Genomic DNA, 72,089 nt, shown 5'->3' on the forward strand with positions numbered 1-72,089 from the left:
TTTGCGATTTCCAACTTGTTGTGTAATCTTTATGTACGTGGCCGATCAGCACCGATACGTTTTATCTATAATTTCTCTTCATTATTTCTCTTCATATGACAAGGATTAAAAAGGATTTGCCAGTAGATTGTCGACTTGATGACAACTGATGATGACTGCTAGCTAAGACTTGGAAAGTATGATGTCCAATCAGTCCAATCAAACCTACTGTAGATATAACGTGACTTGATGTCATTCTTTCTGTGGCCAATGACCTTGAGCCTTCTTGGATGGGCACTTCTAATATAACTCTATGGCAGAACCCAAGGGGCTAAAATCTTCGAGCTCTAACCTTAGAATTGGGGATGACGTACTGTCCCATGAGTGAGAGAAAACTGAGCCAATCAGGCGCAATGCTCTGTATTTTCTGCTGGCTAGCAGAATACTATATATTTTTTTTTTTTACCTAATAGTGTGGTGCTCAAAACAGGTGGGGCTCTGAGTTATTTCATAGTTTTGATGTCTTCACTATTATTCTACAATGTAGAAAATAGTAAAAATAAGGAAAAACCCTGGAATGAGGAGGTGTGTCCAAACTTTTGACTGGTACTGTATATACCGTATATATATACACAGTGAGAATACCAAACATTAGGAACACCTTGCTAACATTGAGTTGCACCCGCTTTTGCCCTCAGCATAGCCTCAATTCGTCAGGGAATGGATTCTACAAGGTGTCGAAAGCATGCTGGCCCATGCTGACTTCAATGCTTTCCAGAGTTGTTTCAAGTTGCCTGGATGTCCTTTGGGTGGTGGACCATTCTTGATACACACGGGAAACGGTTGAGTGTGAAAAACCAAGCAGATTTGCAGTTCTTGACACAAACCGGAGCGCTACTACCATACCCCATTCGAAGGCACTCAAATGCATTGTCTTTCCCATGTGATGGAACATTTATGTTGGTGCTTTTCTATTTCTACATTTCTGTGTTCTATGTTTGTGCTTTTCTAATAACAGTTTTCTGTGTTCATGCAAGTGACTAGTTCAACGAATCCTCACTATTAGTAGCTTCAATTTGGGAGTATTCCCAGACTCTTGTTTTGAAAGATGAAAGATATCTCAGTTTCAAGGTCTCAGCTTAGAGAGAAGAAGCCTTGTGATGTATTGGTCTGTCACATGCATGACCCAGTATTGGTCGGTCACATGAATGAAGCTAACGTTAATGATGAACGAATAAGCTAAATCATGCAAATATAACTTGTCTGTATAGAAGAGATCTAACGGGACTGCCTCGGTAAAGCTCCTGATCGACAAAATTATGACAAAAGGTTTTCCTACTAATTATTTGCCTCCTTTTGAGTGTCATTGTATTTCCAAGCCACTGTAATGCGCTTCGGATTAAATCTTCATCAGCGCTCATTGACGATACATTGAGTAGAATGCTCAGTCGGGCATCAACCCAAAACAATATTGTGACAAACATGCAACCCATGAATAGACCTCTATATATGAGTGACTGTGTCCAACACACCACCACTTATGTTGGGAACCTACTGACCCCAAAAAATATTTTGGTTCTCAATTACATGTATTGCTAAAATAATGGTTTATGGAAATACAGGCAGGCACCACATTACTACAAGACAAAACAGCTCAGTCAATCAAGCATTATGGTATTGTAAGTATAAAAGCAAAGCTTCCTTTCATGTAATTAAAAAACACCTTGAAAGGTAGTTGAATGGGATTAGTGTGGTGTGTGAAGAATCCAATACTTGAACTTGTATGCAGTACAAATTACATTATTGTTGGCACACCTCCTCAAATACATTGTTTTAAGTACAATAAACCAACATAGCACAGGAGGCTGCTGAGGGGAGGACAGCTCATAATAATGGCCGGAACGGAGCGAATGGAATGGCATCAAACACATGGACTCCATGAGAGGGAAACGTTCTGCAGATCGAGAATCTTTATCATCGTCGTGTGACTTAGATGGTATACGATGGTAGCATCCAAGATGGTAGCATGTCAAGTCGTTTGTCTGTGACTAGTACATTTTAACCTACTAATAACCTATTATGACTGAGTAACTTCCTTGTTGTGTAGTGCAAATTACTTTATTTTTGCTGCTGTAAAGATCACGGGTCTTCCTCAACTTGGCACTTCAACTCGGCACTGAAGTTTACCAAAGTAACCCTATCTCTGGCTGGCCTGAGTTCCTTCTTCATCCACGGAGTGTCTCGTCCAAGCTGCTCCTTTTTGCTCTTCGTCTGGCTGTCAGTGGCAGCTCTACAATCCCCAACCCGCTCTCTCAATCAACCTCAACACCCAATCTACTCACACGTGCAAATACTCCCATTCAGATTTACATATACGCTGTCCCTCTCTCCCCTTACCTTCATTGGGCTCTATTTACATTTGTCAGAGAAAATGACAATTTTCGTGGTATTGCTTTGTGCACTGACTTTAACGAGATCTGGAGAAAACGAACATTGTCGCTGGGTGAGTACATCTGACAATGTGCTCTCCCGTCCATTGGACATTTTGTTTGCAGGAACTCGCTCCTTTTCACTCGTTCCACTCGTCCAAGTGCCGATGTATTTGTGGCATGATGTGAACATTACGAATTTGTGTCACTACCAAAGTCTAATGGTTTTAAATGACTGTTTTGTATTGTCTGGAAACTCACTTGTAGACTTCGCTTGCAGTAGGTCTCTTAAAAAGAGAAGCCGTGCAAAGTTATTAAACAGAGGTGCCTAGTTATTCTTCTATTGTTGATATCAGGTAACGTGCAGCCTAACCCTGGCCCTGATATGCAATGTCTCCAAACCCCCTCTGATTTTAAATCAAGATCTGGTCTTGGTATTTTTCATTTAAATGTACGCAGCCTGTTGTCAAAAATGGATGGGGTTAGGATTTGGGCTAAATCAACTGATGCTGATATAATTGTGTTTTCTGAAACCTGGCTCAGCAAGTCTGTTCTTGATACGGATATTTGTATAACTGGTTACAATGTTTATCGCACTGATCGGGTTAAGAAAGGTGGGGGTGTGGCTATATATGTAAAAACGAAATTCCCTGTAAGTGTGGCAAAGTCTGAAACTATTTGTAAACAGTTGGAATTTCTTGCTTTGAATATTGAGGTTTCTAAGGGTCTTTCTATAACTGTGATTGGCTGTTACAGACCCCCCTCTGCTCTCGGTGATGCATTTTCTTCTTTGACGCACCTCATGTCTAAACTTCTTTACAGTGAAATGATTTTGATTGGTGATCTCAACTGGTGTTGGTTAATGCCGGTGTCTGATGATTTAAAAATGTTTTGTAATTCTATGAATCTTACCCAGTTGATTAACTCACCCACTCGCCCTAATCTAAAATGCCCAGATAAATCTACCCTGATTGATTTGATATTGACAAATGTTCCACATAAATATTCTGCGGTTGGTGTTTTTTGTAATGATTTAAGTGACCATTGTGCTGTTGTTGCTATTAGAAATACTAAGATTTCTAAGTCTAACCCGCGTTTTATTCGTAAGAGAAATCTGAAGTGTTTCATTGAGCAGGCTTTCTTTCATGATTTGTTTTATTTTGACTGGAGCAAGATTGAGCTTATCCCTGATGTGGAAACTGCCTGGAAATTCTTTCATGATGGTTTTCTCCAAATAGTAAACAGACATGCTCCATTCCGCAGGTTCAGGGTTAAAGGGAGGGATAATCCATGGTTTTCGTCTGAGCTTTCTTGCATTGTTCACGACCGTAATCTAGCCTGGGCTAAAGCAAGGAAATCGTGTTCTGATGCTGATTGGCTTGTTTTTAGGCAGTTACGAAACAAGTGTTCTTCTCTTCTCAGGAAGGCCAAGTCTGAATATTTTATGTCTGTTACCACTGATAACCTGAATGACCCTAGCAAGTTTTGGAAGGCTATTAAGTCTATGTCTGGTAACAGTAATGTTAATGAATTACCGTCATGTGTATTGAAGGACTCTGTTGCTATATATGACAGAACTGAAATGCTGAATTGTTTCAATGAGCACTTTGTATCATCTGGTAGACTGTTTGATTCAGTGTCCTCTGTCTCTGTACAACCTTGTGTTGATGAACCAGTGAGAGCTGGTCAAACTTTTAGCTTTTTGCCATTCTCAGTGCAGGTGGTACATAAGGCCCTGAAATCCTTAGATCAGAGAAAGCCTGCATGTCCTGATCTTTGGGATTCCTGCTTTTTAAATCTGGCAGCTGATTTCATAGCTGAACCACTTGCATATCTGTTTAATCTAACCCTGGAATGTAATGAAATTCCAAAGATCTGGAAATCAGCATTTGTCCTGCCACTTTTAAAAGGGGGAGATCCAACTCTTTTAAATAATTATAGGCCAATCTCAAAGCTGTCACCCCTGGTGAAAATACTTGAAACCCTTGTGAGTGACCAGCTAAAAGAGTTTTTATATACTAACTCTATTTTATCAATGTACCAATCGGGTTTCAGGAAGAAGCATAGCACAATTACAGCAGCCATGAAGGTTTTAAATGATATCACTGAAGCTCTTGACAAAAAACAGCATTGTGTCTCACTTTTTATTGATCTCTCTAAGGCTTTTGATACAGTTGATCATGCTATATTAAGGCAGAGATTGTCGAGTGTAGGTCTTTCAGAGCATGCAGTTGCATGGTTTGTTAACTATCTGTCTGATAGAACTCAGTGCACTCAATTTGATGGGCTTAGGTCTGTTAAATTGTCTGTCTTAAATGGTGTGCCCCAAGGCTCTGTACTTGGTCCTCTCTTATTCACTATTTATATAAATAATTTAGACAAAAATGTCCAAAATGCACAACTTCATTTTTATGCTGATGATACTGTTATTTACTGTTGTGCATCATCTCTTACAAAAGCTTTCCAGAACTTGCAAACTGCTTTTAATACTGTTCAACATACCTTGTCTCAATTGAAGCTTATCCTCAATACTGACAAAACTAAACTACTGGTGTTTTCTAAAGCAAGAAATAGACCTCTGAACCTTTCACCTATTACTACCTGTCAGGGCAAGGAGATTGAGGTTGTAACCTCATATAAATATCTTGGAATTTTGATTGATGATGGCCTCTCTTATAAAATGCATATTCAACAACTTAAAAAAAATTGAAGCTGAAATTAGGATTTTATTTTAGGAATAAGGCTTGTTTTTCTTTTGAAGCCAGAAGGAGGCTAGTATCAGCTACATTTATGCCTTTACTAGACTATGGGGATATTTTATATATGAATGCTTCCGCTCAGTGTTTGAGATCAATTGACACCCTTTACCATGGCACTTTGAGATTTATTTTAAATTGCAAAACCCTTACGCACCACTGCACTTTATATACCAGGGTTGGCTGGCCTTCTCTAGTCACTCGTAGGCTCAGTCACTGGTATACTTTTATTTACAAAGCCATTTTGGGTTTACTACCTTTTTATTTGGGCATTTTTATTGTTCAGAAATGTGGTGGATACTCTCTTCGTTCGCTGGACTTTATCCTGCTAACTGTTCCAAATGTCCGAACTGAATTTGGTAAAAGGGCTTTGCGCCATCGTCTTGGAATGCCTTACAAAATACTTTTAAACTGGAAGAACTTGTCCCGATTGGTATTTTTAAATCACTGATGAATGATCTTGAGACTGATTCCCTGACATGTCAATGTTTTTAATTTGCTGTTTTTGATTTTGTTATATTCTTTGTTAATTCTATGGTTTTTACTAGATTACTTGTAGTTTTTCATGTTGTTTGTCTAATTTTTGTAATGACTTGGCGCTGCCTATCTTGGCCAGGATGCTCTTGAAAAAGAGATTTTAAATCTCAATGAGCCTTTCCTGGTTAAATAAAGGTTAAATAAAATAAATAAATAAATAAATTTGATACCAGTCCACTAATTCTGCTCCAGCCATTACCACAAGCCTGTCCTCCACAATTAAGGTGCCACCAACCACCTTTGCGACATAGCTACCGTAGTAGGTCAAAGTTATGTGCCGGAAAACTTTAGTGGAACATGGGTGGAGTGGTCATTGTGGTGCTCATGTGAATTTTTGGCTTCAGACAAATGCCTAGTTCTCACTTAAAGCATTGCTTTTTGTTTTAGATTTGATGTAAAAGTGTGTCACACAGAAAAGACAAAGACAACATGACAATGACACGCTTAGTCAAACATGTATCAGTCAATGTCCTTTTATTTACATAATTGGCTGAGTATATGAGAATTTGGTGAACTGATCCATGCATATAGTACAGTTTGAATTTCCAACAGATCAGAAACTTCATTATGGCAGATGACACAATAATGCAACTGTGTACTGCAAAACGTTAAAAAACTACAGAGGAAGCGATCTAGTAATTCAACATAAAACATGAACAGATATGGTCATTTATGTACTGTAAACAGCCTTGTATTCCCACAAGGTTCAAATGTTTATCCATATATTGATCTTGAATTATAGAAACAAACGAAAACCATACATTTTTCAACTCCAATTAATACTTAAGTCTGAATTTACATAAACGTATAAACCACACAGCTTAATATGAGCATGAAAGTGTTCTAGAATATGTACACACGACTACATTTACAATAATACACTGGGTGAGAGCCAGAAATCGTTGATACTGTCATCGCCAGTACAACCAACTTGCACTTAATAGAACAAAGCACATAGAGAGAAATCACGGTCAATTTTAAAATTCAGAATTCATACGCCACTTCTCCAAGACCCATTTCAGAAAGTCTTGGAAATAATCCATTAAAATAAAACAAATCTTGCAGTGGGAGAATTTGTTTTTATCATAATGGCTTATCATGTGAACTTGCGTACGGTTGTAGCAATAGTAACATACGAGTGCCTCAGCACTAGTTTTACAGAATTTGATTTGTCTAAATAAACTGAGCAGGGTTTGGATTTTTCATTCTCCCCATTATCATTACAGATTGGTGTCTTCTCTTGTTGTCCCTGGGTCGCGTTCATTAGGGCACAGAACAGGAAATGTTTTAAAATGCTCTGTAATGGAAAATGTAAATAATTGTTTCTTATTGGACAAGCCCTCGTAGTCCCTCCCCGTTTCAGTCAGTTTTTCCCTGTTTGGTACCTAACGAACACGACGCAGGTTAAAACAGTTAGACAATCTAAATGATGGATAGCAAATAATCAGATATGGCTTCTGACTAAAATATGAAAGCAAGATGATGAAACATCGATGAAGGCCTTTGGGCGGTGTGGTTGGCTGGGTGGCAGTGCTCACAGGGACGTTTCCAGGGTTACCAGGGGCATGCACAGGTTAATAGTGAGGGACCGGGTGATGGAGAGTTGGAGAGACTGGGTAGAGGTGGTGGGTGGTGGGGGATCACATGGCGGACCCTCTTTCTCCCCTGTGGTTTGGGGCAGTCTTCTTATTGGTGGACAGGTTTGGTGCAGTCTTGTTATTGGTGGACAGGTTTGGTGCAGTCTAGTTATTGGTGGACAGGTTTGGTGCAGTCCTCTTGTTGGTGGACAGGTTTGGTGCGGTCTTCTTATTGGTGGACAGGCAGAGAGAAATGCTCCTTCTCCCCAGAGGTGCTCTTGGACCCTCTATGGGGGTCCAATCAGAGTCTGCTCCACCCTGGGCTCTATCTTCTCTCCACTTCTCTCTTTCTTTCTCTCTCCATCTCTGTCTCTCTCTGCTGTGTGTATTAATGTCTTCTCAGATTGTGCTCCTCGGTGCAGGAACCTTTTCTCAAGGTGATGTCATCCACGGCCATCTCTCCGCTCCGGCCGCGCCCGCGCTCGCCCTTCAGGATCACCTGGGAACAACAACACAGCACAATAAATACGTTATTTAGCTTATATAGCACTTTCGATTACAAAATCTTATCTCAAAGCACTTGAGAAGCAAAAACAAAACAAAAAAAACAGGTACAACTAATTATCAAAATGGAATGTGAATGGTGTCTAGTCAGCTTCAGACAGAGGTGGCATGGAAAGGCAGTCTGCTATGACTTGAGAGGAGGGGGGCATCGATGGTTAGCCAGGGAGAAAGGCAGTCTCTGATATGGCTTGAGAGGAGGGGGGCATCGATGGTTAGCCAGGGAGAAAGGCAGTCTCTGATATGGCTTGAGAGGAGGGGGGCATCGATGGTTAGCCAGGGAGAAAGGCAGTCTCTGATATGGCTTGAGAGGAGGGGGGGCATCGATGGTTAGCCAGGGAGAAAGGCAGTCTCTGATATGGCTTGAGAGGAGGGGGGGCATCGATGGTTAGCCAGGGAGAAAGGCAGTCTCTGATATGGCTTGAGAGGAGGGGGGCATCGATGGTTAGCCAGGGAGAAAGGCAGTCTCTGATATGGCTATATAGTAGAACATCAATTGAGGACAACCATGATTCAAACACACACTCCAATAACCAACGTACCAGTCGTTGCTAAAGGTCAGTCACAGATGGCAAAGTTAAGTGTGGTGTCAGACATACTACTGTATACTGCTTTATACCTTAGGAACAGCTGCTCTTTCTATGGCATAGACTGACCAGGTGAAAGCTATGATCTCTTATTGGTGTTACTTGTTAAATCCACTTCAATCATCAGTGTAGATGAAGGGGAGGAAGGATTTTCAAGCCTTGAGACAATTGAGACATGGATTGTGTATGTGTGCCATTCAGAGGGTGAATGGGCAAGACAAAATATTTGAGTGCCTTTGTACGGGGTATGGTACTAGGTACCAGGCGCACCGGTTTGAGTGTGTCAAGAACTGCAATGCTACTGGTTTTTTTAATCTCAACAGTTTCCCGTGTGTATTAAGAATGGTCCACCACCTAAAGGACATTCAGCCAACTTGACAGAACTGTGGGAAGCATTGGAGTCAACATGTCAGCATCCCTGTGGAACGCTTTCGGCACCTTGTAGAGTCCAAAAATTGAGGCTGATCTGAGGGAAAAAGGGGGTGCAACTTAATATTAGGAAGGTGTTCTGTATATATATTACTGTATACTGCTTTACACTCTCTATATACACTACTGTATACTGCTTTACACTCTATATACTACTGTATACTGCTTTACACTCTTTATATACTACTGTATACTGCTGTAACCTGTTTTACACTCTCTATATACTACTGTATATTTCTTTGCACTCTCTATGTACTACTGTATACTGCTTTACACTCTCTATATACTAATGTATGCTGCTTTACTCTGTATATACTACTGTATACTGCTTTACACTCTATGCTACTGTATACTGTTTTACACTCTATACTACCGTATACTGTTTTACACTCTCTATACTACTGTATACTGCTTTACACTCTCCGTATTCCATTGTATACTGCTTTACACTCTCTATATACTACTGTATACTGCTTTACTCTCTATATACTACTGTATACTGTTTTACACTCTTTATATACTACTGTATACTGCTTTACACTCTCTATGTACTACTGTATACTGCTTTATACTCTCTATATACTGCTGTATGCTGCTTTACTCTTTATATTCTACTGTATACTGCTTTACACTCTCTATATACTACTGTCACCTGTTTAACTCTCTATATACTACTGTATACTTCTTTACACTCTCTATATACTTCTGTATACTGCTTTACACTCTATATACTACTGTATACTGCTTAATACGCTCTATATGCTACTGTATACAGCTTTACACTCTAATATTATTACATTTTTTTACTTTACCCCCTTTTTCTACACAATTTTGCGATATCCAATTGGTAGTTACAATGTTGGCTCAGGAGAGAAGGTCGAGAGCCATGCGTCCTCTGAAACATGACCCTGCCAAGCTGCACTGCTTCTTGACACACTACTCGCTTAACCTGGAAGCCAGCCGCACCAATGTGTCAGAGGAAGCACAGTCCAACTGATGACCGGAAGGCAGCTTGCAGGCGCCAGGCCCACCATGAGGAGTCGCTAGAGCACGATGAGACAAGGAAATGCCAGCCGGCCAAACTCTCCCCTAACCCAGACAATCAAGAGAATGCCAAGAGTGTGCAAAGCTGTCATCAAGGCAAAGGGTGGATACTTTGAAGAATCTCAAATATAAAATATAACACTTTTTTGGTTAACACATGATTCCATATGTGTAATTTCATAGTTTTGATGTCTTCACTATTATCCTACAATGTAGAAAACAGTAAAAATAAAGAAAAACCCTGGAATGAGTAGGTGTGTCCAAACTTTTGACTGGTACTGTATATATACACTACCATTCAAAAGTTTGGGGTCCTTGTTTTTAAAATAAAAGCACATTTTTGGCCATTAAAATAACATCAAATTGATCAGAAATACAGTGTAGACATTGTTAATGTTGTAAATGACTATTGTAGCTGGAAACGGCTGATTTTATAATGGAATATCTACATAGGCGTACAGAGGCCCATTATCAGCATCCGTCACTCCTGTGTTCCAATGGCACGTTGTGTTAGCTAATCCAAGTGTATGATTTTAAAAGGCTAATTGAACATTAGAAAACCCTTGTTCAATTATGTTAGCACAGCTGAAAACTGTTGTTCTTATTAAAGAAGCAATAAAACTGGCCTTCTTTGGACTAGTTGAATATCTGGAGCATCAGCATTTGTGGGTTCAATTACAGGCTCAAATTGGCCAGAAACAAAGACCTTTCTTCTGAAACTCGTTAGTATATTCTTGTTCTGGCTGAGAAATTAAGGCTATTCCATGCGAGAAATTGCCAAGAAACTGAAGATCTGGTACAATGCTGTGCACTACTCCCTTCACAAAACAGCGCAAACTGGCACTAACCAGAATAGAAAGAGAAGTGCGAGGCCCTGGTGCACAACTGAGCAAGAGGCAAGTACATTAGAGTGTCTAGTTTGAGAAACAGACGCCTCACAAGTCCTCAACTGGCAGCTTCATTAAATAGTACTTGTAAAACACCAGTCTCAATGTCAACAGGGAAGAGGCAACTCCGTGATGCTGACCTTCTAGGCAGAGTTGCAAAGAAAAAGACATATCTCAGACTGGCCAATAAAAAGAAAAGATTAAGATGGGCAAAAGAACACAGACACTGGACAGAGGAAGATTGGAAAAAAGTGGTATGGACAGACGAATCTAAGTTTGAGGTGTTCGGATCACAAAGAAGAACATTCGTGAGACGCAGAAAAAATGAAAAGATACTGGAGGAGTGCTTGACGTCATCTGTCAAGCATGGTGGAGGCAATGTGATGGTCTGGGGGTGCTTTGGTGGTGGTAAAGTGGGAGATTTATACAGGGTAAATGGGGATGTTGCAGAAGGTAGGCTATCACTCCATTTTGCAACGCCATACAATACCCTGTGGACGGCGCTTAACAACTACCATGCCAATGGTCTGCAAGGCTGTAATTGCTGCAAACGGAGGATTCTTTGATGAAAGTAAAGTTTGAAGGACACAAATATTATTTCAATTAAAAATCATTATTTATAACCTTGTCAATGTCTTAACTATATTTACTATTCATTTTGAACTCATTTCATGTATGTTTTCATGGAAAACAAGGGCATTTCTAAGTGACCCCAAACTTTTTTAAAATAAACTCAGCAAAAAAAGAAACGTCCTCTCACTGACAACTGCGTTTATTTTCAGCAAACTTAACGTGTAAATATTTGTATGAACATAACAAGATTCAACAACTGAGACATAAACTGAACAAGTTCCACAGACATGTCCGGGAACTCGTCCAGATATGGAATAATGTGTCCCTGAACAAAAAGGGGGGGGGGGGTCAAAATCTAAATTAACAGTCAGTATCTGGTGTGGCCACCAGCTGCATTAAGTACTGCAGTGCATCTTCTCCTCATGGACTGCACCAGATTTGGCAGTTCTTGCTGTGAGATGTTAACCCACTCTTCCACCAAGGCACCTTCAAGTTCCCGGACAATTTTGGGGGGAATGGCCCTAGCCCTCACCCTCCGATCCAACAGGTCCCAGACGTCCTCAATGGAATTGAGATCTGGGCTCTCTGCTGGCCATGGTAGAACACTGAAATTCCTGTCTTGCAGGAAATCAACACACAAAATGAGCGGTATGGCTGGTGGCGTTGTCATGCTGGAGTGTCATGTCAGGATGAGCCTGCAGGAAGGGTACCACATGAGGGAGGAGGATGTCTTCCCTGTAACGCACAGCGCTGAGATTGCCTGCAATGACAACAAGCTCAGTCCGATGACGCTGTGACACACCGCCCCAGACCATGACGGACCCTCCACCTCCAAATTGATCCCGCTCCAGAGTACAGGCCTCGGTGTAACGCTCATTCCTTCGACAATAAACGCGAATCCGACTATCACCCCTGGTGAGACAAAACTGCGACTTGTCGGTGAAGAGCACTTTTTGCCAGTCCTGTCTGGTCCAGCGATGGTGGGTTTGTGCCCATAGGCGACATTGTTGCCGGTGTTGTCTGGTGAGGACCTGCCTTACAACAGGCCTACAAGCCCTCAGTCCAGTCTCTCTCAGCCTATAGCGGACAGTCTGAGCACTGATGGAGGGATTGTACGTTCCTGGTGTAACTCGGGCAGTTGTTGTTGCCATCCTGTACCTGTCCCACAGGTGTGATGTTCGGATGTACCGATCCTGTGTAGGTGTTGTTACACGTGGTCTGCCACTACGAGGACGATCAGCTCTCCATCCTGTCTCCCTGTAGCGCTGTCTTAGGCGTCTCACAGTACAGACATTGCAATTTATTGCCCTGGCCACATCTGCAGTCCTCATGCCTCCCTGCAGCATGCCTAAGGCACGTTCACGCAGATGAGCAGGGACCCTTGGCATCATTCTTTTTGTGTTTTTCAGAGTCAGTAGAAAGGCCTCATTAGTGTCCTAAGTTTTCATAACTGTGACCTTAATTACCTACCGTCGGTAAGCTGTTAGTGTCTTAACGACCGTTCCACAGGTGCATGTTCATTAACTGTTTATGATTCATTGAGCAAGCATGGGAAACAGTGTTTAAACCCTTTACAATGAAAATCTGTGAAGTTATTTGGATTTTTACGAATTATCTTTGAAAGACAGGGTCCTGAAAAAGGGACGATTCTTTTTTTGCTGAGTTTATATATATATATATATATATATATATATATATATATACTGTATATACACTACTGAATACTCACACTCTCAAGTCCCGTGCCCCACAGTGTGATCTGGGTATGTCTCCAGCCGCTGCCCCCCGTCCTTCCCCACACGGCCGGGCTGTACTGCTTCCCTTTCTTCACAAACACCTGGAGCATACCCACATGGTGTCCTGCCAGCTTGTGGCGGAACGACAGACACAGGTTACCGTCGTTCCAGGGAGGAGTCAACGGGAGGACCAGGCGCGCCCCTCGCCCGCTCTTCTTGTCGCTCACCTCAGGGATGGTGAGGTATTTTCCACCTGTGGAGAGGAAAGAGGAAGAGAAAGTGACATCACAATCAGGGTAGTGTTCAATAGGAGAAAACGGGGGAAAACGTTTGGAAACGAAGGAGATGCTAGAACACTGGTTTTAGTTTTCAGATGCATGTGTCTCAATCAGGTGGCTTCATCTTTTCGTTATCGGCAGCTCCATTTTACAGAATATTGTCCTCATTGAAATTCGTACCGAAAACCCCCCAAAATGTCCTCCTGGGTCTATAAAGTTACACTACTAAAAAGAGTCAGAATAGACTGAATTAAATTTACTCTTGACATATGATTGAGTGGAACCATTGCAAAAAAAAACACATCTTGTTTTCTCTGAACCAACTGTCTGCCTGTAATCAAGTGTTTTGATTTGAATACTGTTGAATAATGCAGTCTCTTCAAAAGGCACTTGTTTCTCAATGAATAATAACCACAGCTAGATCTACCAAGGATCAGACCTTCCTGTTGTAAAACCAGCAACACACTTTTAGAGACAATGTTCTAATATGAAAAGAGAACTTCTGTGCTTATCATTAAAATGTTAGTATCTGAATGCAAAAGTGAGGTTAAAGGGTTAGTCAACTTTTTTGAAGTTGACATGTATGTTATTTTTGCCTTCCCTGAGGAAATATTGCTTCCTCTGAACCATTTGTAGCAACGTCCAGAATAATCTGGTTTGCATTAATCTGACTAGCAAAAAGTAAAGTCTAAAAAAGTGAACTCTGGTTCTTACCAGATGGGTCCGGTGTTGTCTCCCAGTGCAGGTCGCCATCCTTGTCCCGGATCCAACCGCAAAGGCCATTATCAAAGGAGCAGCTCAGGTAACCAGCCTCTGAAGAGGAATTTAAACAACATTGTTTCACATATTTCAAGTACCTTTACCCCACAAAAGCTCTCCTTGCTTGAACGAAGCTCACACAAAGGCTCTCCTTGCGTGAACGTGGCTCAAATCCCTCCTGCTGTGTGCCTTTGATTCCAATGGATGCAGCATCATTTCCATTCTCTCTTATGTATATGAAAGAACATAGAGAAGATGTGAAAGAAAGGTGGTGAATGCACAAGTTATTACAGAACAATAAATATTGATTTCTCAAGAGCGGTGGACTGAGAGCGCCGTGATGGATGAAATGGGAGCGAACTGATCTGAATTGCCTGCAAAGCAAGCCTTCATTTCACAAAATAAATCTGATGATAACTGTGTGTGGGTTTGTGTGTGCGCGTGTGTATGTATGCTTGTGTGTTTATGTGTGTGTGTGTGTGTGTGTGTGTGTGTGTTCATCGAAGTGTGTCAGCCACCATATCATTTCATTTAGCCACTCCGCATAAACCATCAACTGTAACGGCTGTCGTTGGGAATGGATGACCAAAACGCAGACGGGATATGAATGTTCATCTTTATATTTAATTAGAATAAAGTGAACACAGAAAACAAGAAAGACAGGTGACAGTTTCACAGGCTATACAGAATATAGCAGTGCGAAAAACAACAACCCACAAACCCCAGGTGAAAAACACACTCCTAATATATGACTCCCAATCAGGAACAACGATAACCAGCTGTTCCTGATCGGGAGCCACACAGACCAACAAAGAAACAGACATACTAGAAAACACATACAGAGACTTCTTCTGCCACGTCCTGACCAAAAACTACACAACTACTCCCTCTGCTGGTCAGGACGTGACATCAAGAAATACATTGTGGTCATGACAGTGAGTAATCGGATACGAATGATCATTTCGATTTTGATTTATTTGTTTTGGACATAAGCCATAATAATTCATGCATCGCAAGTACAAATTGTGTCTTGAGATGAAACTAGCATTCATCATTTCAACCCTGAACATTGGGTCGTGAAAAGCACTTAACAGGATCATTCTCTGAGCCAATGAAAGCACTGTTTCACGCCAAACTGCTGATCCGATCATGTACGGCATGCCAAAATAAGCCCATAGTGGAATCATTAGGCAATTTAAATAGTGTTTTATTGACATCAATAAATCACATAAGCAAGCCCCAGGTGTGGTGGATAACGTTCTCAAGTACCAAGAGTACACTGCTCTTCCTTATTCAAGTGTGTGTGTGTGTGTGTGTGTGTGTGTGTGTGTGTGTGTGTGTGTGCGTCAGCGTGTGTGTGTTTGTCTAACTGCCGCATCAGTACCTGTGGAGGCTGCTGAGGGGACGACGGCTCATAATAATGGCTGGAACCATGTGTTTGATGTTGTTGATACCATTCCACTCCAGCCATTACCACGTGCCCGTCCTCCCCAATTAAGGTGCCACCAACCTCCTGTGGTCGTTACATTAAACCTTCAACTCAACCAATTAATCAATCAATCATGAAGCAATGCATTCTGGGTATGTGTCATATAAACAAACAGGACAAATCTAATCTGTGACTTTCCTGTGACAGTCCATCAAAAACACACCAAGTCACTATCATATCTTTCCCTTCGTGTTTGACAAATGTTTCTGTTTACCTGGGTCATCCTTCGATTCGTCGGCCGTGTTGCCCAGCTCAATGTCAAAGTCGACCCCCAAGACGGTGTTGTGATCATGGTTACGCGGAACTAGGGGAGCAAAGAGAAAAAACGGAATCAAGAGGTTTTAAGGAAATGAATAAGTGTTTGTGTGTACGCGCTACATTGACAGAGAATACAAAATACATATTTTGTTGATAATGATAGATAGTAGGGAGAAGAGCAATATCCTCTGGGATATTTGGCTGTTAATCAGCACACCTATCTGGCAGGTGAATATGTTCTCAGACAGGTTTGACCACCGCTATATAAGAGCATGAAAATTGATATCAACCCTCAAAGATACGATATAATTTGGATAGAGACAAAATACATGGCACCTGAATGAGAACAAAAACACATTCATACACTGCAGTACACTGTACTACAAACGGGTTCACATATTAGGTCCATTCTGCCTACTGTACTCAACTCTGCTAATTCAGACCCTATGATTGGTAGACACAGCGCAAGGGGTGGGGGGGGGGGTCTTCAGCTGTTTCTGATGCAATGGCCGTGTAAACGCTGTGACGCACGCACGCACACACGACCCTGGGGCCCCTCTCTCGTGGCACAGTAACACAGCCACTACTGAAATAACCCTCAGTCTCTACTGACATAACTGTGGTCATACTGCCTTATATACTGGAATGCCAAGTCGCCCCAATGCCTAAAAGGTCACAGGTCAAATGGAAACATGGGAGTTTGTGGGAGCTTAAGATGCACCTTACTCTAAGTACAGTACTTCTTGTCTAGCTCAACGTCACTCAAAGTCCTATTGACCAGGTTTAACTTGTCAAACATGATGTTTAGATTAAGTTGCCTATGGAAAATGATATTTTGACAATGACAAAATCTCAAAGAAAAATAGGATTGATAAAACATAACTGCCAACACCTCAATTAGGGTACGATACACTGATACTGTTCCAAAGGCACGACACTTGACGTCTGAATCCTAACCCCTGGCTCTCCCACCCCACCTTGTGTTCTAGCAGTCTACTTCATTTACTCCAGTGTTAGCCACTAGCTTGGGCCACTCCTGACCTGACATTGATGTAGCACGTCAGCCTGTCTGTCTGCCTATCTGTCTGTCTGTCTGTGGAATCAGGAAGCAGAGGGCTGTGCACAGATTCCCTGGCAAGACACCAGGCTCTCCAGCAATGCCAGGCATCCAGGCCATAGACGTATTCAGGCCAAGGAGGAAGGGGAAAGGGGGGAGGGGGGGAGGACCTCCCTAGGAGCTACATTGGCTGAGCGTGCTACTGTACACTCTTAGAAAAAAGGTGCAATCTAGAACTAAAAAGGGTTCTTCTGCTGTCCCCGTAGGAGAACCCTTCGAAGAAAACCTTTTTGGTTCCAGGTAGAACCCTTAAGGGTTTCATTTAGAACCCTTCTACATGGAACCCAAAAGAGTTCTACCTGGAACCAAAAAGGGTTCTCCTACGGGGACAGACACAAATTTTCCATACGCACAAAAAGCTTATTTCTCTCAAATGCTGTGCACAAATTTGTTTACATCCCGGTAAGTGAGCATTGCTCCAAGATAATCCATCCACCTGACAGGTGTGGCATAACAAGAAGCTGATTAAACAGCATGATCATTACAAAAGTGCACCTTGTGCTGGGGACAAGAAAAGGCCACTCTTAAATGTTCAGTTTTGTCACACAACACAATGCCGCAGATGTCTCAAGTTGAGGGAGCGTGCAATTGTCATGCTGTCTTCAGGAATATCCACCAGAGCTGTTGCCAGAGAATTGGATGTTCATTTCGCTACCATAAGCCGTCTCCAACGTTGTTTTAGAGAATTTGGCAGTACATCCAACCTGCCTCACAACCACAGATCACATGTAACCGCGCCAGCCAAGGACCTCCACATCCGGCTTCTTCATCTGTGGGATAATCTGAGACCAGCCATCCAGACAGCTGATGAAACTGAGGAGTATTTGTCTGTAATAAAGCCCTTTTGTGGGGAAAACCTAATTCTGATTGGCTAGGCATGGCTCCCCACTGGGTGGGCCTATGCCCACCTAGGCCTACCCATGGCTGCACCCCTGCCCAGTCATGTGAAATCCATAGAATAGGACCTAATGAATTTATTCCAATTGACTGATTGCCTTATATGTACTGTAACTCAGGTAAATCGTTGTAATTGTTGCATGCTGCGTTTATTTTTATTTTCAGTATACAACTTGAACCCAGGTCTGCCCTACTGAAGTCCATGGCAGTTGGACACGATAATGTACAGCTCCACTTTACACTGTGAGAAACAAAGGGCTAAGTATTACTTCAGGGAATCAATCTCCCTCGGCCAGCAGCTGCACTCCCACGCTTAATAAATCTGATTTACTCCACTGTGTTAGACGTCCTTGTCGCTAGCGCTCCTCTTGACCCTGTCTTGTTTAATTCTGTGGCAAATATTTGGGCAGTCGACGGGGCTTAAAGCTCAAGAGGGGATTTTCACATACTCTGCTAACCAAGCCAAGCACAGGCTTTTTCAATGCACAAGTTCCTTTTTTTGAATGTGTCTTAAAGGGATAATTTTCTGGATTTTTACCCAATTCATAATTGTTTTCTTACCTCAACAGAAGTTAAGTGTTTTTATTAGAATTTAAATAAAACCTTTATGGGAAGCCGTGTGAAGTAAACAATGCATGGGATGTGAGTATGAACGTGTGACAAACAAATTTGGGGAAACACTTCTCTTCCAAAATTGTACTTATATTGCAACAATATCACTCCAGAATATCTGTTTACTCTCTTGAGGTAATAAATAAATTAAGATTGGGATAAAAACCTGGAAAACGATCCCTTTAAAGAGGAATTTGATTAGCCGATGGTGACACATTTATGAAATGTTTGTGTGGGTAAGAAGACAGAGTTTTCCTGGGGTACTTCTTTGCTGCGACCACTTCAAGGAATGAATGGAAGGGAGGATGTATCTTCAAAAGGATTCCAACAGGACCAAGAAAGTGGTTAGCGCTCAATCCCTCTTCCTCAATGACTGGCACGCGTCATCAGCTCCACCTTGACTGATCAGCACAGCCTCAACAAGACAATTACAGGGCAATCTACAGAGTCCCAATTACGAGCTAAAAGTACTAAAACTTATATTTTACTTTACAAAACGTTTTACTTCATTTACTTTACTAAAAGTAAACAAACTGAAATGTATAAACAAGCTGATGCTTCCAAGTTCTGAACAACTTAAAACATTTTTTTTTTTACCTTTATTTAACAAGAACAAATTCTTATTTACAATGACGGCCTACCCCAGCCAAACCCTAACCCAGACGACGCTGGGCCAATTGTGCACTGCCCTATGGGACTCCCAATCACGGTCGGTTGTGATAAAGCCTGGAATCGAACCAGGGTTTGTAGTGATGCCTCTAGCACTGAGATGTAGTGCCTTAGACTGCTGACCACTCGGGAGCCCAAGTCTGATTCAAGCTTCTGCAAAGGACAACAGAAATCTGACAACAGTATTCCTTATGCTTTGACGATCATTCTTATCCTCTTGAATCACAAATCCAATTAAAATATTCTATTGATATGGCCGGGGCATTGTCCTTTCCTCTCCCTCTCATCTCATTCAAACAACACATTTCAAAGACATTCTCCGAGGCTATTCAGCTGAATATATGGATGTCTTCCTCCAAATAACGCAAACTGATGTGAATGCAATCTACCCGCTAGTTTTTTTAATTTTCTAATTATGAGGCCATCTGGCTAGGTCGGTGGGAAACACGATCTATCTCACCTCCCAGCATGCACCATGGCTGCTGCACCGCCACCCTTTCATCCTCACAGCCTATTGATGTCAGAGGGCCTTGGCGATGACTTTTAATCAACAGCGTTCAAATAGGCACTGGGATTTTCAGATGTTTTGTATTCCAGTATTATATTAGTCTGATTGCAGATCTGTTTGTGCTGTCTTTCCAGAACAATATAACGTCACATTGACCATTGGAGCTGGCAAGACAGATCTGGTACCAGGCCAGTGTGTTATAGTGCAGGCTAACTGTGTAAGGTCAAGTCTGATCCAATGAGAATAAAGGTGTCAGACTAGTACCAAGTCTGCATTTTTTTGCAACTAGGTGAATTATTGTCAATAACTGCATAGCAAGTGGTATTATCATATGGTGAGCCTATGCTATGACCACGAATGTTCCCCCAAAAGCCATGGGCCTGTAAGGTTTCCATGAGCCTGTATGGTCCGTCTTGAGTTCTCTACCTGCCCTTAACTGTGTTAAAATAATGTTTCTCTAGCCTCTATTACCCCCCCCCCCACCCCCCCATACTGGCCTAGATAGATAGTGGAATATACTTTGGCAAAAGACTGACAATCCCCCTCAGTTCAATGGCATTCAGATGTTCTCCAGTTTCTGTTGAAAATGGGTTAAGATAATAATACACACGTGATTTCTCTGGACCGCTTCACAACTGGCTTGTTGACAGAGAGACATAAAGTGTTTTCATTTTGTCATTGGGAATGGTTGGATGGACATATTTCACAATCATGCCTGATATATTACGAACTGGATGAAAGAAATATGCATATGTAAATGTGATCACATCCAGTTGGCAGAAACTTGTCAAGCGTCTTATCAAGTTAACTTACATCTGGACGTTCCGCTAGCGGAACACCTGCTCCAATATCCAATGATGGGCGTGGCGCGAATTACAAATTCCTCAAAAATACAAAAACTTCAATTTTTCAAACATATGACTATTTCACAGCATTTTAAAGACAAGACTCTCCTTTATCTAACCACACTGTCCGATTTAAAAAAAGGCTTTACAGCGAAAGCAAAACATTAGATTATGTCAGCAGAGTACCAAGCCAGAAATAATCAGACACCCATTTTTCAAGCTAGCATATAATGTCACAAAAACCCAGAAGACAGCTAAATGCAGCACTAACCTTTGATGATCTTCATCAGATGACAACCCTAGGACATTATGTTATACAATACATGCATGTTTTGTTCAATCAAGTTCATATTTATATCAAAAAACAGCTTTTTACATTAGCATGTGACGTTCAGAACTAGCATACCCCCCGCAAACTTCCGGGGAATTTGCTAACAATTTACTAAATTACTCACGATAAACGTTCACAAAAAGCATAACAATTATTTTAAGAATTATAGATACAGAACTCCTCTATGCACTCGATATGTCCGATTTTAAAATAGCTTTTTGGTGAAAGCACATTTTGCAATATTCTAAGTACATAGCCCAGACATCACGGGCTAGCTATTTAGACACCCGGCAAGTTTAGCACTCACCAATATCAGATTTACTATTATAAAAGTTTGATTACCTTTTGTTGTCTTCGTCAGAATGCACTCCCAGGACTGCTACTTCAATAACAAATGTTGGTTTGGTCCAAAATAATCCATCGTTATATCCGAATAGCGGCGTTTTGTTCGTGCGTCCCAGACACTATCCGAATGGTAAAGAAGGGTCGCGCGCATGGCGCAATTCGTGACAAAAAAATCTAAATATTCCATTACCGTACTTCGAAGCATGTCAACCGCTGTTTAAAATCCATTTTTATGCAATTTTTCTCGTAAAAAAGCGATAATATTCCGACCGGGAATGTCCATTTAGCTAAACACAGGAAAGAAAACAAAGCTTTCGGTCGACGCGGGCACGAGCCTGAGTCTCACAGTACTGTAACCAGCCACTACCCAAACGCGCTACTTTGTTTCAGCCAGAGCCTGCAAAGCCACGATTCAGTGTTTTGCCGCCTTCTGAGAGCCTATGGCAGCCGTAGGAAGTGTCACGGGACAGCTAAGATCCTCACTCTTCAATAAACAGAGACAAGAAGAACGACACCTTGTCAGACAGGCCACTTCCTGCATGAAATCTTCTCAGGTTTTGGCCTGCCAAATGAGTTCTGTTATACTCACAGACACCATTCAAACAGTTTTAGAAACTTTGGAGTGTTTTCTATCCAAGGCTAATAATTATATGCATATTCTAGTTTCTGGGCAGGAGTACTAATCAGATTAAATCGGGTACGTTTTTTATCCGTCCGTGAAAATACTGCCCCCTAGCCATAACAGGATAAATTGACTGCATATGGGACTCACCACCTGGATTCGGTCTTATGTACCAACATTTGAAATGGTGTTTTTTTACATTAGATAAAAGTAGAGACTCAGAGCTAGAAAATGGTATATCATACACTGCATTTGAGGAACAATGGGAAAGTAATTCTGCTTTGAAAGTTGATCAACTTGTAAACTCACTTTTGAGAATATCGCCGTTGAATGTTTTGCTACCTAGTGAAGAGCTTTTCTTTGTCTACACCCATTCAGCATCGTTCACACCCTCTTAAGCTTTAGCCCCACCCATCTCGTTTCGCTGTCGGAGCGCACACTTGACTCTCCGGCCGATAAATATTATTTTTCTTTTTAACCAAATCTGCAGAAAAGTAGCTGAGGTGGACATTCAGAAGTTTATGGATGCCACACACACACACACACACACACACACACACTCTCTATGCATAACAGTCAATGTAAACCTCAAGCAAAACAAAAACCAGACTTACTGTGGACGTCACCTCTCTGTTTGGTGACCTCCTTCTCGATGGTGTTGTCCACTGGGGTGACCGGCTCGGGCTGTTTTGGGGGAGGCGGGCGGAGTGTGGGCACGTAGGGCGGGGTCCTGCGGGTGGGGGGCGGTGGAGAGGTGATGGCGGGACGCCGTGGGGGCACGTAGGGCTTACGGGTGACTACAGGGGGTCTCCTGGTGGGTATGATTGGTAGTCTCGTGGGGACCACTGGCTTACGAGGGGCGGGGGGCATCGTTCTTGGAGGAGGTGGGGGTGGTGGGGGTGTGGTTGTAGAAGGTGCTCTAGTAGTAGTTGTAGTAGTAGTGGTCGTTGGTTTGGGAGTGGTTGTGGTTCTTTTGGGGGCGGTGGGGGCGACTCTCTTGGCGGTCATGGGCGGTCGGATTGTGGTGGTGGTCCTCTTGTGGTCCGAGTCAGGGATAATGTTGTGGTGGTTCGGGGGGAACCTGGGGGGATCGATGACCACCTTGGAAATGGCTAGAAGGGAAAAGAAAACAGAAATTGGATTGAGAGCTGAATTCTGGGTTGTGTTAATTTGGGAACGCAACATAAAAATGTTTTAAAATGTTTTGCAACGGAAAACAAATGTGCAGTTCTAATTGGAGGTGTCCAGATAGTCCCTCCCTGTTTCAGTGTATTCTTTTCTTCAGTTTGGTGCTTAATGAACACGACCCTGACTGCTTCGGTGTTAATGAGGCATAAAGAAGTGGTGACTGCAGTGACCAACTGACCCTTGGAAAGAAAGGCCAGCTCTTTCATCTGCAATGACTTTACCTGAGTAAACAAGCAACCAACTTTATCTCTGTATCCATCATTGAGGGACTTTAAATATTTTATCTTTGAAACCAAATCACTGCCTTATATCAAGACTAATTTTCTAACATTCATTTCCACTTTATCCCCTGATAGAGCAGTCATAGTTCTCAGCCCTGAGCTAAAGCCAGCCAGCCAGCCAGCCAGCCAGCCAGCCAGCCAGCCAGCCAGCCAGCCAGCCAGCCAGCCAGCTAACTGGTATTCATGTGTGGAGTGATACCAACCCCACCTATAAAAATCCCTGCACTCAGGATCACCCCCAAAGCCTCTGTTGTCATGAAGGAGAGACTCGAGACCCATCTATTGTTTGTCCTCGCATTCCACAGGTCGGAGGGCAGAATAAAAAAAGGCATTTAGGGACGACTTGAGGAAAAAGGGCTTCATGATTGAGGACTGAAGGGGGGTGAGGGTAGGGGTGTGGGGCTTCTCAAGGAGAGTCTCGGCTCAAGCTTTCTCAGGTTACAGAGGGGCTCTGATACAGCATGTGACACACAAATAGGATATCGCAAATCAACTCCCTCCCCCTTGAGCCACTTCTGTATCACACCGGTAGGGCGACAGATTGTTTCAAATACCAGTGTCGGGATTCTGCTAGTGCTCTAGGCGGGCGGAGGGGTTCTGTGTGCTGCTAGCTACACTGGTAGCATCCCAAACGGCACCCTTTCCCTATAAAGTGCACTACTTGTGACCAGGCCGTATAGCATTCTGGTCAGAAATAGTGTACTATATAGGGAATAGGGTGCAATTTGAGATGCCGACACTGACTGGCGTACAGCAGTTCAGTCAAAAGATTCAACTACTGGGGATATATAATGATAATAGATGACTTTTATTTTTGCCATTGAGCCGCTGTGCGAACAGCAGCAACAAAGACAAAAGAGACACACAGGCGTCTGAGTGGTCTATCAAGTTAGAGGAAGGAGACACTAGCCGGAGGAAGAAGAAAAAGAAAGAGACATCTGACGTCTGGAAAACGTTTGACTGTGTCAGGCCCTGTGCCCTGTGTCAGGCGTGACTAGGTGTTTTGTATGGTTCCCAATTAGAGGCAGCTGGTAATCGTTGCCTCTAATTGGGGATCATATTTAGGTAACCTTTTTCCCACCTGTGTTTTGTGGGATATTGTTTGGTTTTGTGCTTGTTGCACCACATGGTCACGTTTTGTTGCTTGTTCGTTGTTTTGTTGAAGAAGTTTCACGTTAAATAAATATGTGGACCTCAATACACGCTGCGCCTTGGTCCGTCTCTTACAACAACCGTGACAGACTGACCCTTTTTTTGTCTTTAAAGATAAAGATGGCCATACTAGACGATAAGGGGCGGGGTTATCTCACTCATGAGTGACAGCCATCACAGAGACAAGAATTTCAGCCCCTTGCTCTTAAGTTGCAGACTACTTTTCCTACCCCCTAATCTCGTCCACCCTCCAGCCTTCAAAAAACACGACCAAAGAAAATAAAAAAGGGGGCCCTGTCCCCTTTAAAAAGAGAGAGGGGCCGCGGGGCCATTCAGTGGCCAAGCTTACGTTTGCAGTCATGGCCCATCCCCCTGTAGCCATCTTTGCACTTGCACTTGTAGGAACCAGGCGTGTTATAGCAGGTGGCGAAACTGCTGCATTGGTTTTGGCCTGAGGAGCACTCATCCACATCTGAAAGACAGGAGAACCACATAGCTGAGTATGAGGGAGGGAGGGAGGGAGGGAAAAATACAAAAAGAAAGAAAGACAGACAAACAGAAAGACAGAAAGAAAAGAGAGCTCTTGCACAGCACATAAACACAGTGAAAGGTAGCAGAAGTACAGCATGCTAATTGGCCAAGGTTAATTTCCCCTTCACTCAGAGAGGGAGTTCAGCGTTTATGTCAATGTCTCCTTTTATTAGGGGAAGTGCTATTTATTAGAGTGAAGAGAGAGAATATTCAGTACACTGAATCCTTTACGAAGAATGCTTGTTAGTTAATTAAAACCCTCACCCATTCAGAGAATACGTTATGAGGAGTTTAGTGAACACTGCACAGACTGACAGTGTTGAACTTTTGATTGTTGACACATCTCAAAGGCGTGAGAACAGAGGAGGCGTTATTCCAATAGACTGCTCACTGAATGATTCTCCGTTCAAGATTAAAGAGTGAATGTGATTTGTTCAGAGAAGATGCAGTAAATACTTAGAGATTTGACAGGATTTCATAAAGTTATGCAGTTTTTCCTCTTTCTTTCCTTCTTTCCGCTCCCTTGTTCTCTCTGTCCCCCCCCCCCCTCTCTCTTTCTTCTTATCTCTCTCTTAAAATGATTAATGTACAAAACAACACCTGCGCTCCAGACGCAATGACTCGATGATGGGTCAAAACATCTCAACAAGCCTGCCCGTTGACCTTTTGACCCTTAAACCCCAGGTAAGACGTGTGGAAAGCCTGGATGACCTCATTACGTACCTAGGCACTGGTACTTCCCGTTGATGTACTGCAGGTCGAAGCCCTCGTGACACCTGCAGATGTAACTCCCAAATGTGTTGATGCACTGACGGAACCGGGGACACGTGGCCATGCCGGTCGCACACTCGTCCACGTCTGAAAGTAAGACCATCACAGATGAAACTACAGTTCATAGTTGAGTCTTTATTAATACTTAGAGGGAGAGGTATTAATACTAAGAAGGAAGGGCTGTACAATATCATGGCTCTGATTCAATGCATGTAATAAATACCAACGTTTAATCAGCTAGCCCACCTTCATCAGGGTTTCAATTCTTTATTAATAAACATATAGTTTCACCTATACCAAAGCCGTATGTATCCATGTAAATCAATGGAAATATTTGTCTCTTCGTGTATGCTTATGTTGGCTAGCAACACATTGACACATATAGGTATTACATATATAAATATAGCCTACAGGTTCATCTGCATCTTTCAACAGAACAGCATTTCCTCTCTTTCACCGGTCTTTTCTCTCCTTATTTCTTCTTCTCTCCTTTGGGTTTATTCAAACATGAACGAAAGCCGATTATGTATTAAATCCTGTGATCAGAAGAATACACACCACGGTTGGGAAGGTTTTAAGAGCTCGTTCCGTCCGGGTTGACTCAAATCACCTCTGTAGTTACAGGGGCAGGAAGACATTGAAAGGACTACAGGCTTAGGTGAGTCTTTTTCACTTAAATACCATGAGTTAATGTGCTGTAAAATGTTGCATGAGGGAAACAACTGACAGTTACGCCAACTTGAAACTTACCGAGTGTTATGGAGAGTCTAAGAGAAAGATGGATGCATACTATAGGGTAGCCTACAACAGGCCAAAATATGTACAAGGTTTCCAATCAATCACTACTTTTCTGTCTGAAAACCTACCCATGAAAAGAACTGCTTGCCTAGAAAGAACAGTGCTGTTTCATTCAATCACTTCGTATTTAGTGTTTATCGGCTTGTATTCAGTTCTGCATAGCTGTTTTTTCTGCTGACAAACCCTTTGATTAATTGGGCATTTTTATGAGAAGGATAAATGAAATATGAAGCTGTCAAGTTTCTGGAACAATCCAAAAATCCCAGGAGTTAATCATTAATCAGCACTCATTAATCCCAGGATGACTCGTTAATCATAGCGTATTGTCCTCAACATGTTTCTCGCCTCTCAATCTCCATCGCCTGTCAATATAGGTCTAGCCCACATCACAAGATTACAGCAAAGAATTTTTGCATTTCAGATTTATTTACTCATTTTTTGAGGGATTTGACATGGGTTTGCCATGGGCTTGCCATAGGCCTCTTCTGTTGCCAGAGGAACAACACAAAATAACAAAGAGACTACAGTAGACTAGTAGACTGGACCAGACATATAATTCATCCAAATCATCCTACCCTGGAACAGCTATCAACTCTCTCTGGTATAAGAATATTTTGAAGATAAAGTCACCATGCAGAGTTTGAGAGTTTGATCTCCCCCTGATTTGCTTTGGAGTTTGTGTTATTGAAGAATAACATAAATTGCTAACACTGATGACCCTTGACCTTAGCATTTATTTAAAGCAGACACCCTCTTCCATAAAAAACTCCTCTTTCCGAAAAGGGTTGAAGGGGTCTCCTCAAATATTTCCAGAGCCATTGTAAAACCTGTGGGCTAGGAACCTCTCTCTCCTTCTACAACAATGATTGATGTGCCTCTGTTTTGAAGCCACACCCCCTCTACCTCCCCTCAGTCTCAAACTGCGACTAGAGTGCATCACCTTAAGGCTCAGCCAAGCCAATCGACAGAGCTTGTATTTAAGATGAACCAATAGACAGAGCCTGCATTTAGATGTGACACGGATTAACTGGCTCAATTTGTCCATCTGAGATTTACTCTTCTGAGTGATGGCATGTAAAAGAGAGAGAGAGAGATCCCTGGTCATTTTACTCCCAGTGAACTTCCGTCAGTGCATTCACCTTCATTAAGAAAGGCCATTATGCAGTCTCCACGTAGTAAAAATGCAATTAGTAGCTCAGAGAGAGAGAGAGAGAGAGAGAGAGAGAAAGGGAATCACCATTGAGGTTGTCAAGGACATTCAGAATGCCAATGGACCAGCAGAAAGTGGAGAAGAGTGTTTGAGAATAACAGGAAAGTTCTTCTCCTTGCTGCTGTCTTCCCCATTCAAGGCCTTATTTGATTTTCTAACTTGTGTTTTCATTGCTGCCAAAGGTATTTTGTCGAGCTCTGTGGCAATCAAATTTCATTTGATCATCTATTCAGCAAATTCAAAGGCTGACAAGACAAAAACAACTCACCCGTCTCACGTTTTTCTATTACAAGAAAAGAAGTAATGCTTCTTCTGGCATTGAATAATTGAATAAGGCTCACACATCTTGTTGTGTGTGTGTGTGGATGTGTGCGTGCGCTTATGTGCGTGCTGATATATTTATCACTAGAACAGAACGTACCCACACAGGTTCTTCCGTCCGGCGCCAGCTGAAGCCCTGGCGACGGGCACTGACAGCGCACCTCTCCCTTCAGCACCTCACAGCCATACTGGCAGTTGGCCATACCACAGGTACGGGTATCTGGAGAGAATACAGCAGCAGGTTATAGCTAGCTCACACACACACACACACACACACACACACACACACACACACACACACACACACACACACACACACACACACACACACACACACACACACACACACACACACACACACACACACAAACATTAAGGACACACACACACAGATCACACACACAAGCGGGTGCGTGGACACAGGAAGACACACAGTGAGGATTAATTACAGCAATATAATTTGGATCACAACCTAGGTAGAGTGGAATATTGGCACTCACAAAATTCCGACCCTTCGCCCTCCCTTCACTTTCTTTCAACCCTTTCTCATCCTCTCTTCTCTCGCCCTCCTGTTTGTCCTGAAAACACCACTCTGTAGTTCCATTCTCATGGGTCGTTCAGGGGTTCAAGCTGCTCTCCAAAATAACATGAACTCATTTCTTTGTGTGGAGGCCCCCCCCCCCCACTTCTCTTCTACAACATTTCCAAAAAAGGAAATGAAAGTTGCTACGTTTGTTGCTGCAGCAGGTACTCTGGAATAGACTGTAGGAGAAAAAAGGAGGAAGGAGAGGAGGGACGCAGGCCAGGCTGATAACACGTTAGAGTAGTCTGTTGATCAAAGACAATGAGGAGGAAAGGAGGGACGTAGCCAGGCTGATAAAACGTTAGAGTAGCCTGTTGATCAAAGACGAGGAGGAGGAAAAGGAGAAAGAGAGAGGAATATCAATAAATACTTGAGGTGTCCTAGAAAAAAATACATAACTGCCAACTGAGTGGACAAAACATTATGAACACCTGCTCTTTCCATGACATAGACTGACCAGATGAATCCAGGTAAAAGCTATGATCCCTTATTGATGTCACTTGTTAAATCCACTTCAATCAGTGTAGATGAAGGGGAGGAGAAAGGTTCAAGAAGGATTTTTAACGCTCAACAGTTTCCCGTGTGTATCAAGAATTTCCCACCACCCAAAAGACATCCAGCCAACTTGACACAACTGTGGGAAGCATTAGAGTCAACATGGGCCAGCATCCTTGTGGAATCCTTTTGACACCTTGCCTCGAGGAATTGAGGCTGTTCTGATGGCAACGCAATTTGGAATATGTTCTTAATGTTTTGTACACTCGGCATATGTCGATGGAACACACATGGATATTCTGATGTTATACTTCAACGGTATCTTAGGGTTTTTGTTCCTGATGGGTAAAAGTAGTAAATAATTCTGCCGCTGCCAGAATCAAATCAGAAAAACAAAACAAAACTACATTGCCTCTCAGAGAGGGGGCCTCCACATTCAAGTGGGGGCGATATCATTACTGCTTTCATCAAAGGAACACTCAAGTGAGCACTTTTATAAGGTTCTCGATAAGATTGTGTGGTTGCAAAAGGTGCAAGGAAAGGAGAAAGAAAAATAGCAGCGGTTACTGGGGGGCAAGCACAGACACACTATCACCTCCACAGGATGAGTCAGAATACCTTTTGGGCTAAGCAATAAAAGTCCCATTTTATATACAAAGGTTAAAGTTCACGTCTCTTTCATATTTGACTGGGGGTGCGTCCCAAACGGCACTCTATTCTCTATACAGTGCACTACTTTTGACCAGGACCTATAGTCATTTAGGATGCATACTGGAGTTGGCTCCCCAGAGCCTGGCTGTAGAGGTAATGGTGAGTGGATAGAACGGGATGTTGACTTTACTTTCCTGAACATTTTACCACAGCAGGAGAGACTGTAGTGTTGTCAAAGGTCTAAACGTGGATGTGAAAATGGACTTCATAATTGGAGAGAGAGCACAGTGTTCTAATGGCTTTAAAGAGTAAATACATTTGAGGTGAGGGAGAGGAAGTGAGAGAGAGAGAGAGAGAGAGAGAGAGAGAGTGAGAGAGACAGAGAGAGTGAGAAACAATGAACAGAGAGAGAGGGCGGAGAAATCAAGAGAGAGAGAGAGAGACAGAGAGGAAAAATGAAGAGACAACAGACTGACAGACAGAGAAATACAAACAGAGGCAAAGAAGAGAAGAGGGACAGACCGTCACACTGTTCACACCACACAGACCCACGTCATGTGACATTCCACTCACTTCCACAGGTCCCGTCAGGCATCAGCATATAGCCATTGAGGCAGTAGCACTTGTAGCTGCCGTATGTGTTCATGCACCTGTGTTTGCACGGCCGGGGCTTCAGGCCACACTCGTTCAGGTCTGGAGGGAGAGAAAGAGAGGAATCAGAAGGAGGTAGCGTGGGGGACGGAGAGGAAGGAGAAAGAGAGGGAGGAGAGTGGGAGGAAAAGCGGGAGTTAGACTTCTTCAGCCCACACTTATTTTGTGTCTGGAGGTAGGGATGAGAGGGAGAGAGAGAGAGAGAGGGAGGGAGAGAGGGGGAGATAGAGAGAGGGAAAGAGAGGGAGGAGAGAGAGAGAGAGAGAGAGAGGGGGATAGAGAGAGCGAGAGTACAGAGGGATGAGAGAGAGAGAGAGAGAGAGAGAGAGAGAGAGAGAGAGAGAGAGAGAGAGAGAGAGAGATATCAAAGGGCATAGGGTCAATTTGTATGATGTGGGAGGGAGTGGGGTGTGGAGGGTGGGGGCCAGTCTCAGGTAAGTGCCTAAAGGAAGTGAAGTGTTTCCATGTTCAGACAAGCCCGACCGCTACCTTCCTCCTCTCCTCCTCTTTTCACAGGAAGACACAGTTAACAGCTGTTCCAACTGACCAAGCTGCTTATTACATGCTGCAAATGGTAAAAACAAATCGCTTCCTCGTACGTAACCTTTTAAAGTTCATACCGATGGTGACGTTACTGTTGTGTATCGCCTTGACAACTCCATCATTGATTTGAGGGTGTTTCTTTTTGTGACCGTAAATGTCTGGAGCTCCGAACACAAAGACACTAACTCAAGTCATTATCTTTACATTGGTCTGAAACACACAGACACTAACTCAAGTCATTATCTTTACATTGGTCTGAAACACACAGACACTAACTCAAGTCATTATCTTTACATTGGTCTGAAACACACAGACACTAACTCAAGTCATTATCTTTACATTGGTCTGAAACATACAGACACTAACTCAAGTCATTATCTTTACGTTGGTCTGAAACACACAGACACTAACTCAAGTCATTATCTTTACATTGGTCTGAAACATACAGACACTAACTCAAGTCATTATCTTTACATTGGTCTGAAACACACAGACACTAACTCAAGTCATTATCTTTACATTGGTCTGAAACACACAGACACTAACTCAAGTCATTATCTTTACATTGGTCTGAAACACACAGACACTAACTCAAGTCATTATCTTTACATTGGTCTGAAACACACAGACACTAACTCAAGTCATTATCTTTACGTTGGTCTGAAACACACAGACACTAACTCAAGTCATTATCTTTACATTGGTCTGAAACACACAGACACTAACTCAAGTCATTATCTTTACATTGGTCTGAAACACACAGACACTAACTCAAGTCATTATCTTTACATTGGTCTGAAACACACAGACACTAACTCAAGTCATTATCTTTACATTGGTCTGAAACACACAGACACTAACTCAAGTCATTATCTTTACGTTGGTCTGAAACACACAGACACTAACTCAAGTCATTATCTTTACATTGGTCTGAAACACACAGACACTAACTCAAGTCATTATCTTTACATTGGTCTGAAACACACAGACACCATCAGTGGGGTTGAGTAAGTGTTCCATAAGAGTACTGATGTCCACAGTTGAAAAATTATACAATTCAAGGGGTTACTTTTTGGTTAATGCACTACACCTGGAGTGGACTCCTTTTGAAGTGTGCTTGGAAGTAGGGTCCCTTGGGAGAACAGGGACCACCAGGAGTGCTTAAAGGGATACTTCAGGATTTTGGCAATGAGGGCCTTTATCTACTTCCCCAGAGTCAGATGAACTACTAGCATGCTAGCAGATACCCCGAGACTCCCAGTCATTGGGCTAACGCCAGTTAGCATGGGCTCGCGAAGCTACCTCTAACTTCCTTCATGATGGACACAGAGACATAAAAATAGAATCCACGTGTTCGTGTTCATCTGGGGAAATAGATACAATGCATCATTCCCAAAATCCAGAAGTGTCCCTTTAAGTGTGTGTGTGCGTAAGGAGGGGGGTGACACACATTTACACACACACACACCCCCACACCGTCCCAACAACATTAAAATAACATCCATCTAAGTTACACCCCTCCCCCTTCCATGTCTAATTGAGGCACGCCATGTAAATAAATCTCCATCTCAGCTGTACATGATGGCCGGTCGTTTTAAAGCCTGACCCACTTCAGAGTGAAACCATGAGCGGCGCCATCTTTATCTCTGGGGCAACGCGCGGAATGGGAATGCATTATTTGGCATGCCCGTCTGTATCGGACAGATGCTACAGATTTAAATGGATGAGCGGGACAAGGAGCGGAGTGTACCTCGGTCGTGTACCTCAGTCATATACCACGGTATTAATGTGAATTGGCTAGCCCGCTAAGGTCATGTCAGCGCCGTGATTGGTGGTAGGGGAGAAACGGTCTGTTTAAATCCTCCGCTGTGCCATTGGGCTTAAGTCAATTTCCAATGCAGTAAATGTTAAGGGATGACTGACAGTCTGACAGAACGGGTTGGGGACGGTTTAGAATAGAACTCTATGGCCCACTAGAATACAGTAAATGTTAAGGGATGACTGACAGTCTGACAGAACGGGTTGGGGACGGTTTAGAATAGAATTCTATGGCCCACTAGAATACAGTAAACGAGATACTATGATAAGTCTAGTTTTGACTTCCAATTGTCCAATAGCACTAATTCACATAAAACAACTAAGAGAAGCTTCTCTATTGGTTTCTAAGAGTAGCTTCTCTATTGGTTTCTAAGAGAAGCTTCTCTATTGGTTTCTAAGAGAAGCTTCTCTATTGGTTTCTAAGAGTAGCTTCCCTATTGGTTTCTAAGAGTAGCTTCTCTATTGGTTTCTAAGAGAAGCTTCTCTATTGGTTTCTAAGAGAAGCTTCCCTATTGGTTTCTAAGAGTAGCTTCTCTATTGGTTTCTAAGAGTAGCTTCTCTATTGGTTTCTAAGAGAAGCTTCTCTATTGGTTTCTAAGAGAAGCTTCCCTATAGGTTTCTAAGATAAGCTTCTCTATTGGTTTCTAAGAGTAGCTTCTCTATTGGTTTCTAAGATAAGCTTCTCTATTGGTTTCTAAGAGAAGCTTCCCTATTGGTTTCTAAGATAAGCTTCTCTATTGGTTTCTAAGAGAAGCTTCTCTATTGGTTTCTAAGAGAAGCTTCTCTATTGGTTTCTAAGAGAAGCTTCTCTATTGGTTTCTAAGATAAGCTTCTCTATTGGTTTGTAAAAGAAGCTTCTCTATTGGTTTCCAAGAGAAGCTTCCCTATTGGTTTCTAAGAGTAGCTTCTCTATTGGTTTCTAAGAGAAGCTTCTCTATTGGTTTCTAAGAGAAGCTTCCCTATTGGTTTCTAAGAGTAGCTTCTCTATTGGTTTCTAAGAGTAGCTTCTCTATTGGTTTCTAAGAGAAGCTTCTCTATTGGTTTCTAGGAGAAGCTTCCCTATAGGTTTCTAAGATAAGCTTCTCTATTGGTTTCTAAGAGTAGCTTCTCTATTGGTTTCTAAGAGAAGCTTCTCTATTGGTTTCTAAGATAAGCTTCTCTATTGGTTTCTAAGATAAGCTTCTCTATTGGTTTCTAAGAGAAGCTTCTCTATTGGTTTCTAAGAGAAGCTTCCCTATAGGTTTCTAAGAGTAGCTTCTCTATTGGTTTCTAAGAGTAGCTTCTCTATTGGTTTCTAAGATAAGCTTCTCTATTGGTTTCTAAGAGAAGCTTCCCTATTGGTTTCTAAGATAAGCTTCTCTATTGGTTTCTAAGAGAAGCTTCCCTATTGGTTTCTAAGATAAGCTTCTCTATTGGTTTCTAAGATAAGCTTCTCTATTGGTTTCTAAGAGAAGCTTCTCTATTGGTTTCTAAGAGAAGCTTCCCTATTGGTTTCTAAGATAAGCTTCTCTATTGGTTTCTAAGAGAAGCTTCCCTATTGGTTTCTAAGAGAAGCGTCTCCATTGGTTTCTAAGAGAAGCTTCCCTATTGGTTTCTAAGAGTAGCTTCTCTATTGGTTTCTAAGAGAAGCTTCTCTATTGGTGTCAGTGGTTTATATACAAACATTAAGATTTTAGTAAATAAAACACATTCAGAAGTTGTTTTTATTGTACTAAATGCTGAATAATTACTTTACCCCACAAGCAAATGAATCTGTTACAGTTTTACATCCAACATAGTGACATTTTGAAAGAATCTCTGTCTGTGTGTTTCATCTTCTACACTTGACACCCTTGAGTACTAAACGAGAAGAGATGGCACATCTGGAGCTGTCACGACAAAGTCATCATATTACATATCGACTCCCACCAAGACATACAACTAGAAATCGTTGGCAGAATGAGAAACTAAAGTGGCCATTTCAGCTCTGAGATTTCTAATCCAGGCGCAATGACTTGGTCATTTGTATTCTAAAAAGAAAGACTATGTCTCTCTGTGTGGAGTAACGTTGGAGAGACAATCATTAGCACCTGTCGGTGTTCTTTATCATCAAAAAGTGAATTCATACGTAGAATGGAGTGATACGAAACAATGCCATTGAAATTTACATTGGGTGATAACCACCCTGGATATTTTGGGTGCTTAACATGTGTTATAAAAATCATTTTTATCGTTAACTTCCAAGCGTAACTCAAACTTGTTTCAAGGTCAAAGCACAATTACAACACTTCAACTCAGTCTTGTTAGCATCATTAGCACTGTCACTACTGACATACAGTGATAGTCGCTAACTATCATTAGCATCTCCTCAGCAACATGGTCAAACACACAAACATGACAAAATGTCCTCTCGACTAGCGACAACTCCGCCCAGACATCTCACCCTGTCTGCTATTTTGGTCGCCATCCCTGTTTTTTTATTGTCACCTTTCATTTGGTCAGAACCCTCCCTGACAGTTCACACACACACACACACACACACACACACACACACACACACACACACACACACACACACACACACACACATTCAGAACCCTGGAGCTGGTATTTGCCAGCCATTTCTCCCACTGTCACTCCTGCTTTGTCTGCCGGAGCTCTGCCTTCATCATTAATAAGAGCTGCTGTGGAGAGAGACAAGGGTAAAAGGCAAAGAAACATAAAAACTCAATTGAAACTGGAGCAAGGAGAGAGAGAGAGAGAGAGAGAGAGAGAGAGAGAGAGAGAAAAAAAACAGGTATTCGCTTGCCCAGGCAGTGACAACTGAAAACAGCTTGAAAATGTAAATGAAGAGGATGATATGAAAGGAATGGGTCACGTTCTCAGAAAGCACAAGCGCCGAGCAGCAACTAGCGCAGCCAAATGACATACACAGCCGGGCTGAGTCTGTTCCCTGTTGGAAGATAGACAAGACGGGAGGAGATAACGAACGAGAGACAGAGAGCGAGATGAGAGAGGAGATAACAGATAGGACTGACAAACAGGAGAGATAGAATCACCACTTGACAAGGTCTTGGGAGTCTATTGTATGTGTCTCTGGAGTTGAGATATTACTATTTACTGTCAATGAACTGTCGTGATGCATCGAGAGAGGGAGACATTTTATTTAACCAGGAAAGTCAGTTAAGAACAAATTCTTATTTACAATGACAGCCTAGGAACAGTGCCTTGTTCAGTTGCAGAACAACAGATTTTTACCTTGTCAGCTCGGGGATTCGATCCAGCAACCTTTCGGTTACTGGCCCAACGCTCTAACCACTAGGCTACCTGCCGCCCCAGACATAGAGAGACATAGAGAGAGACAGAGAGAGAGAGAGAGAGAGATGCACAGAGAGAGAGAGAGATACACAGAGAGAGAGATATACATAGAGAGAGAGAGATACACAGAGAGAGAGAGATACACAGAGAGAGAGGAGAAGGAGAGAGTAGTCCAAGTGATTTATTGGGTGGACTGCTTCAAGGTATGCGTCGGCGGTGCGTTTCTGACACGCCACTATCACTTGCTAACAGATTACCCAGGGGGCTCTCTGGTCAAGAACATGCAGGTCTTGAAGTAAAACAACACGATAACGCCGGACAGACAGAGTGGTCCATTGTTCGAAGGTGGCTGAGAAACCATGAGAACCCATGTATGTGATGGTTCCCCTTCCGAGCTGTCGGAATTTCAGGAAAAATAAGAGAAGGTGGGGGGAGAAAAAGAACGAAAAACTAAAACAGAGGAAGAAATGGGGAATAGGACAGCAGCTTTCAGTGCTGATTGATGAAGGAAAGGGCCACTGCCTCAGAGGGATAAAGGAGAACAGAGAGAGAGAGAGGGATGAAGCGAGAGAGAGAGGGATTCAAATAAAGACAGGAAACCGAGTTGCTGGAATAGAAACGGGGTTTAAGTGCAAAGAGGCACAGAGTGGTGTGGCATATTGGCATCATGGCATGCTTGGCATTCGCTCTGCCATTCCTGCTGCCAGGCCAGGCTCTGGCATCGGCTCTCCTAGAAGGAGGAGGGAATGAAAAGAGGGGGGACATTCATTCTCACTCGGCCCAAGCCATAGAGGACTGAGCCATGCATGTGGGGCATACAGTGGGTGCTGGGTGTGGCGGGGGGGGCACCCTTCACCACCTCACGTTCCACAGTTTATCTCACCCTCCATCAACACCCCTGCTGGAGGCTGGTGGTCCACAGGAAGAAAGATAGGGGGGTGACTGTCCCATGTTAGGGGGGTTACATAGTCCAGTTCCTCTTCTTAAATAGGGGAGGGAAGGGGGAGACAAAACAGCACACAAGGAGAGAGAGTGAGAGCTCGCCGCCGGTGGGAGAAACACCCACCCACACACACACACTCTGGGATTAGTACACCTCTGACCACGACTGCATTCCTGGAGAGCAAGAACGACATTATGCAGCAAAGAGGATTACACATTTACAGACTAGAATCACACCACAAAAGAGAGAGAAGGAGAGAGAGCCTGTTTCTCCTTCTTCTTCGGACTTCTCCTCCCTCCAGCATTCCTTTGCGTCAGCGATGACATGAAAAGCCGTCTCGGAGTCAGAGAGAGTAATCAGTCTGGCTTCTGATACCCTCCATCTGTATAGCTGGACTTCAGTGTTTCTGTGTCTCTCTGTGTGTGTGTGTCTCTCTGTGTGTGTGTGTGTGTGTGTGTGTGTGTGTGTGTGTGTGTGTGTGTGTGTGTGAGCTATTGAGAGAGTAGTGACTACCTGATTGAACCAGGCAGTAATACCTGGTCTAACTACTTCCTTGCCAACTTAGTCCAGTCCAGGGCCTCTTGTCTGTCTGCCTTCCTGTCTGTCTGTCTGTCTGCCTGCCTGCCTGCCTGTTCACTGACCATTAGGTGACCTTGATAAGGGTGAAGGAGAATGGTAATTGAACAATGCAAAGGCCTGGGTGACACAAGGCTAATCATATGATGACATGTAAAGTATCATTTGTAATCCTGTGGCAGCTGCAGTGTTTGACTTTCAACTTTAAAAATATCACCCCAACTAAACAGAGAGAAAGAGACATAGAGAGACAGAGAGACAGACAGACAGACAGAGAGTCAGAGAATGGCGCTCAGTTGGTAGAGCGTGGCGCTTGCCATGCCAGCGTTGTGGGTTCGATTCCCACGGGGCACCAGTACGAATCAAAAGTATGAAAATGTACATGCTCACTCCTGCAAGTCGCTCTAGATTAAAAAATAGATAGATATCTAGAGAGTGTAAGTGCGTGCTTAGTTTCCTGATAATAGACACAGCAAAAAGCGTTAAACAGGGGTGTTTAACTTCATCTAACTACAGAGGTTTAAGGCTACTTCCAAACCTTATATTAGCTAACGCTCTCAGAATAGAAAGAATAGAAAGAGCTTAGGATGACATGAAGGCCAAGCGGTACTCAACTTGAGGTACGTGAAGCATAATATTTGGAGAGATGCCACCGCCGCTGGCTCGCTGACACGTACACGAGAGAGAGTGAGAGAGAGAAATGTAGGGGGAGGGGGGAGAAAAGAGAGGGAAAGAGATAAATGTAGAGAGAGAGAGAGAGACAGGGAGCAAAATAAATGGAGAGAGGAGGTCGCATAATTGTACAACTCGATTATAGATACTTTTCTTTTGATGTCTGAAACGGTTACATGGCGCTCGCTCCCTCACAGGACCTTTTAATAGCATCTAAACAGCGGGAGACAAGGGTTTAATTGAAACCTCCCGTAGAAAATAATCATCTTATTAAAGGGATTTTGATCTGCGGGAGTGACGGAGCGGGGGGGTGGGTCTGGCACGTCGTCTCAGTGCTAACTGGATTACCTTGGTAATGAGTTTGATTTGGTGTGGTACAGCATCAGTACCCATCTGGCCCCGACACCATGGCCCCACCATGACAAGATGTCATTCTGTTAAAGGGGCAATCTGCGATTGGTAAATCCGTTGTTTGAACTGCAGAAAATAAATAAATAAAAGCGTTAACATTTGAAAACAAGCTGGACGTGATTTTGATCAGTAATTGTGATAGAGCGAAACATTTTCAACATTTGGTGTTATTGCAGGGGATGTTTGATCAATGACACGGAATTAATAGCAATGTACAATGTCTAATTGTAATACCTCCAATCACAACACTAAGTTGCTGGAATAATTGCTCACTAATATGAACAGATCATGGGTATACATTGGTCTAGCCATTACAGTGGTACAGGAAGAAAGAGCGACATGTTCCTAACCAAGCTAGATTCTAGACAGAGAGACTTTAAAGTAAGAGGGAGAGAGAATTCTCCTCAACGATCACCTCTATGGTCCCTCTTGTCGCTGTCACAAACATCTGCTGTTTTGTGGTGCTTTAACACTGTTGTTAATCACAGTGCCTTGAGGATCAATCCTCTGTGCTCACCACTCAGTTATGGTGGAAGAGGAATGCCTAGCCCCGAGCATACACCTTACTGCACTGTCTGTGTGTGTGTGTGTGTGTGTGTGTGTGTGTGTGTGTGTGTGTGTGTGTGTGTGTGTGTGTGTGTGTGTGTGTGTGTGTGTGTGTGTGTGTGTGTGTGTGTGTGTGTGTGTGTGTGTGTGTGTGTGTGTGTGTGTGTGTGTGTGTGTGCGTGTGTGTCCTTTGTGTTATACTTGTAACTACTGCTTGTAAACACGTTTCTATGTTTACAACGCCACATCACTATTTAAACCATTACGGTTCATGTCACCATCTAAGTGGGTGTCTAACCGAACATAAATTAAACATAAGATAGATCGATCGAGAATCGGCATAAAGGGAAATGAACATTCACAGTGTGTCTTCGACTGACATTAGAACGGCAAATCAACGGTTAACAGCAAATCACTACTTTGAATGGAGAAAAGAAATCCAATCTTTAGGTTTTGAATAATTAATTATGTTTCTACGGCGACGTGGAATGATTCCCGCTGAAGGTTATATCTATTAGACATACATTACCTCTAAATGATCGATCGCTTGAAAAATCCCCAGATTGCCCCTTTAATGAGCTCTTCAGTCAGTCACACCAGATGTCAAAGCCAAGTGCTTGTCTAAGGCACGGCTCTGCCAACTGAGTTCCATGCACACTTAAGCATTTGACATTTGTTAAATGATAGTTTGTCAGACAAGTCTAATTATTATTAGGACATTGATAAAAGAGCAACGTCCGTCCTAGTCGAAGTAGGGAAGTCAGAGATGTGTTCATTAGAGCACGCAACGGAAAATGTTTTAAAACATTTTGCAGCAGAAAACGAACATTGACATTTTTTTTATTGGACCTGTCTAAGTAGTCCCTCCCAGTTTGAGTCTGTTACCTTCCTTTGGTTACTGTCACACCCTGGCCATAGAAAGGGTTTTATTCTCTATTTTGGTTATGCCAGGGTGTGACTAGGGTGGGCATTCTATGTCATTTTTTCTATGTTTTGTATTTCTTTGTTTTGGCCGGGTATGGTTCTCAATCAGGGACAGCTGTAGATCGTTGTCTCTGATTGGGAGCCATATTTAGGCAGCCTGTTTTCCTTTGGGTTTTGTGGGTGGTTACTTTCTGTTTAGTTCATGTTCCTGACAGAACTGTTTAGCTGTCGTTCGTTTTCTTGTTTTGTTGAAAGTGTTCTATTAAAAGTTAATGATGAGCACTCACCACGCTGCGCCTTGGTCTACTCCTTGCAACAGCCGTTACAGTTACTAACGAACATGACCCATGTTTGATTCTTTTTCTAGCGACTACATCAAAGTTGAGCCGTCCAGCCAACCTGCCATGGGCCACCTTAGCCTGAGACATGTACGATGACTCATTTCTACATTCCAGAAAGGATTTCAACCCTCTCTCCCCCCTTCTCTCTCTCCCTCCATGTTTTTAATTACATGCTATCCTATTCCTGTCTTAAGGCGTGAATTCCACAAGTAGTTTCAAGCCACTCAGATTTACCTGAAACTAACCCTCCCTGACTGAGGGGGTCATTCAATTCAATATAGAGGCACAGACACACGCACACGCACACCCACACTCACTCACTCACTCACTCACTCACTCACTGTGTTGTAACTCTCAACAGACTACTCGTTGCACTGCATTTTCAGCCTGCTCTCTGAGTTATCTCAGGACAGTAATTGAGATGTTATCTGCGGAGGGAGGTTGCACTCCAGGCAGCATTCACTCTGTGTGTGTGTGCGTGTGCGTGTCCGTGTGTGTGTGTGTGTGTGTGTGTGTGTGTGTGTGTGTGTGTGTGTGTGTGTGTGTGTGTGTGTGTGTGTGCGTGTGTGCGCGCGCGGCCCTGGTGCACAGCAGGCATTTCCATTTGTGCTGATTCAGGCTGTTTCTACCACCCTCTCCTGTGCGATTATAGTATCTAACTACTACGGAGAGAGCTAGCCTGCATGCTGCATCAGCTATGAATCAATGAATAAAACGGCAACATTAATACGCCTGTTCCTGTTGCTATGTATGTGTGCATTGTAGACAATAAACAATGTTTATCATGCCATCGCTCAGGGCCGGGTGGAGTTTGACTTCCATTAGTTTCCTTTGGAAAATATGAATGTCAGCAGGTCTGGATGGAGGTGGATGAAAGGGGCCTTGAAGCACTGAGTAAAGGCATGCTGGCTCAGATTAGAACGACTGCTAACTCACTATGGCTCTCTCTCTCACTATCGCTATCTCTCACCAACTCTATCTCTCACTCACTAACTCGCTCTCATATCTCACTAAGTACCCATCCCTCTCTCTCTCTCTCTCTCTCTCTCTCACTATCTCTCTCTCTCACCAACTCTCTCTCTCTCCCTCCTTATCTCTCACTAACTACCTATCTCTCTCTCTCTCTCTCTCTCTCTCTCTCTCTCTCTCTCTCTCTCTCTCTCTCTCTCTCTCTCTCTCTCTCTCTCTCTCTCTCTCTCTCTCTCACTAACTGACTCTCTCTCTCTCTCCCTCTTTCTCTACAGGAGTATGAAAGGTACAGTGTATTTTCACACAGAATACATCAAGGGGTCTATCCAATCTTAGTGTAGGGTGTAATCACAACGTCATTAAGCGTCATTAAGCATCACAATGTCACAATGTCACGATCACAAAGTCAACCCAGTTACTGGTGGGCGATGAGGAGGACGGTCTTACCTTGATTGCAGGTTTTTCCAGTGAAGCCGGGGTGACACTTGCATTTGCTGGGTCCTACGCAGTCTCCATGCTTACACCCGTGCTGGCACAGAGCTGTTTGGGGAGGATTCCCATAGATAGGAAAGAGGCAAGTGAGAAGAGCAATTCCCCGGAACACACTCATAAAGCGTCTCAGAATAGGAGTGCTGATCTAGGATCAGGTGCCCAGTGTCTATGCAATCTTATTCATTATGATCTAAAAGGCTAAACTGATCCTAGATCAGCACTCTCAGACACTCTGTGAATACAAGCCCTGGTCTCAGATCAGATATGAGAAAGCATTTAATCCTGTCTGACTTGTTCAGTAACTTGGTGTGTATTACTGTTGATCTGCTTTAGTTTATTAGGTTTTTTAGAAAATCATTTAGAAAATATTTTCTTGCATTGTTGGTTAGTGGCTTGTAAGTAAGCATTTCAACACCTGTTGTATTCGGTGCATGTGACTAATAACATTTTCTTTGATTTGTTGATTTACTAAGTACGACAATGCAAGCACAGCGACGAGTGTGTGTCATACTTGTGTGGGATTTAGGGGCGATGGGAATTGGGGTTCAACAATGTACAGAGATAACATTTTCATGTTAAACCATGTTTTCATATAACTTCTAAACTGTATTACTGTACAGCGCTGGCTTATTGGGAGAGAGAACCCTGTTTCCTTGTTGATTTTTATCCATTTCAAACCGTGCAAGCCCTAAGCGATTAAAACACTTGAACTTTGTGCAAGCACTGAAGTGCTGATTTTCCTGGCTTTGAAAGCGGCCGCACTGATATTTACGGTGGAAAACGGCCAACACAGCTAAACTAAACAAATAGCCTAGTACCTCACTATTAGCACGGCGTTAAAGCACACAAAAGCAAATGCTTGCATTGAATATTATGTTCAATATCAGGCAGTCGAAACACAATAAAACAGAACATTTTCTGGCTGCTGGTTGTCCATTGTGTGAAGTGTTGTTTAGGGCAACTGAAGGCATTAGGACTTCAGGCAATAGTAAAGCTTTAGCTTCTCTGTGTGTTCTGGTGTTGGAGTCTCCCGAGTCCCAAATGCCACCCTATTCCCTACATAGTGCACTACTTTTGACCAGAGCTCAATTGACCCTGTTCCAAAGTAGTGCACTACATAGGGAATAGGGTGCCATTTGGGACGCGGCCACAGAGCTGGAGGCTTGCTCTGCTTTCTGTTCTGTCTAACTGTACTGCTCACTGTGTTCACTGCAGCATACTAACCATGGCTGATATACAGGGGCCGCAGCCAACTGGTAATAATTTCCATTAAAAGCTTCATTACGTCTGTCATAATAGGGACCAATCAGGCTCGTTAATTATGGCTACGGTGGGAGTTGGAGACGGGGGTGGGGGGTTATATGTGTTTGTGGCGGGAAGCGGGGTGAGTGCGCGTGTGTGCATCACGATTGGACACGTCTGGGCGAGCTCACTTATCTTGTCACAGGTTTATTGCGCACCTGATACCGTCACTAAAGAGTGGAGACTCAACATCATGAAGGCTAGCTGAGCATTGCTTAACTATAAAGATATAAGCAAGCATGAAAAGTTTAATTTTGGCACTGCAAGTACACCCTACAGATGTAGGATCTTAATTTGATCACTCTTTTGTTGCTGAGAATTTTTCTGCACAGCATGGAAAATGTAAACTTGTAGTGTATTCAAGGCTTAAAAAGTATTCTAAAGTTTGTAATTTCCACTTTACATGTTAGTCATTTAGCAGATGGTGTTATCCAGAGCAACTTACAAAAGCAATTAGGGTTAAGTGCTTTGCTCAAGGGCACATCAATAAGAGTTTTCACCTTTTACATTTCAGACATGTTTTTCCTTAACAAAAAATGTATCTACCTCTAAAAAAACCCTCTGTTCATCATAATCCACATAATAATTCACATTTCCTGTTGCTGCAGGATAATTTTCCTGCTGTATCAAACCGGCTCAAATTAAGATCCTACACCAGTATATAGGTTACCCAAAATGCCCATTCACAAAATGTCAATTGAAATCGAATTAGGTAGCTATATGAAGCGTATCATTGCGGCGGTTAAACCTTTGAGCATGGGGCGTTGGAGGTGATAGAGGGATAGTGTTCATATTTCGGCTTGGAACATTGTTCATATTGAATTCACAGCCATTAGTGGGGATTCCTTCATCTGGAGGAGATAGCATTGTGTAGTCTCATTCCACTTTATTAGAATGTGTAACCTAATAGACAAGACAGCGTTAGCCCATTTTCCAAACCTGGGATATATGAGATAGGGTGTTAACGCGAGGACGCAGGTGAGCTGTGAAACCTCTAGATTACGCCCCTGATTAAAAATAAAAAAGGGTTCGACATATTTTGGCGGGGGGAGTTGAATCAGGGAAACGTGTTAAAACTTGGTAGGTCAAGTTCAAGTCCTTATCTGGTCAGCGATTTGGGCCAATTAAAGTTGATGCAATCATTTATTAATACAGCTGACACGGTCAGTCACGAGCTGTGAGGGGTTTTATTTGAACGTTTTTCCACAGAGGACAAGCATGCTCAGAAGTAACCCATCCCAGGCTGTTGGGTTCAGAGAAAGGTTGGTCTTTTTAAATCTTTTTAAATCCCAGGGAAATACCCTGTGTTCATTAGACCGCATCAAACGACATGAGGAACTAAAAATGGCCACCGCCACCATAGAGGAGCAACTACATGCTCCAATTCAACGCGCTTCTCGTTCCCTGAATACCTACTGATGACACCCCTTCACACCCGTTTGCATCAGGCATTCCTCTGGCCATCCATCCTTAGAGCCCATCTAAGGATCAGGCCCCCAGTGTCCAGACTGGAGCCTGAAGTCACGAGCTCTGCTGGTCAGCTGCTGCTAGCAACCTAGCAGTGCCAAAAGCCCTGGTCTGGCCTAGAAAGCCTATGTAAATTACAATCGCCAGAACGCCCCCCATCCCCAAAGAAAGTTTTGACGGCAGTTTTAGCCTCTAATATTAGTTTTTTATCATCAAGTTCAATCCCACGGTCAAACAAATGGAGATATTTAATTCAATAGTGATCCATTCTGACTACTACATTTGTCTTCACACAGGACCACATGCTGACACCGACCAATCATGGGCCGGCAGGCTACGAGGAGGCTCGCGCCCGGTGGAGTTGGCTCTCTCAGGCAAGATGAAAACGACTACATCATGATCCTTTGCTAGTTACGGCCACTTTTACCATGATCCTTAGCGATTTCTTGGTGCCATTCAGCCCCATTCAGCAATATGGCGTGGTTCAAATTCAAATACTTCCGGCTTCCATAAGAATACGTGGATGCCGTCAGCGCTATCACCATCTACTGGTTTTAATGTCTACGCTAAGGATGTTGGTCTACTTTTGGTTTCTGGGGGTCCTATCAGATGTTTGTGAACTTCATTGGAATGAGGAAGTATGCTCCAGCTACATTTCGCTAACTACTGTAACTTGACAGTGTTTGGCAAAGACAGTTCAAATGTTAAGATACAGTATATGATATTGTCAAAATTGTTGTATTTGGGTAGAAGAAAATATGGATATTTTTTTACTGTACTGCTTGACATACATGTAGCCCCCCCACCACATGGCTAGAAAAACATTTTAGCATTCCCTTATTTGACAGCGAAGTTCATTTCGTGCAATTCTACACATTTTACCATAGGGCAGAGAGGAAAATTAGCTATTTTACATCTCATTTCCTAAAATTCTATGCATTTTGCCACAGGGTGTAGAGAATTTGCATGCAGTTTTTAATATGATACAGTATCTGAGTAAGACTGAATAACAAAATCAATGGGGGCCCCCCGGCTGGTAATTCGACCATGATTACTAAATTTAGATAGCTGGCCGCTAGACTAACTTACCAATCTGAAATAGTTCAGCTGACATGGCTAATGGAGTGACTATCAGTGACTGACATAACAAGAGAAAAACTGCTGATGCACAAACACATTTCTTTATTGCACCTTGTGTATTCTACTATTTTAACTTGCAACAGTAAGTTGAGACGCCGACTGAGTCCCCACACTCAAAAAAAAAATCTAAACAATATATAATCTTTAATCACTGATGTAGGCGTACCATTTTGAAGATTGGGAAGTAATCGACATTGAACTACAATTACTTTACATAGGCTCTTGGTTGATGAAGGTTTCATGTACTAACTAGGCAGCTGTATATAGTTTATATTAGGATATCAAACTCACAGGAATTGAATAACTAAACACTTAGCCATCTGAGGGCATCACATAGTTCCTAGTCAAGTTGCTGGTGTGAACGCCAAACATCTCAGTCATGCTGCTGGTGTGAACGCCAAACGGTGGCTGCAGCACCAGAGTTCTCAAGCCAGAAGGGGAGGAGATATTTATTTGCCAAGGGGATGGGGAAGGGGGGAGGATGAGGGAGAAGGTGGGAGGTGACTATTAATAAATCAGTGAAGCCAGGATTCAGAGGATGTGTGTGCCTCACTGGCTTCAGGACCCCGTCTTGCCAAGAATTATTTTAAAGAAATATGTGGAGCAGCTGACCTTGTGGCGGACACCTTATTCTCCCGACTACTCTGTGGGTTAGAGCGAAGACGCCTGCTGCAAAACAAATGTGCAAACACAAAGAAAAGAACATTCCAGCAGGCGTTTTGTCTTGGTTGGATGAGAGAACAGAATCAAGGCATGAGAGAGCCAGAGAGCCGTGCTCGGGTCTCTTTTCGACGAGTAAAGCATTATTGAAATGATGCACAAAGCATAATAAGGAGTCACACACATTACATGGTTACAACCACAGAGAACGGGCGTCGGATGTCACTTCCCCTTCGCAACATGCAATGTAGCTACATCTTGAATATGCTTACAAATTCAAGTTTAGATCAATCACACTAAATGTAAGCACAGGGGTGAATCCCAACTTCCACTTAAGTCTAGTAATGCATTGATGTTAATGGGAAACAAAGTGAAAATTCAATTTAAATGGAAGTTAGCATTAGCCCCATGGAGAATGGATGCTTCTCATCACGCAATGTTGCTAGTAGCTAATAGCTATGTTTGAAATATGTTTACAAATTTGAGTTTAGATTAGTTTTTGAGTTTAGTTTAATTAGTTACATTTATGGTCAAATTGTGCCGTGGTGTTCTCAGAGATTATGCGTGGCATCGTGCTGGCTAATTGCATATTTGTGGAACGTTCACATCACAAGCCGAGAGAAGAAAGATAAGGCGTTTTCTTCTAACACACTGACAGGCTGCAGATTCTGTGATGTTCAATTCAATTTCCTCCTCCATTGCTTTGATGGATAAAAATACCACCACCGTCACCAGATTTTGAAGGAGGTCGCAGCATATTTTTCTGTGTCTGACAAAGAATTAATACAAGTGCTTAGGTATGAACAGATTGATATTTGATAAAGTATTTGATCCTTCCTAGGCCTACGTTGAATTGAAACACAATCTATTGATTTCTCCCTTTCAGAATCCATGTACTTTTTATTACCTTACCTACCTTGTCTCTTTTACCTCATTACCACTAACAGATCAAACTACATGATTAAGTTTCTATTGAATGGATTTCCCCCATCCAGCTAATATCAGATCAGTGGCCTTGAAGAAAACGAGACAAAGAGAGGCTATTTAAGACTATTATTATTATTATTTAATGGGTGCTTAAATTTGTCCTATATTTGGAAATGTGTTTTTTGCATATCCTAACTCCCCCTGAGACACCCTCAGGGTGAGGGTCACAGCCAGGGTATTGGTTATACTGTATCAGTTTACCCATTTTGTCACTCACTCATTGGCTTCCATTACCAATTAAAAGTCCTCTCCTAATCCAAGCTACTTTGTACTTCGAGAGGGAAACCGACTAAACAGTGTCGGGGAAAACTGCACTGAAGATCGGTATCCTCTTGGATTTCTTTCCGAAATCCGGGATCAAAGCAATAGAACGGTAAGAGAGAGTTAATTTTGGACTTTCCATTTGGAGGGAGAGCGAGAGAGCGAGAGAGCGAGAGAGCGAGAGAGCGAGAGAGAGAGAGAGAGAGAGAGAGAGAGAGAAAGCGAGAGAGAGAGAGAGAGAGAGAAAGCGAGAGAGAGAGAAAGCGAGAGAGAGAGAAAGCGAGAGAGAGAGAAGAGAGAGAGAGAAGAGAAAGCGAGAGAGAGAGAGAGAAAGCGAGAGAGAGAGAGAAGAGAGAGAGAGAGAAAGCGAGAGAGAGAGAGAGAGAGAGAAAGCGAGAGAGGAGAGAGAGAGAGAGAAAGCGAGAGAGAGAGAGAGAGAGATGGAATAGGATGCAACTGAGGAGGCTTCGAGATATTTTGATTCAATTCATTAAAAAATCACCGTCCATCTGTGTCATTTGTTTAGTGTTGGTTTGATTAATTGCAGCTCTTTGCCATAATTTTAGTCTAATCCAAGAGCTTGTTATGACTAAACGACTAGGACATGAGGACAAAGAGAGACTTGTTGATTTGCCAGTGGTCTATTCTCATCCTGACTGTGAGTTAAACCTGAGGGACATTCTGACGTGTATGTAATCATTGGAGATATATCTGCAGATGCTTAGCAAGGCAAATGCATCTCTGTTTATGGTGGCACTTGGATAAAGTAAAGTAACGCTGCCTGTGATTTAAACCACCCAATCGCATAACATGTCAGTGTAGTACCAATGGAAATGATTGGCCTATAATAAATCTCAACCTTTCTCTCTCTTCCTCTCGGTCTCTCTCTCTCTCTCTCTCTCTCTCTCTCTCTCTCTCTCTTTCTCTCTGTCTCTCTCTCTCTCTCTCTCTCTCTCTCTCTCTCTCTCTCTCTCTCTCTCTCTCTCTCTCTCTCTCTCTCTCTCTCTCTCTCTCTCTCTCTCTCTCTCTCTCTCTCTCTCTCTCTCTCTCAGTTCTGGGGACAGGGAGCTTTAAATTCGGGGCAGACCCATTCCAGTTCTCCATTCTTTGTGAGCAGTCACCCAGACCGATCACTGAACTCTTGCAGGGCTGGAGACAGCCAGAACCCGATAGCACCGCCAATCTAATCTCTGGGGCCGGCCCCAGAACTGCAGTGGTGTAATCTGTAATCCATGACGACTGGCCTCCCTCCGTCTCCGAAGTTTAAATCAGCCCTGTGGCGGCATGATGGAGTACTGATTGAGGTCTCGAGTGATTGGACTCGTGGGGTACGCTCGGTCGGGGGCATTTGAAGGCGTTAGCGAACACTCTGGTTTTTCTCCTATGGCATTGATTTATCACAACGTCTGAGACGGATGGCTGGCGGGAAAACGATACGGTTTCTTTCAAAAACAGGTGGTGGGTAAAAGTAGCTTTTGCCGAGAGGGGGGACGACTCTCCGAGGTGAAGTCGACGTTTTCTCGTACTTGACATGGAATGTGTGAGACTCCTGATGGGTACTTTGGAACAGTGTTAGAGAAAACTGCCAGATAACACACTGCTGTTTAAGGAACAGAAAAACAAGGTCCTGTCAAAAGTATCTACTCACCCAAAGGACTTTAACATGTCAATCAAACGTCAAGCGGAAACACGGCTTACTCTACTAATCCCTGTCATCTTGTCTATTACTCAATTGTCTAGAAACTCTGTCCTCTCCTTGCCTCCTGTCTTCTCCTTCATCGCTCCTTCACCTGATCTGAACTGACCAGGTGAAAGACAGCCTTATGATGGGCTTGATTCCACCATATTGTTTTCACCTGTCAATTAATTTCAAATCAATGCAGAGGATGGAGCTAAACCCAAACAGAATAAAACAAATATTTGGTCTGATCAATGATGTTATATTCTGTCTACTCTAGAAATTGAGCTAACTTCCTCTTCCTGATTGATCCAACATGGACAGCTGGGAGGACCAGAGCCAAGCCCAAAATGACCAGGAAGCAACACTTATTGAGTACAGGGATTCTTGCCAACAGGACAGCAGAGCTCTTAGCTAACTAGCCTAGCAACATGTTGGGGCCTTGGCTGTCACAAATAATAGCAACCACAAAAGCACCCCATTCTGCCACATTGTCTTGAGCCTCGTCTCTTGAGTTCCCTCCCAGCACAGTCTTGGTCTGGCTCTAAGTCTGAGTCGCTATGTCATTACCATAACTTGTTTTTCTCAAGCTAGGGTCTATGTGAGAATGCAATTACCATATTCTGTTTTTCTTTTCACCTCAAATGAGGAGCGAGGGATAAAGAGGAGAGTCAGCTGGCGGCAAGGCAGAATGTTAATCTGACACGATAAGTGGGCCTACAGGCACTAAGGTTACTCAACTCAACACTAACACTCTCACCTAGGGGAGAAGGGAAGGGAACGAGGTCGACCGCCGTAACAGAGCGTCTGAAAGGTGGGCCTGATGCCAAACCTAAACCAAGTGAAGGTTATTGAGCTCAACACCCTCACCTAGGGGAGAACGAAAGGGCAATAAGCGGGCCACCATTACAGTAGCCTGGTCCCAGGTCAGTATGTACTGTCTTGCTAGCTTCTCTGGTCATTGTAGGACAACACAGATCTGGGACCAGGCTACCATAACAGGGCATCCAATGGAAGGCCCAGTGCCAAACGGAAACAATAGAACTCAACGTGAAGTAAATACCTTTGGACAGGGACCAGCAGTGTGACATTTTAGTTTAGTCTAAAAACGACAACATGAACAAACACCAAAAAAAATCTAGCATGATTATAGCATGAGTCATGACAAGTGATTATCAAAACAACAACAACAACAACAAAACAGCGAAACAAAATGCATATGAGGTGAAAGGTTATGAAGGTGATGTGAAGTATTATAACGATGACATGAAGCATTATAACCCATGCCCCACCCCCAGGCTTCTAGGTTAGTAGATTGACAGAGACGGAGCCAACATGCAGCCCAGCCTCTCTCTGTCTACTCTCGACATGTTGTGCGTAAGTAAGCCCGTGGTGTCACCCATCACACTTCCGCAGCCGAAGCAACAGCTGTACCATCATGTGTGCAGCAAGCCATTCAGCGTCTCTCCCATTTGTCAGGCTGCTCGACACTTTCAGAGCTCCCTATTAATATCATTCACACATCTCTGCAGGATATAATTACACAGTATGGCAGCAGCCAATACTTCTCTGTTTCCATAAGAGTCAATATTTGTCCATAGGGCTAGATATTTTATTAAGGGTCAATATAATATCAGACGGTGGTATAATGTAATACTGTAGCACAAAATGTGTTAATTCTAGTAAAACAAGGTATATTTAGGCTACAGTAGGCTGATTCTAGTAAAACGAGGTATATTGAGGCTACAGTAGGCTCATTCTAGCAAAACAAGGTATATTGAGGCTACAGTAGGCTGATTCTAGTAAAACGAGGAATATTGAGGCTACTGTAGGCTGATTCTAGCAAAATTAGGTATATTGAGGCTACAGTAGGCTCATTCTAGCAAAACAAGGTATATTGAGGCTACTGTAGGCTCATTCTAGCAAAATGAGGAATATTGAGGCTACAGTAGGCTCATTCTAGCAAAACGAGGTATATTTACAGTAGGGGCATCCACTGAATCCATGATTCAGAGGATTTACTCAATGTGTCACCAAATTGATTCCCTGCACACCTGCATTTACATATACATGACATTTACTAAATATACATTCACAGCAATCATTTACAATTATCTGTTTATATGGCTACAAGCTTATAATGGGAATCTGCTCACTAGAGCCTTATTCTCGGCTAGAAAATCTTTCCCACAACACGGAAAACTCAACAGCAGCAGTGAAAATGTCAAGTGTATTTTTCACTTCGTGTGTGTGTACGTCCACGTATGTGCCTATGAACAAGTGTGTGTGCTCGTTGGTAGAGTGTGTGTTTCAGAGCCCTTAGTTACTGTATGTCTTCTGTATAGCACTTTGTGACATCGGCTGATGTATAAAGGTCTTTATAAATACATTTGATTGATTCTACCCTGGTGTTTAATCCTCTTTCTACATCCTAATTGTGGTTAGATCCCAGCAGGTACACCCTGGTAACCCACGGCAACCCCAGTCGGAAACCCTGGTTGCCCCCGGTAACCCTAACCCAGCAGCGGGCACGGTAGAGTTGGCACTACTCACGTTGGCAGTGGCCCCAGGAGCGCCGGGTCCATCCCCAGCAGCAGTCGATGCGGGCGCCGTAGCGACACAGCCCATTGGACGAGGCCATCTGCCGAGGCCACCTGTCAGGAGACAGCTCTATCAGTTCACAGCCAATTAAAATGGACGAATTTAAAAGCCAGCAGGGTCTGTTGGTTCTTGCCCACCACGCCAGGAGAGAGAGAGAGACAGAGAGACAGAGACAGAGACAGAGAGAGAGCAGTCTCATTCAAAACAAAGTCCAAGGCACTGACTGACAGACCGAATATGTGTTTGTTCATTCTTTACCCAGCACATAATTAAATGTTACTTGTTTTCCAAATGCTAAGCTACTCCCATGTCCCTCAGAATGTGTAAGGAAAGTAAACAAACTTATCTGTGAGCGAGCTGGCACAAAAAAACACAGGAAATTTCCCAATCAGCATGTTGGCATTTATTGCACAGGGGAGCCATGTTGGTTGGTGTGATGTCAGAGCTGAAGCCTTACGGGTGAGACTACAGAAGAACAGGACCCAATGTAACTAATACGACAAGCTGCTCTCCACATCAGTGATCACTGACACTTTCATCTGTGGGGCCAGGCAGAGACTCCCATAGCTCAGAATGAAGGTGTGTGTGTGTGTGTGTGTGTGTGTGTGTGTGTGTGTGTGTGTGTGTGTGTGTGTGTGTGTGTGTGTGTGTGTGTGTGTGTGTGTGTGTGTGTGTGTGTGTGTGTGTGTGTGTGTGAGTGTGCACGCGTGTGCGTGTGTGTTTAGAGATTAGACTGCGGTGAGTTATCATTGTGACGTTCATAATGTGATCCCCCCCATCTTCAGACTGGGGCGTTTTCAGTGATGTGAAATGTTCTGAACATCGCAGATAGAAATAAAAATGAATAGATCTGACACAATGGCATGGCAGACAGTCCTATCTGCTCTGCACAACACAGTTCTATCTGAACGTCACAGTTGAACAAGCCCCTGTGCTGAGTGCCAATAGAAAACGACGTAGAGGCGTCATCAGCATCGACTGTCTGTGTGCCAACGTCCAAATGAAACATTATCAGAAGCAGAATGTCAGAATGTCATTTGCTATTAAAGAAAGTGGGGAATGATAGTGGCATCTTTCAGAAATAGGAAAGAGAACATGAGGCTAGCGACGTTTTCATCCTGGCAATGGGCAAATACCTTATTACAGTTATTTTATGAAAACCAGCCTAAATTATGTTTCTGTGAACTGACGTTACAGTCTGTCCTATCTCAGAGAAATAGCTTCTTGGCAGAGTAGAGTAGGAGTACATATTTATCTGTAGCGGAAGCACAGCACAACATATTTTTAACAGGAAATAGAGAAAGATTAAGCCCATTTAAGGATGCCTCGGATGGGGACAATTATCAGAGCATGGTTGTGTTCTGTGACGTTAGCTAAATGAATCAGAGACGGTAGAAATAGAGCGAACAGAGCCGACATAATTATAAATTCTACATGACACAGAATCGTCTCCGTTCTAGACAATTCATTTCTATCTGAACGTTTTGTAACGACAGAGAGATCAAGGTTCTGATACTTGTTATCGAACCGAAGTAGCCAAAGGTGTCTTGAAAAAAACCACTTGGCATAAGGGGGCGTCTTGCCTTGCTCTATCGTGCCTCGGCATTGAGGGCTGAGGAGACTGAGATTGACGTGGTTGTGCATGCGGGACACGTCCTACCCTCCTGCTATCCCATCCAGTTAGCCTCCATTGCCAAAACTCTGGAAATGCTAATGTCTGCCCCCGCTGCCATTCACTTCACAGGAGAGAAAACCTGATGGAAGATGCTAAGTGGAAATGGCAGGCCCAGGGAAAATGTTTGTACGCAGCATGGCTGAGAGAGAGAGAGAGAGAGAGAGAGAGAGAGAGAGAGAGAGAGAGAGAGAGGTAGAGAGAGAGGTAGAGAGAGAGAGAGAGAGAGAGAGAGAGAGAGCCCTGAGGACAATCCGATATGAGACACATTGGGAATGTTAAGGAGAGAAATAGGGAGAGGAGGAGAGAAGAGAAGAGGAGAAGGGAGGAGAAGATAAAGAAGCAGAGGAGAGGGCTCTGGAATTGATTGCCAGACATGATTGTGGATATAGTCCCATTGCCACAGCTTGCACTGAAAACACATAAACCCTCTGCTGATAGCTAATAGCATGCCTTGCTAATAACTAGCAATACTGAATGTGGATCAACGGGTGAAAAACATCATTAAAATTGCTACAGCTGATTAACACATAATAACGAGGAGGAAGAGTTGCTGCAAATGGGTCCATCATCGTATTACTAATTTAAACATAACTCCTTGGCTGTTATTATTCAAGGGTAATTTTTATCCATCCGCATAAAACTAATAGGGCCTAAAAGGGATATGGTATTGCGGGCATAGCCTCGCCAACTGAGTGGGAGGATGATAATTGGTTTGCCTGAAGCGTTTTAGCAACACAAAAAAGTGGCAGTTTAGTCGACCCTGTGCGGCGGGCAGGCAGGGCGGCAATGCCAACGAACAGGCGATGATGCAAATAAACTTTGAGCGGCACCTCATAAAGAGACGTGTGATGCCATGCCAGTGGAACAGGAGGTGAGGTGGGAGGGAGAGAGAGAGAAAGCTCTCTCTGTCACTCTCTCTCTCGGTCTCTCTCTCGTTCTCTTTCCATCTCTACCACTCTCTCCCTCCATCTCTTTCCCTCTCACTCACCATGTCTACCACTCTCTCCCTCCATCTCTACCACTCTCTCCCGCCATCGTTACCACTCTCTCCCTCCATCTCTACCACTCTCTCCCGCCATCTTTACCACTCTCTCCCTCCATCTCTACCACTCTCTCCCGCCATCTTTACCACTCTCTCCCTCCATCTCTACCACTCTCTCCCGCCATCTTTACCACTCTCTCCCTCCATCTCTACCACTCTCTCCCGCCATCTTTACCACTCTCTCCCTCCATCTCTACCACTCTCTCCCACCATCTTTACCACTCTCTCCCTCCATCTCTACCACTCTCTCTCTCCATCTCTTTCTCTCCCTCCGTCTGTCACAAAACTGAGCGTAGCCCTCAGTTGTTGGAACACGGTAGAATCATGCACACAACTGTGCTGTTATAACACCATTTATCAAAGTAGAACTGAATTATGACTAGGTCAGTTATACACTATGGTACGTTGGAGTGATGTCCCATCAAATTCTCCATGTAAAATTCATATTGTGTTATTACTGTAATCATTCTGAACACGGTGCGCTGTAGATGAATTGCGTTGACGGCAGATCAGATAGACATGGATAAAAAGGATAAAGACATACATCTATGTCTGACCTTCTGTGTATGCATATGCATAATGCATAATAATCCTTAATTGCAGTAAGCTGTGAAGGAACTGAAGCACAGAATTATCCCGTTTGACCTTCCTTTGGTGCCTTGTCAGGAAAACAAACCACTAGACAGGGTCTTCTCAACAGACGCTGGGGGAAAGGATGCATGTTAGTCCATCATCTAGCCCAGTGTGTGTGTGTGTGTGTGTGTGTGTGTGTGTGTGTGTGTGTGTGTGTGTGTGTGTGTGTGTGTGTGTGTGTGATAGGCCAATCTCTGCTGTTTGACAATGAATAGGACGACATATTGCTCATATAGCAGCACCCGACACTTAAGTGGCACTAAGAGACATAATTATATTGCATGATAATAATCCGTGTCTTAAAAGTGTCCCTCAGAATGATGAGAGTAATAATAACAATATATGGCTACAATTTTGCTTGACAGTGACACACAATCTCTCTCTCTCTCACACACACACACACACACACACACACACACACACACACACACACACACACACACACACACACACACACACACACACACACACACACACACACACACACACACACACACACACACACACACACACACACGCACACACACACAATCTTTGCATACACATTTAATCTAAATACCTGAGGACGAGTAGCACACTCATTTTAAAGAGAGCATCGCTTCATAAATGTTAATGAAAGTGACTCGCTTTTATTTTGAAAACGACTACTACCACACTCTTCTATAAGCACCGCTTGACAAGTAGCCTTTTTCACTAGTCCTGCTAAATTACTTTGACCAATTTCCAGGAAAATGGCTTGCTTTCTCTGTATACACTTATTCAAGTATTTTAACATCAACCCTGGGGGTTAAAATAAGGTCTGTCTATTTTTGAAGGTCTAATGTTAGAATATACTAAGGATGTTTGGAAGGAGAGTGAGGACATGGTTTGGAGCAGTAACTTGGAGAGAGGAGGATTGGAATGTATTGGCTGTGTCTGGAGCAAAGCAACGTAGCGACATCATCGTAGAGCAATAGCCTCCATGAGTAGTGGCTATTTAAAGGGGCAATCTGGATCCAACTAGGATAAGATATCTCTTCCTAGCTGTTCAATGGTCTGATTAATGCTCTGACACACAAACTCAGGATTGTGGCTTTAAAAAAAGTGAACTAGTCCTTTAAATGTTATCTGATGTGTAGTCTTTCATCGAGGCAAAGTGTTGTGACCTTACCTCAGATAGTCCATTTCCTGATTACAATACAGAATCACTTATAGACCACATCACAACAAGATTAGCTGAGTGCCATTTTTCATCCTCGGACAAAACATTACTGACAACAATGTTGATGAGTAATGAAAACCCCTCAACAGGGAATTACAGGTATAGTTAATCTGTAATTAATCAGGCCTGTTTTGAGCCAATTTACCACCAGGACAAAATGACCTTGCTGTGGCTGGCCAGTGAGCGGTGACGCCCCCCTCAGGTGCTAGTTTAGCCCATTAGCTCTCTCCTCCAAACAGCTAGTTCAGATAATAAATGACTTTCCTCCACAGTGATCTCACAGGACCCTCTCCCTATGAATTTAGATTGAAGTCAGCAGGCCAGGTTTATAACCGGGGAAATAGGCCAATAATGACCCGCGTGACAAGCCGCGCTCCATCAGAGGGTGACGCTAATTACGTATGCTGCTCGTTTAATGTAAATGATCATTATGGGTTGGGCAGGGAAGGGCATCATGGGGAAATATCAGCACAACTCACCAGATTGGGACCGTGACCCTGTCACAACACACTAACATTACCTAACATTAGACACTGTGACCAAGAACCTGGAGTAACCATCCACAAACACATACAATCCCTCACACACTCTCACCTTCACACACACACACACACACACGCCCCAACCCGTGTTTAATGACAGACAGGTAGGAAAGTTCAGCCCTATCAATCCCTAAGAAATATTCTATTGACTCTGAAACCTTATTTGTGTAAGGTATCAGTGAGGTATGGATTGTGCTTAGGGCTCAGTCTGTCTGACAATAATAAATGGGGGTGCAAAACCAAATTAAAATGCTTGACTGCGTTCACTATTGGAGTAATATCATGTCTTAGAAATACTCTCCAACTCTATTTGTCTCACTCTATTGCTTTTTGTAAGGAGTCTAATCCAATTATAGTGTGAGACCTGAAACTCTATCCTATGGAGATACAGAATAAAGGTTGTCTTCAATGCACTCAGATTGAGGATCCAATCCGCCACCCTATTCCCTTTATTATGCACTACTTTCGACCAGGGCCCATTGGGAACTCCACAGGGAATAGGGTGCCATATAGGATGCAAACTAGCCTTCAGTTCCTCAGTCTACTGTATCACTCTCCCAAAGGAAACAGCCTTTATGATGATGAATACTGCAAGGCAAGTGCATTGGAGCCAGTCCAGTGAAAGTGAACCTGCCTTATTAATAAACAAGCTTGAAAACGTATCCTGAAGGAATACATATTTGGAATACAAGAGGGCTTACTGTGTATATAGGTAGAAAAAAGTATATAGGTCATTTTATATACAATGACCTAAAATGGAATTCATGAGTATGATGTTTTTACGACTGCTTATTAAGAGCTGTATAACATTCATTTTATGGAGAGAGAAAAAAAATGACAGCTTCACCAGATAAGGTAGATGTAGATTTCAATCTCAGGAACATTCTTTAGATTGGGCACTTTTCTCCTTTCCAAATACTTCACCGGATTCGTGTTTGGACATGAACCACCCGGCAAGGTAGGTGCTGTCACCATGATATCAGCCCATTGAGAGGGAAATCCAAGCAACTGACTTTGCGAAGAAAGTAGGCTGCTGGCTACTCGGGTTTTACAAATGTAGGCCTAAACACCGAAACACTGTGTATTACCAAAGATGGTTAAGAAACTCTGTGGTATTCGGCCTACGTACTAAGATAGACCTTGTAGATCCGCATAAAGAATGCCAAACAAAAAGCAACAGCAAAAACATGAAACATATATTAATGTTCATTTTTTTAATATATAAAAGTACACCATTCATTCAAGATAAACAATTATGTTAATAATTTTTATGAAAATAAGGGAGAAGAAAATAGATTATACTGGTATAGGTCTATTCTTTCCACTGTACGTCAAGTCAAGTGCGACTACAGCCCGAATAATTTCAGCACATCAGCAACGTTTCAGTCTTGCAAACTCATATGCTCACTATGTGGAAGTCGCGTTCATAGAATTACGAATTAATAGCATCTCCGTGGACACATTAACCTCTTTAAAAACTCACTAAGAGTTTATGAGCGCAACACCTTCTCCACATTCCACAATCACCAACGCAATTTGAACACTTCTAAAAACAACATAATTGATAGAATGATTGTTTTAAACAAAAATGTATGAACTGTAGCCTATTGAACAAGATGTGTAGATGTGTGCACTTACCTGCCGTCATTCTCAGCACTTGCCCCTAAACAGAAACCGTACAACACCATCAACTTTATCCATAATTCCATGGTTAGGGGAATGAGCGCACACCGCGCTTGCTCTCCTAAAATCCAAGTGAAACGTCGGACTGTACACTGCGGTGTTAAATCGTTAAAACGAAACGAAACAGCGGAGATGTGTTCCCTCCCAACGTTAAACACGCACTGGCATGAGAGGAGATTCGCTGTTGTCCTTCAAACCGACTCCGATCATTGAAAATGTTTCGGAGGTGCAGCAAAGGCAGCGGGAGAAACCAGCCCGTTGCTTTCTCGTGAAGTGACCCAGCGCGTGTGGAGCGGAGTGCACTCTACTGGTGTTAAATGGACCCCGCAGGTTTCTTCTCTCTCTGTTTCTCTATCTCTCCGCACAAGTTCACTGGGCTGCTACCCAATGAAAACACATCATCGCAGTCGGAGCGGGCACTGCTCGTCAGCATGACTGTTGTGAATACACTGTTGCTAGTCATTTGTCGTGGTATAGTGCTGTGCCACTTTACGCAGAGGTAGGCTGGAAATCCATAGATAAAAAAAATAAACATGCAAATTGGCGACGGTTAATTTATTCATTAATTTGGGAGTCCCACTGAGACCAAGATCTCTTTCACAAGGGAGCCTTTCCATGTGTGATATTGGTTGCACTCACGCACTGTCTGTGCATACTTTGGATGGCTTAATTAATTGCATAGCCTGCTCAGACACGCAGTACCATCGCCCACCCTGTAATAAGGAGTTCTAGCCTCCTGCCAACACACCCTGTACAGAATTGACAGTACAAAACATACTTTAGGACTAACTTCTGAGGGAACCCAAAGGTATCATCATATTTGCCCATAAATGCACAGATTGTGCTTTAGAGGATAAACGTTAAAAAGGTCTCAGATAATACATCACTGCAAATCCACCCATCCTTCAATGACATCATCCCTGAATTGAACTCCCAGGGTAGATATTTGGCTCAACATTATAAATGTATTTAAAAAGACAGTTCAATTCACTTTTGCGCATAGTCAATCATAATTAATCACAGAGGTAGATAAGAGTTATAAAGGATTATATATATACAATCGGGCCGAGTTAACACCTACAAATCAGAAAAAAAGGTTCTGGATAGAACCAAAAGCGTTTTATTGGTTGCTTCATATATGGCATATAAGGTTCTGTTTCGAACACTTTTGTAGAGTCTTTTGATCAGAACCCCATTGGGTTCTTCTTCACTGAACCAAAATTGGTTCCATATAGAACCCTTGTGTTCCATATAGGGTTTTATATGGAACCAATTTCGTTTCTATACTGAACAAAACTATAAACGCAACATGCAACAATTTCAACGATTTTAGTGAGTTACAGTTCATATAAGGAAATCAGTCAATTGAAATCAATTCATTAGGCCCTAATCTATGGATTTCACATGACTGAGCAGGGGGCAGCCCACTGGGGAGCCAGGCCCAGCCAATCAGAATGAGTTTTTACCCATGAAAGGGCTTTATTACAGAGAGAAATACTCCTCCGTTTCATCAGCTGTCCGGGTGGCTGGTCTCAGATGATCCTGCAGGTGAAGAAGACGGATGTGGAGGTCCTGGGTGGCATGATTACACGTGTTCTGTGGTTGTGAGGCAAGTTGGACATACTGCCAAATTCTCTAAAACGAAGTTTGAGGCAGTTTATGGTAGAGAAATGAACATTCAATTCTCTGGAAACAGCTCTGGTGGACATTCCTGCAGTCATCATTCCAATTGCATGCTCCCTCAAAACTTGTAACATCTGTGGCATTGTGTTGTGAGACAAAACTGCACATTTTAGAGTGGCCTTTTATTGTCCCCAGCACAAGGTGCACCTGTGTAATATGCCACACCTGTCAAGTGGATCTTGGATGTAAACAAAATTGTGCACAAAATGTGAGAGAAATAGGCTTTAAGTGTGTATGGAACATTTCTGGCATCATTTATTTCAGCTCATGAAACATTGGACCAACACTTTACATGGTGGGTTGATATTTTTGTTTAGTATATAAATATATATAGAACCTTTAGGGGTGCCATATATGAAGCAAGCATATAACCCTTTTTGGTTCTATCCAGAACCTTTTTTAGGCAACAGTAAAAAATATTATGTTGGAAACTTGAAATACCCGCCAATATGACCATTACGCGCAGGACGTGCGTTGGCCGTAGATACAGTGACCTATTTCAAAAACAACTTGTATACCTCCAATAATTAGATAGGCACTGTAGTAGTTACATAAAATCCAATATATACAGTGCATTCTGAAAATATTCAGAACCCTTGACGTTTTCCACATTTTGTTACAGCCTTATTCTAAAATTGATTCGTTTTTTTCTCTCATCAATCAATACACAATAACCCATCATGACAAAGGAAAAACAATTTTTTATACATTTTCTACATTGTAGAATAATAGTGAAGACATCAAACTATGAAATAAGACATACGGAATCATGTAGTAAGCAAAAAGAGTGATAAATCAAAATATATTTTATATTTGAGATTTTTCAAAGTAGCCACCCTTTGCCTTGATGACAGCTTTGCACACTCTTGGTATTCTCTCAACCAGCTTCATGAGGTAGTCACCTGGAATGCATTTCAATTAACAGGTGTGCCTTGTTAAAAGTTAATTTGTGGAATTTCTATCCTTCCTAATACGTTGGAACCAATCAGTTGTGTTGGGACAAGGTGGGGGTGGTATACAGAAGATATCCCTATTTGGTAAAATACCAAGTCCATATTATGGCAAGAACAGCTCAAATAAGCAAAGAGAAACGACAGTTGATCATTACTTTAAGACATGAAGTGCAGTCGCAAAAACCATCAAGCGCTATGTTGAACCTCACGAGGACCGCCACAGGAAAGGAAGACACGGAGTTACCTCTGCTGCAGAGGATAAGTTCATTAGATTTACCAGCCTCAGAAATTGCAGCCCAAATAAATGCTTCACAGAGTTTAAGTAACAGGCACATCTCAACATCAACTGTTCAGAGGAGAATGCATGCGTCACGCCTACATGGTTGTATTGCTGCAAAGAAACCCCTACTAAAGGACACCAATAATAAGAAGAGACTTGCTTGGGCCAAGAAACACGAGCAATGGACATTAGACTGATGGAAATTTGTCCTTTGGTCTGGAGTCCACAACCAATGATCTCCGCATGTGTATTTCCTACCGTGAAGCATGGAGGAGGTGGCGTTATTGGTGGGTTGCTTTGTTGGTGACACTGTCTGTGATTTATTTAGAATTCAAGGCACCCTAAACCAGCATGGCTACCACAGCATTCTGCAGCGATACGCCATCCATCAGGTTTGGGCTTAGTGGGACTATTAGGGTTGTACATTTTGGGGAATATTCAGAGGTGGAGACTTTCCGTGGGTATAAACAGGAATATGGGAATTAATGGCAATATATGGGAATTAACAGAAATATATTCAAATTTATATTAATACCATTTAAATGTAGATGTTTTTTTGCATTGGATATATTTACCGTATTATATGGAGACAGAATAAACCTTTTACCTTATAAGTACCGTAATTTCAAGACTATTAAGCGCACCTGAATATAAGTCGCACCCACTGAATTAAAAAAAATATATATATTTTGAACATAAATAAGCCGCACATGTCTATAAGCCGCAGGTGCCTACCGGTACATTAAAACAAATTAACTTTACACAGGCTTTAACGAAACATGGCTTGTAACAAAAATAAATAGGCTTTAACGAAACACGGCTTGTAACAAAAATAAATAGCCTTGAACGAAACACGGCTTGTAACAAAAAATAAAAAATTTGCAGTAAGCTTTAGTTGTCTTTTTGCACTGAGTCAATTCCTCACGCTGCTGTTTCCAACGTCTTATCATCGACTCATTAAGACCAAGCTCCCGTGCAGCAGTTCTATTTCCTTTTCCAACAGCCAGATCAATCGCCTTCAACTTGAAAGCTGCATCATATGCATTTCTCCGTGTCTTTGCCATGATGAGGGTGACAAAATGACTACCGTAATCAGAATGATGGGAAGTTTGAGAGCGCTCGATGTAATCTAAACAGTAAACAAAAAAGTTGTTTGACCTTAACCCGTTCAGCAATTTCATTGGTCTAATGAAAGCTTCATGCCGCCAAAAAACTGAGCCCGTCACAGAATGTGTTTTTTTGGAAGAAAGAAAATTGAAAGCGGGAAAAATCCATATATTAGCCGCGTCATTGTTTAAGCTGCGAGGTTCAAAGCGTGGGAAAAAAGTTGCGGCTTATAGTCCGGAATTTACGGTAGACATAATTGCAAATGATTAAATCCTTCCAATAGAAAAAAATACTACTTAGTTACGAATTGAACTTCAGTTAAATGAGTTGACTCTTCACACGGCATGATTTCACTGAACCACAAAAGAAAGGGAATATTGAATGAGCCCCAATGATCCATCGCATCTCCCAAAAACGTTTTCAACATACATCTGTAAAATGATAGTCTAGAAACTAAAGCTTTGGTTGTCTTCCTCTCAGGCTTCCATGTCTTCTCCCTGGACCTCCTCAAAGTCCACCTCTTGAACATTAGACTCTGAGGCCTCATCTTCACTGTCACCTTCCAACCGTGTTGAGGATGGCTCGATGTCAGGCTCAAAAAGCCTCAAATTTGCCTGGATGGCCACCAATTTTCAACCCTTGTATTGGTCAGCCTGTTGCGTGCTTTGGTGTGTGTGTTCCCAAACAAGGACCAGTTGCGCTCTGAGGCGGCTGATGTTGGTGGGATTTGGAGGATGATGGAGGCAACAGGGGAAAGAGTCTCAGATCCACAAATTCCCTTCCACCAGGTGGCTGATGAGATATGTTGGCATGACCGCCATATTGCATCTCCATCCCAAAGCCCTTGCTTGGAAGTGTACCTCGCCAGACTGCCAACAACCTTGCCCTCATCCAGGCCAAGGTGGCGAGACACGGTAGTGATGACACCATAGGCTTTGTTGATCTCTGCACCAGACATGATGCTCTTGCCAGCATACTTGGGGTCCAACATGTACGCTGCGGCGTGTATGGGACTTTCTCTATGATTTGCTTGACCTTCACTTGAACTCTGTTGAAACTCTGCATCCAGCAAAATGTGTAGATAAAGCATGTCTGGTTGGAGGGGTGTATGCTGGGCAAAGAACATTCAGAAATCTCTTCCAATACACATTTCCTGTGAGCATCAGAGGTGAACCAGTTGCATACACAGCTCGATTCATCATTTTCACCTCGAAAAGAGGGACTTTTGTCAGAGATTGCTTGTTGTGAGTGCTGAGGGAACTTTATGCACTTGGCCAGATGATTCTGCATCTCTGTTGCATTCTTCACATATGATTTTGCACATTATTTTTAAATGTACACAGATTTTCCTTCTACATTAGCTGCAGTGAAGTCTCCAAACATCAGATAGTGCCCGTGACATTTTCCTGTAAAACCCACATACAATTCCCTGTACAGATAAATAGTTAAGCAGTTAGATTAAAACAACTCCTTTGTAAGATACGCGTATGGAAACAGGTGAATTAACTCTCCTCAGTTAGCAGGCCCAAGCAAGCTAAAACCTACATGGTAGCAAAAACTAACTAGCAGAAATTGTTAACAAGTTAGTAATTATTTAAAACACACTTTTCTGTAGACTACTATTTATTAGTTAACAAAAAGGCATGCATGTCAAATAAAATATATTCACCCCACCCAGTATTGAAATCAAAACTCACCAGAAAGCATGTAGTCCTTGGCTCATTAGTGTGCAAGGTCTTGAGAATCAGCTGTACATGTGATGGAAGAATGCACTGCACATGTGATGGAAGAATGCACTGTGCATGCAGAGGGTAGCAATTCCATTAAATTGGGGATAGTTTAACCAAAATATGTCACAAGACCTAGAATTGCCTTATGTGTGTCCCACAAAAAGGTTCACTGTTATAAGCAAACGTTTTTGATGAATTTAAGCAAAATTCCCAGGCTCAACTTCCCATGGAAAATTTCCGGAAATCTACCGGAAAGTTTCTGACCCTTTGCAACCCTAGGGACTATAATTTGTTTTTCAACAGGACAATGACCTAACACACCTCCAGGCTGTGTAAGGGCTATTTTACCAACAAGGAGAGTGATGGAGGGCTGCATCAGATGACCTGGCCTCCACAATCCCCCGACCTCAACCAAATTGAGATGGTTTGGGATGAGTCAGACCGCAGAGTGAAGGAAAAGCAGCCAACAAGTGCTCAGCACATGTGGGAACTCCTTCAAGACTGTTGGAAAAGCATTCCAGGTGAAACTGGTTGAGAGAATGCCAAGAGTGTGCAAAGCTGTCATCAAGGCAAAGGGTGGCTATTTGAAGAATCTCAAATATAAAATATATTTAAATTTGTTTAAGGGTTTTTTGGTTACCACATGATTCCATGTGTTATTTCATTGTTTTGATGTCGTCACTATTATTCTACAATGTAGAAAATAGTAAAAAAAACAAAAAAACTTGAATGATAGGTGTTCTAAAACTTTTGAGCGGTAGTGTATGTAAATGGTTGATGATTTTATATGAAAACCCTCATTACAAGTGACTTGAAACCGAAGCTACATCTCTGTGTGATTTATTTCTATATTTCCACCTTTCAGGGCTATAACACTTGCCTGCGATGGGGTGATTGAATGTTGTGCATTTGTTCGTAAAGTTACACTGGGTAGTGGGTACATTGGCCACATCTGTAATTACTATCCCGGTGCTACTTGGCACCGGTGGAAAATCAGACCTTTGCAGGTTGTGGGTCAGTGCTCAAGATGTACCAGTGTTTATGTGGTCTAACTGTTAGCCAAGTGAGGAGTATTGAAGAAAGCAAAGGACCTGTTGGTCAGGGGGGTGGGGAGGTTTTGGAGTGAGGCTGTCATCCTGGGTCATATTTTTCTAACTGTCCAGTGGGTCATGCAGAAAATACTCTGGGTAACCCCGTTGTCTGAAGCGCTCATCCAGACAGTACGCTTGTCGTAGTCACTCTGTGTACTACAGATCCTGCATATGTGACTGTACTGGCTGATAGGAGACTCTTTTTCAGGGGTGTAGGGTGGAAGCTATCTCCGCGTAACAGGGAATTCCTGTCCGTCGGCTTCCTGTATAGGTCCGTGCTAAAGCCACCCCCGCCCTCTTTGTGAAAATGTCCAGAAAACTTGTTACATCTGCATGAAAGGTGAGCGTGAATATCAGATGCTCACTGCTTGTATTGATGAAGGAGTGGAATTGATGAAGTTCCTCTGCTGTGCCCTGGAATAGAAGAGATGTGTCATCAATGAAGCGTTTCCAGAGCTTGATTTGGCCCAAGAATGGACTGTTAGGGCTGAAAATAACAATTATTCTCAAACAACCCCACATACAGGTGGGCATAATTCGGTGCCATTTTACTACCCATAGCAGTTCCCTTTTGTTGAATGAACATTTCATTTTCAAACATGAAAAAGTTCTCAGTCAGAATAATGTCAGCGAGTTCGACAATACAGTTAGTGCTAGGGAGTGTACCGCTGGGTCGTTGACTAAGACAGTGTGCCAGAGCTTCCATAGCTTCTAGGCCTGCCTGGTGGGGGATGTTTGTTTAGAGTGAATCAACATCAAAGCGAACCATAAGCATCTCCCGATCAATATTGTCCATTGTCTTAAGGGTGTTAATCATGTCCATATAATCACATACATATGCATCTTTTTTTCAACAATCTGCAGTATGTTTCTTGGGAGGGATTTTTGTATCTTTTGACCAATCAGCACTTACAAAAATGTACCATAGTTGTACAATGAATAAAACCACAATGGTACTATTATGGTTGTGCGTTACCATGGTAGAATGTATCACGCAGGTTAAATCCATGGGATTTCCATTATCCATTGTATACATGATGAAATACCATGTTGATTATTTAGGTGCTTGGCGGTACCATCATAGTTCAAGGATAAAACCATGGTACATTTCCATGATTCAGACTATACCATGGTATACGTGAAAGTACCATTGTAGCACCATGGTACATTTTTGTATCTAGATCAGAGCTTTAGGCATTAATTGGGCAAAAGAGCAGAATTGGGCTGCCTGTTTAAACGAAGTCTACGTATCCCACTATGTCATTTGTAGTCACAGGTGTTGCTCCACTGTTTTTCATATCATCATGGTTGCTTGTTAGTTTTAAGTTATTTAATTATTTAGAGAGGAGGGGAACATGTTTTACCAAGCAATTCTTTTTGACATAGACCATCATTTTGATCCAATATCAATGTTGTCGTGATCCTCGCTTTATGAGACAATACAATTCCCACAAAGTGGGTTAAACCTACTGGCACAATGCGTAGTGCGACTTCCTTTCACGCCAGCGGCCTGGGTTCGCTTCCATGCCCCGCTCGCTACAATATCATTACAGAACATCTCTTGATTATGACCCAGATAGAAAGTACCATCAGCTGTTGTAATAACTTAATCTGTTATTCACAGAAACATGGTTGAACATGTAACCAAAACAAATGGTTGAATGTGTCTGGCTGTTCATGTCATTCAAACCCAGAGAGTCTGTGTGGATGGTTCAACCACAGAGTCCAGTTAGTGGATATTATGGCCCAATACCAAAACAACCCCTAGAGTCTAGACCAGGGGTACTCAACTCTCTCCTACAAGGTCTGGACCCTGCTGGTTTTCTGTTCCACCTGATAATTAATTGCACCCACCTGGTGTGCCAGGTCTAAATCAGTCCCTGATTAAGGGGAACAATGAAAAAAGGCAGTGGAAATGGCTTCGAGGTCCAGAGTTGAGTTAGAGGGGTGTAGATCATATGCACTTGTGGAGATCTGAGAGGATTTGACAGGTGTATGCAATACACAGTGAGGGAAAAAGTATTTGATCCCCTGCTGATTTTGTACGTTTGCCCACTGACAAAGAAATGATCAGTCTATAATTTTAAGGGTCGGTTTATTTGAACAGTGAGAGACAGAATAACAAAAAAAATCCAGAAAAACGCATGTCAAAAATGTTATCAATTGATTTGCATTTTAATGAGGGAAATAAGTATTTGACCCCTCTGCAAAACATGACTTAGTACTTTGTGGCAAAACCCTTGTTGGCAATCACAGAGGTCAGACGTTTCTTGTAGTTGGCCACCAGGTTTGCACACATCTCAGGAGGGATTTTGTCCCACTCCTCTTTGCAGATCTTCTCCAAGTCATTAAGGTTTCGAGGCTGACGTTTGGCAACTCGAACCTTCAGCTCCCTCCACAGATTTTCTATGGGATTAAGGTCTGGAGACTGGCTAGGCCACTCCAGGACCTTAATGTGCTTCTTCTTGAACCACTCCTTTGTTGCCTTGGCCGTGTGTTTTGGGTCATTGTCTCGCTGGAATACCCATCCACGACCCATTTTCAATGCCCTGGCTGAGGGAAGAAGGTTCTCACCCACGATTTGACGGTACATGGCCCCGTCCATCGTCCCTTTGATGCGGTGAAGTTGTCCTGTCCCCTTAGCAGAAAAACACCCCCAAAGCATAATGTTTCCACCTCCATGTTTGACGGTGTTCTTGGGGTCATAGGCAGCATTCCTCCTCCCCCCAAACACGGCGAGTTGAGTTGATGCCAAAGAGCTCCATTTTGGTCTCATCTGACCACAACACTTTCACCCAGTTGTCCTCTGAATCATTCAGATCATTGGCAAACTTCAGACGGGCATGTATATGTGCTTTCTTGAGCAGGGGGACCTTGCGGGCGCTGCAGGATTTCAGTCCTTCACGGCGTAGTGTGTTACCAATTGTTTTCTTGGTGACTATGTTCCCAGCTGCCTTGAGATCATTGACAAGATCCTCCCGTGTAGTTCTGGGCTGATTCCTCACCGTTCTCATGATCATTGCAACTCCACGAGGTGAGATCTTGCATGGAGCCCCAGGCCGAGGGAGATTGACAGTTCTTTTGTGTTTCTGCCATTTGCGAATAATCGCACCAACTGTTGTCACCTTCTCACCAAGCTGCTTGGCGATGGTCTTATAGCCCATTCCAGCCTTGTGTAGGTCTACAATCTTGTCCCTGACATCCTTGGAGAGCTCTTTGGTCTTGGCCATGGTGGAGAGTTTGGAATCTGATTGATTGATTGTTGCTTCTGTGGACAGGTGTCTTTTATACAGGTAACAAACTGAGATTAGGAGCACTCCCTTTAAGAGTGTGCTCCTAATCTCAGCTCGTTACCTGTATAAAAGACACCTGGGAGCCATAAATATTTCTGATTGAGAGGGGGTCAAATAGTTATCTCCCTCATTAAAATGCAAATCAAATTTATAACATTTTTGACATGTGTTTTTCTGGATTTTTTTGTTATTCTGTCTCTCACTGTTCAAATAAACCTACCATTAAAATTATAGACTGATCATTTCTTTGTCAGTGGGCAAACATACAAAATCAGCAGGGGATCAAATACTTCTTTCCCTCACTGTATAAAAAAAATGATACAATCAGCTTCCTATTTCCACATTGATTGCTAGTCCTCCACTCTCTCCCACGTACACTTGTGACGAGATGTTTATATGTCCGTAAAGTGTGATTCCCTCTGCATTTCACTCTTTAGTTGAGGGAGTGGTTCAGGTTTTAAATCAGCTGAAGTTCCGCTGCCTCTGAGAGAACACTCATCCGTCGGTTTCTCATTGAAGAGTCGTCTCGTCTTCTGAGCAGTGATGCAGTTACTAGTAGCGTCTGTTTTTCAGAAGGCGTATCAATAAATAAAATCTTCAGAGAAAATAACCTCGTACTGATAGTAGAAAGGGTGCAGCTACATTCAGCATGAGATCACTAACACGTACCACCGTCTGCATCCAAACTTTCCAAGACATGAAGGTTTTAAATGATTTCAGACTACCTCAGGACTTATTTGTCGTAGCTATTTTTGATACATGGTAGAATTGGCCTTCTATTGCCCCTGTCCCTGAGTAGGCCATGAATCTTCTGCCTTGCTCTAGCATACATTAAGAAACTGAGGCACTAGGCCTCCCTGAATAAACTCCACAAAAAACTAGTGCGTCTGTTTTTCAGAAGTAGTTTCATTGAACCCAGTTGGTCCCTTTTAATGAAGTAATCACTAGAATTTCCGATTTGTTTTGTTTCTATTCAAAAAGCAACAACTCACACCTAGATAGGTTAATTACTGGTGCTGGCCTGCATTCCATAGAATAAAATATATGGACTTGTTACTTTTGAGTTTCATCCTCTAAAGATAAAAGCCTCTAAAAATAACTGCAGCTGTATGAAATGGCCATGGTTGGGTTGGAACTAGTTTCATGCCCATTTTAAGGGGAGCTTGTATATCAGTGACTGCCTCTTCCTCGGTCTCTGCACGCCTGCCAGCCCAGCAGGGCCAAATAATATAATCAAGGACATCGTAAATAAAGCCCTGGTATTCGTCATAGGGGGAAATTCACATCAACAGACCAAATATGGAGCCATAAACTGTTCCACTCTCCATCCTAAACAATGTGGGGTGTAATGAAATAGGGGAACGTTTATAATCAAAATTAACGGCTTCCATGCGGGGTGAATCATTTAAATTCAAATAATCAGTGGTTAATAAATAAACTGCTAAAAGACCACTTAGTTCTAACTTCTAATTTAAAACAGAGCGTTTTCGCAACCAATTACTCAACCTTGTCGGTTATGTTGAACGGTGTGGAACCTTTTTAAACCGCCTACAAGACTATAACGATCCTGAACGAACCCCAAGGTGGCAGGACCTCTGCTGTACTAGAACACAATGCTCTATGATGATTAATATACATCCCTCCTACACCAAACAGAGAGAGGGCCACAAACAAATAGATTGGAAACGGGAACAAAATCCTCCCAGCAGGCTCATTAACTGCGAAATAAGCTCAAGCTTCGCTTTTACCTTTACACACACACACACACACACACACACACACACACACCCAGCCAAACCACTCTCTCTGAGCAAACGCACGTACACACAGCCGACACTCTCCATTCCCTTATGAGCGTAGTTGGCTAAGGCCGGTTGCCTCTACCTGCTCGGCACTTCAGTATCCTTCCCTAATGCACGCTTAGCCTGGCCATTCCCCCCTACTCTCTCTTGCTGCCTACATGCATTTCCGTCATGCACACTTGGGCAGAGCTGCAGGCGCTGAAGGTCAGGCAGCAGTTAGGGGAAGGAGCCGTTTCCCTTTGAAATAATCCCATCCCCCTGGATGACAGCAGTGTCTCTAGCCGTTCACCCCGGGATAGATTGACTCTGCTTGAGGAATTCAGACGAGGAGCTGAAGATTGGAAGCCTTGGAAGTGTCAGAACCCTTAGTGGAACAATGAGGCTGGGTGAGATTCCATTCTAGTACCTCCATGTTCTCATCTCAAGCCCTTCTAAGGCGTAGGCCCCGGGCGCAACGAATGAGGTGCATGGACCAGAGGAGGATGGTGGGATGAGCTATAGGAGGACGGGCTCATTGTAATGGTTGGAATGGAATAAATTGAACGTTATCAAACATATGGAAACCACGTTTGACTCCGTCCCATAATGCCATTTCAGTTGTTACAATGAGCCCGTCCTTCTACAGCTCCTCCCACCAGCCACCTCAGGCATGGACATCACATATAAACTACCAACTACGAGAATAAACAGCTTTAGGGAGTGTATATATAATATATCATTACAACTAATGGTTTTTGTGGTTTCTCCCTCTACTAGTCTCTAGAAGCAACAGAGTGTACTCCATCCAGCACGCTGACCTTTCCAACAGCCAAGCCTTCATGAAATATTCATAGACGCTGTTGATGTATTAGGATATGCAAAATAAGGCCTTTTCTCACTGGCACTCAGCACAAGGCAAAACAATCCTTGAGGAATCATGGTAAATGCTGCATGAGCCCCGTTTGAGAGTTATGCTTGCTTTGATCAAATTCTGAACCATTATAAACAAAATGAAATAGAGCAAAGAAAAGCACTGAATGTCTCACATGGACGGCCTCCAGATTAGAATGAATCACTTAAAAATTAAGCAGGACAGATGGATTTTTTGAGCAGATTTTCTTTAGCTTCTCTTCTTGTAACAGCTGATTGGTTAGGAGAGGAGAGACAGGAGACCGACGAGCACTATTACAGAATCGCTATTCATACAATTAGCAAAAAACGGCATGTGGTAATATGATACATTTATTTTCCCCTGCTTGAGGTAGGAACATTCATTTTACTTAATGTAAATCCTGTTTGAGCAGACAAGA

General features: G+C 42.8%; 2 protein-coding genes across 12 annotated transcripts in view; both read right to left on the reverse strand.

The window, feature by feature from the left end:
- Positions 1–6,158: 6,158 nt before the first annotated feature.
- On the reverse strand, positions 6,159–59,170 carry LOC106610313 (nephronectin). 9 transcript variants are annotated; one of them, XM_045722879.1, is made up of 14 exons: positions 58,817–59,170; positions 52,038–52,138; positions 46,511–46,564; positions 41,945–42,037; positions 36,999–37,097; positions 30,380–30,499; positions 28,178–28,297; positions 25,701–25,835; positions 24,796–24,918; positions 22,440–22,937; positions 15,836–15,925; positions 14,088–14,186; positions 13,089–13,348; positions 6,159–7,777 (listed from the first exon to the last, which is right to left on the reverse strand). In XM_045722879.1, the coding sequence occupies exons 1-14, from the start codon at positions 58,885–58,887 to the stop codon at positions 7,667–7,669; spliced, it is 1,974 nt and encodes a 657-aa protein (XP_045578835.1). In that variant the 5' UTR covers positions 58,888–59,170; the 3' UTR covers positions 6,159–7,666. The 9 variants fall into 9 exon arrangements, with proteins under 9 accessions (XP_045578835.1, XP_045578834.1, XP_045578837.1 ...); XM_045722878.1 differs by having other exon boundaries at positions 46,511–46,567; XM_045722881.1 differs by lacking the exon at positions 46,511–46,564 and having other exon boundaries at positions 58,817–59,169.
- Positions 59,171–72,003: 12,833 nt separating this feature from the next.
- The window catches only part of gstcd (glutathione S-transferase, C-terminal domain containing), a 68,236-nt gene continuing 68,150 nt past the window's right edge, over positions 72,004–72,089 (reverse strand). For all 3 annotated transcript variants that reach the window (XM_045722604.1, NM_001173910.1, XM_045722605.1), the window contains 1 exon segment: positions 72,004–72,089. This exon segment is cut by the window's right edge and continues 1,010 nt beyond it. The gene's annotated coding sequence lies outside the window, so the exon portion shown is untranslated.

Source organism: Salmo salar, chromosome ssa08 (assembly GCF_905237065.1).
Source record: "Salmo salar chromosome ssa08, Ssal_v3.1, whole genome shotgun sequence".
Taxonomy (NCBI): Eukaryota; Metazoa; Chordata; class Actinopteri; order Salmoniformes; family Salmonidae; genus Salmo; species Salmo salar.

Coding starts and splice junctions, on each gene's coding strand:
- LOC106610313 (XM_045722878.1), bottom strand. CDS start 58,887: ATGGAATTATGGATAAAGTTGATGGTGTTGTACGGTTTCTGTTTAGGG. Junction 42,038..46,510: donor AATAAGGTGTCCGCCACAAG/GTCAGCTGCTCC, acceptor CTCCCCAAACAG/CTCTGTGCCAGCACGGGTGT. Junction 24,919..25,700: donor CGGGAAGTACCAGTGCCTAG/GTACGTAATGAG, acceptor CCTGTCTTTCAG/ATGTGGATGAGTGCTCCTCA.